The sequence below is a fragment of the Labeo rohita genome, unplaced genomic scaffold (genome assembly GCF_022985175.1).
Source record: "Labeo rohita strain BAU-BD-2019 unplaced genomic scaffold, IGBB_LRoh.1.0 scaffold_30, whole genome shotgun sequence".
In the NCBI taxonomy this organism is placed as follows: Eukaryota; Metazoa; Chordata; class Actinopteri; order Cypriniformes; family Cyprinidae; genus Labeo; species Labeo rohita.
The window spans coordinates 3,542,418-3,614,506 of NW_026129217.1; the positions used below are offsets into that span (position 1 = coordinate 3,542,418).

The following is a 72,089-nucleotide window of genomic DNA, read 5'->3' on the forward strand; positions in this document are numbered from 1 at the left end:
CCGCACATCATCTCCCACTCTTGCCTGAGGGTTGGGGGGTTCAGGGGGGCCGTCATCATGGTCTTCCTCATCCTCTGCCTCAACAATGTAGCCATTGAGAAGAGCGAGATTGTGAAGCACAGCACAGCACGCGACTACTTCAGGCACAAAGGCAGGGCTCACCTCTAAGGCCTTGAAGAAGATCGAGCGCCAGCGTGTCTTCAACATTCCAAAAGCTCTCTCAACGATGTTCCGGGCACGGGAGTGCTTGTTGTTGAAACGAGCCTGCACAGGGTTCTGTACAGGCTCTCTGTATGGTGTGATGAGGCAGATGGGTGCACTCAGACAAGGATAGCCACCATCCCCGAGGATGCACTTTCCTGGAGGTGGATAAAGGCTGCCAGTGTAGACGGGGCTGTTCCTCAGCACTCTGGCATCATGCACAGACCCAGGATATCCCACAAAGACATCAAGGAATTTCCCCCGGTGATCAGTGATGGCCTGGAGTTGGATCGAATGAAACAGTTTCCTGTTGTAGTAACAGTGGGAGTTAATTGTTGGTGGTTTTATGCGGATATGACAGCCATCTATTGCACCAACCGCCCTGCTGAAAGCTGGTGACCCAGCCAGCTGTGCAAATCCGGCTCCCACTGCCTCCAGGTCATCACCGGTTGGAAAGCAAATCACCCTCCTCAAAATTCCCATGATTGCCTGGCTCACTCTATGCACAATGTCATGCACAGAGGACTTGGGGATATCGAAGGTCTGTGACACCACCCGGTAGGATGCAGCATGAGCCAGCCAATAGAGGAAAACAAGCACCTCGATGTCTGTCTCCCATCCATGGTCAGATTCCAGTCTGAGTGCACCAATGAGGGACATGATGGACGGCAAAGACAGGCGAAGGTGGGTACGGTGGTCAGCTGCTTCGTTAAAGTAGAGCCGCAGAATTGGCACAGCTCTATTCAGGTGGCAGTAGGACATGGGGTTGACCACCTGTAAATATGAAATATAAAAATTTAAATAAACATTTGTGTTGTTGACTTATTTATTTATTTGTCATGTTTTATTCATTTGTTTACTCATTTTTGTTCATCTTACTGTTGGAAGTAAAATATAATTATTTTATTAAGTCATACATTAATTCATTGCTTGAAAATTAATGTATTCACATTGGCTGCATTTGTGTACCATTCATGCATAAAATGTTATGACTATATAATTAAATTGCATTTTTCTTATTTTACACAAATATATCATTTTCAGGAAGAAAATATGTAATATAATATAATTAAGCATTGGTCAGCATTTATCAATATTATAGTGCAATCATTCTGGGTTAATATTCATTTTTAAGAATTCCTACTTACACTTTTAGAGTATAAAATCACTGTTCTCCAAAGGCGAGATCTTCGAGCGGCTGCCCGGCGTCTCCTTTGTGCAGACTGTTCAGATATTGCAAACATTTTTGCTGAAGTTGCTGAGGGATCAAACAGCATGAAGGGAAGTTGCAACCGTACAAGGTATAGTTGTCAAGCTACTAATGAAATCGGGTGTTAGCGCACCTGTCGGTCATATCTTTTAAATTGTTGCGCTTGTGATAATGTCGTAGGTCACATGATAACGTCAACATGGTGGATCGCATTCATACTCAATGAGATTTGGCTGTTGAGTACCTACTCTTTTAGCGCTGGTTAAGTAGGTACTTATTGAAATTAAGTACCTACTGTGGCCTGGCGAGGAACGACACGACAGAGCAAGACTTTAGTGAGCCCCGGAGGGTGAGTTTTATTGACAGAATTAAAGGAATAAAGGAATACGGGTGAGCGTGAAGTCGGCGTCCTCAGTGTTCGGTGCTCGGTGAAACCTCTTTCTTCTTCGTGCTTCCCAGTGACGGTGGCCGGTGAGGGGTGGGTGCAAGGATGTGCGATCACCCCGGTGAAATGGATCCAGGCAGTAGGGACCAATCGATCACGGCGTGTCTGCGGGAAAAGCGGTAAGAAAAGCAGGGTAAGTTCATACACCATTGGAGAGCGTTCTCAACCTTCTGTGCTGAGGCGTCAGCTTATATGTGCGTTTATGCCGTGAACGATTGGTCCGTGGTGAGTGGCTCCAGGTGTTGGTGATGTGTTGCCAGGGCGACGCTGATTGTTCCTCGGGACTCCCGTCACACTACTCATTGAGTATGCCATTTCGGACGCAGCCCCTGTCTTTTTTTTTTGTTTTTTCTTTAGGGAGCGAGGCCTGAAACTTGACTGAGTTGAGGCAAATTCCGAGAAATTTGAGGGTGGTGGCGGGGCCCTCTGTTTTCTCGGAAGCTATAGGAATACCTAGTTCGGAGAAAACATTTTGGGACAGTGTTAAGATGGGCGGCCGGGAGAGAAGGGCTTGGTGATATGATAAGAAAATCATCGAGCAAATGGTTAAGATGAGGGATATTGTAATTATTGGCTAGGATCCAGTAAAGGGCTTCGGAAAGTGTGTCAAAGATTTTTGGACTGCTTTTGCAACCGAAAGTAAAGCAGATGACGAAATAATATTTACGGCAGCCCAGGAAGACTGTATTCTAAAGGTCAAAATCCAGAGCGCCTCAGTAGGGGCACTGATTCCACTGTGCGACTCGCGTAGCACATTTGGCAGAAAATAGCTTGTGGTAGGTGTAGAAGTGGCTACCGCCGAAAGACAGAGAAACATTGGCTATAATGGATAAATAATCGTTCAGTTCTTTACGTCTGTTTGGGAAGGCTGAGGCAGGCACAGTTTGCAGAGGCAGCCTCACGCTGGGTTCTGTGCTCGTGGAAGGGAAAAGGGGGGCAGATGAGGGGAAAGCACCGGAGCGGGACCCATTTGCGAAGGCAAATATGCTTATGAAAGTACTTAGCAAGATGGTCATTTTCAATGTCATTTTAACGTCATTTCAGCCCACGGGCCAGGCATCGGGATTGTTTCAGGCTTCCTCCTTATTTTTATATTTTAGATATCCATCAATTATTATGGTCATGAAGACTACTTTGACTATCAAGACCAGCTCTGATGGTGTTTCATATCCCGACAGCAGCAGCGAATGCTGGAAGAGCTTGCAATAAAGCTTGCCGCAAAACCCCAGCAAGTAATTACAATGATGAATGTGTTGGGGTTACATTTAATTTGCAGAAGTATGCTGTTGCTGCACAGGAAAAAGATGTTTTGCTTAAGATACTAAAGGCGTTATGAAAGGTGTCTAAAATGAAAATGTCTCTGTCTGATTGCACTTGAAGATAATGTGCATGTACAGTTTGAACTTGTGATACTCAGGTTGAACTTTTGACTCTTGCAACATCTGAGTGAGTGTAAAACCACACTTATATTTAGGAGTTGTCATGGCAATAGGCCGGGGGCCCCCACACATGAAAAAGAGTGATATGATGTGTATGTGTATGTACCAAAATGTGTGACTTATATGGACATGCAAGGAGGAGACTTTGTGATGCTTGTGGCAGACTATAAAATGCCAGTGCTTGATTATAAGCCTCAGGGATAAAACGAGAGCAATTCAACAAGAAAAAGAGGAAAACAAAGGAGATTTAAGCAAGTTTTGTCTGTGGATGAACTTTGCACATACACTGACCAAAATTATAAATGCAACACTTTTGTTTTTGCGGGGGTTCAGAAAACCACCATTTGCCTCACGCAGTGCACACATCTCCTTCGCACAGAGTTGATCAGGTTGTGAGGCTAGTTGGATATACTGCCAAATTCTCTGAAACGCCTTTGGAGACAGTTTATGGTAGAGAAATGAACATTCAAATCAAGGGCAACAGCTCTGGTGGACATTTCTGCAGTCAGCATGCCAACTGCACGCTCTCCCTCAAAACTTGCGACATCTGTGGCATTGTGCTGTTTAAGAAAACTGCACATTTGTGGCCTTTTATTGTAGCCAGCCTAAGGCACACCTGTGCAATAATCATGCTGTCTAATCAGCATCTTGATATAAGATTTAGGCAGATTTGTAAATAATAATTGAGAGAAATCAGCCTTTTGTGTACACAGAAAAAGTCTTAGATCTTTGAGTTCAGCTCATGAAAAATGGGGGCAAAAACAAAAGTGTAGAATTAAGAAATGACTAACATATTTGACTAACGGGATTTGGGTTTGGGTTTTTCTAATAAAAAAAATATCTTTAAGGATTAATCTGTTGGTCATATTAGTACTGTTAAAAATATAAAAACTTACATCAACCCAAAATTTATTGGTTATATTACAATTACAATAAAAGGGCAGCTGTTTCTTCAGCAAGACCACAAAATGAGCAAATTTCATGAATATTAAAACATTTAATTACATCTGCCACTCATATCTTGTGCTTGTTTTAACGTCATAGATCAAACTAGCTAAGCAAGCTCTTAAACACTCATAAAGGAATTCATTAATACTGAATGCCAAAAAGTATGGAACGGTGATAAGGGCAGATATCTATATAATATACAACAGCGAGTAGGGAAGCTCAAAGCGTTATTTACAACTTAAGGGTCAAATCAAATACAAATGGCGTCTTAAAGTTAAAAGGTTACACACTTTTTTTTATGTGTGCATTGTACAGTATGTTATAAAGAATGTTTTTGCTTAGGTGGCCGAAATGTAGAGATAAAGAAGTTTTCCTCAGCAGAAAAAAAAAATAAAAAATTAAAGAAAACATTGGCTGCAGAAGCATGTTATTGTACATAGACCGTATCAAAGCATAAGAACATGTCAAACAAATGATACAAATAGAAAATGTAAATGCTGAGGTGGATTTTTCTTGTAAGGCTGCTATAGAAATACAATACATGTACACTCTTCAACACATTTAAATGAACACACAAAGAACTACAGCAGCAATGACCAGCACATAGAAGAGATTGCACGGACAAACACACAAATGAAGAAAAACATTAATTTACTTTATGGGTTACTATGAGTTGAATATGAGTTACTATGTCTATGAATCTTGACTTTAGGATGTTTGGTGTTCAGTGTCTTTCTTGAATAGAAGAAATGTAATTTGTCACTGACATTGACATGTGCAGTCAACTTCAACATCATCAGTGAGACTCACCTCCCATCCTACTGTCTTACATTTTCAAAATGAAATGACAATATTAGACACTGCAGATTTGAGAGAATTTGTCTAAATGTTTATTAACACTGGTTGCAACAAAACAGCTATTTATCAGTAGTATCATTCCAGAATGATTGGAGAAGCAACAAGCAGACATATTTCTGTTAGAGAAACAATGGAAGTTTCTGCTATGACTCTTTAGAATGTTGTTAGACAATGGCATTAGATGATCACCATGAAATCAATATCAAATATTGTAGTATTTGTTGAATGTATCCTTTAAAAAACCCTACTTCTATTTCACTAAACTGTTTTTCCTTGTTAGGAGATTCTATGATGCCTCCTTGTTAAACAAACCAGATGTTTGAAATATGTTTATTATCGCTACTAAGCACATCTTTTCAGCAAGTTGCATCATGCTTTTATGCAAATCTACAATGCTTTCACTATTTCTTATACACCTCCATGTTCTAACATGTATTCAGTGTTTGAAACTTTGTATTGGCACTTATTGTGTTTTTGCCTTGTTGCTTTCCTCATTTGTAAGTTGCTTGCTAAATGTGTTTGCTAAATGAATAAATGTAAATGCTATTTTTTCAAGCCAGGTCGTAAGACAGTCATCTTGTGGTTGTTGCAGCACTTTTATGAAAGCACACACACATACCGAATGAGGAAGTGTTGCACACTCTATTAGATTTGGTTGGGACGGACTTCACAGAGCAGTTTTTTAACTGACCATTATTCAGCCAGACGCTCTTCACAGACTCCAGGTTTGCACAAATATTTATACTTCACTTTTTTATATAGCAAATTTATGTCTTTAAACTATAATTCAGGGCATAGTATACCTTTTGCACACGTACTGTACATGTATAAAACAAGGTTGTTTATGTGCAAATATTACTAGACATAACTACATTTTGTTGTGAGCAAATAACAATTTGCAATTCTGCAATTGAGATTTTCAGTGAAGTTCAATCCAGCAGACATTCCAGGCAGTGTTCCCTTGTTTGTTTGTTTTCCCCCCTTCTGTGCTGAGCAATACTTTATTGGGCAGACATTTCAGCCATCTAAGCAAAAACATTCTTTATATCAGCTCTGTACCAGAACTTTTTAACTTTTAATGTGCTATTTATATTTGAGCTTTGATATAACTAAATGATGCACATTTTGGGTTATCTCAGACAACATTTTTTACAGTGCTGTGATACTTAACAAGAAAATCTATCCACCTTATTTATTTAATTTATTTTCATTTAGCAAACAAAGCAATCTAAAAGGGAAAAACAGATATACTGTATACCAGGAAAACACATTTCATTATGCAAGCTTACGAAAAAAAGTAGAGGAAGTAAGGCATAATTCATAAAGTAACAAGTAAACAAGCAGACAAATAGGAACAGGGGAAACATACATGCATACATACATATATACATACATACGCACACACACACACACACACACACACACACACACACACACACACACACACACACACATATATATATATATATATATATATATATATAAAAGTTTGGGGTCAGTAAGACTTGTAATAGTCTTTAAAGAAGTCTCTTATGCTCATCAAGGCTGCATTTATGTGATTAAAAAAAAAAAATAAATATTGCAAAATGTTTTTATAATATAAAATAATGTTTTTTATTTTAACATACTTTAAAATAGAATTTATTCCTGTGATGAAAAGCTGAATTTTATCAGCTGTTACTCCAGTCTTAAGTGTCACATGATCCTTCAGAAATGATTCTAATATGCGGATTTATTATTAGAATGATCAGTGTTGGATAATATCAACAGAACCTGTGATTTTTTTTTTTTTTTTTTCTTAGGATTCTTTCATGAATAACAAGTTTAAAAAGTACAGTGTTTATTCAAAATATAAATATTCTATAACAATGTAAATTATTTATTATTAACTTTTAAGAAACTTTTAATTATTAACTTAATACATCCTTGGTGAATAAAAGTAATAATTTCTTAAAAAAAAAAAAAAAAAAAAAACAATAAAAATGTACTGACCCCAAACTTTTGAACGGTAGTGTGCATATATACATATACATTAACATACACACACACACACACACACACACACACACACACACACACACACACACACATATATATATATATATATATATATATATATATATGTGTATATGTATATATGTGTGTATATATATATATATATATATATATATATATATATGTATATATGTATATATGTATATATATATATATATATATATATATATATATATATATATATATATATATATATATATATAAACTACTTTTTTTTTTTTTAATCTGTACATCTGGAATGTCTGAAAGTGAAAAATGAATAGGAAAAAACAACAACAACAGACATACAAAGATAATAAAAATAAGGAAAATTTATAGAGAGATGTAACAAAGCAATAGAGAAAAAAGAAACAAGTTCTTGTGCTAAGCACTCTCTCTTGGTGAACTACAAGGAAGTCAACAAGGACAGGAGGCAGATGAGACAGCAAGCAAAGAAAGAAAGAAAAGAAAGAAAGAAAGAAAGAAAGAAAGAAAGAAAAAGAAAGAAAAGGGGTTGGGGGGATATATAAATTAGTAACCTACCAAATTCAGCAACTGGAGGACAAGACCAAAGGCATGAAAGTAGTCACCTTGTGTGTTGAGACTGCAATGTATGCATTTATTTAAATCTGATATATTGTATATTGGTGTTTTTAATTAAACTATATGTATTAAACAGACTTGTTGCCAAAAATTCTGTAGATATGTTAAAGGGGTCATTGGATGCTCATTTTCCACAAGCTGATATGATTCCTTAGGGTCTTAATGGGAAGTCTATAACATACTTTAGTTACAATTTCTCAGTGGTAGTGTAAAAAAACACCCTTTTTATCCTGTCAAAATCAGCTCTGCTCACCCCACCCCTCTCTTCTGTGGGGTGACGAGCAGGTCTGTTTACACTAGCTGCATTTAGCCACTAAACTTGCTAACTAACACGTTATTAAGAAAGGCGATTTGCAAAAATGCATAAAAACCCTAATACTCACTTCCGCTGCAGGTGGAGCTGCATCACAAATGATTTGTGTGAACATAGACACATTTATGTAGATCGCCGGGTGCATTTCCTTCTAAAACAAAAGTAAGGTTAATCCTCAATGTTTTTCCCTCGATAAAAGCAGAGTGTTACGCAGATGTTTGCAGATCTTAATTCTAATAGCATGAGTAATTTGCAGGTGAAAAATCTATTAAGTGGTTATCCATGAAGAGTAAATGTGGCATTCTGCCTGTTCTAAATGTAACCATGGGTTTGAAAATGATTACAATTCAGCTATTTACAGAGATATTGTAACTGTGTAGCTTAATGATCATAGTGAGTATTAGGTGCCCCCCAATCCACCCCTGTCCTTGTGTTTTTTAGGTGTTTAGTTGATTTTTGGTAATGTGGTCATTTTTATTGTACAGATTTGTAAATTTAATGTGTCTGGCTTATGGCATCATTCACCTCCAGCTATTTTTAGCTACACAAAACAGTTTGTTTTGTTGCTTGATACTACAAGCTGGTGTGTCTTAGCATAATATTTAATGTATTATCTTAATTATGAACACACTGGTTTGTGGTGCAAATAGTTTTACTGTTTACTGCACAATGTTCTTTTCATCATCTCCCTACAGCGACTAATAAACCGGAAGTCTCAAACATTCACAGAAAATGGCTTATTTCCGCATTAAAAAATAAAGTGGATTTTAAAAAAAAACATTAAAAAAAAAAAATAATAATGCACAACAGTTCAATTCTATATATTATATTATATTATGTTATATTATATTATGTTATAATATAAAAACATCTCATGTTTCAGAGTTTTGTTACCATTCTGTGCCAATCATCTGCTATTTCAATCACTTAATGAGGCCATTTTTCTCTAAAGCATGATGTTTTAATTCCCATGCCACTGCTTTTGCGTTGGCTCGTGTTAAGCTGTTTCGGCTGCAATCATTAAAGTATTCGATTTCTACAGCTACTGATTCTTCTATGAAACTGGTTATGTAATGACACCAATTCTTAAAGCTAGTGAGAAATTATGTAGCTTTTTTTTTGCTAAACTAAACAAATAATATCATCAGGGCAGTGCTAACCACAGTGGGTGTGTAGGTGTGTATCCGTTAGTACTGTATGTGTGTGCGTCTGTATGAGAGTAAAAGCATAGTGTTGCCAAGTCTGTGTTTTTTCCCTGTGTAATTGGGCTACTTTAACACTGTTCCCATGGGTTGCTTTGATGTCCACAGGTTGAAGTGACCCTAATAACATCATATTTAGCCCCTGAAATACAATTTTACCAGGGGGACCCTAGTCTCGCATAGCAGCTTTCTTTGGCCAAGGCCCGCCCATAAGGCCGTTTGACCGACATGTCAAACAACCAATCACAGTTCGTTTCGTTCAGCGTCACGTTTCGGGGCGTAAAAAAATGTCCCCACAACAACAGACCGGCGTGCAACAAGTCAGTCAGCATAGAAAATCAAAGAAGGAGAAGAAAACAAGCAGTAAGTCATTGATCTGTTCGTGCACGTATAACAACAATGGCATCTGCATTATATCTCTTTTTGTCTCCACTAAGTGCCTCAAACAAAACTCCTGGACATCTCTTAAAGAGTCTATGCCGTGAACCTCGCATACTTTTGAGAATCCTACGTTTAGCTGATCTTGATAAATGCTCATTGTCACTCATGTAAACACGACAATTTTTCTTCTGCAATCACACGTCTGCGCTTTGTTTCCTGGCGGACCGAAAATAAACACGACACTCGCGTCCCCCCGGAAATCCGATAAAATTCAACCAATCAGATGACGACTTCGACATTCCTGAAGTGTTTCCAGTTAAGTGTACCATATGCATCAGACGTTTAGCCAACGTTCCGTGGGCGTGACGTCTGAGGCTGAGACTAGGGGGACCCTGACAAAAAAAAAAAAGGTGTATTTTATCCCCCAGAACTGATTTTTAATGGGGGACCCCCTTGAAACGCAATTGGGCTAGTTTTGTTGTGAAAACCTGGCAACACTGCGAGAGTGGGAGAAAGAGAGTATGTTTTTGAGAGTATGAGAGTATGAGAGTAGAAAAGGCAAATCTGACATTATTTTGTAAGTTCTCACCCTCGCTCGCTCACTCACGAAGACAAATATAAGAAGTGCGCTGCGGTGTCTGTGAATAAAAAAAATGTGCATTTGCAAGCAGTTTTTCTGTTAGCTTTCAAATAGTTTTGAAGTTAGGACAGCTGTACAGTTTTCCTAAGTTAAGACAGTTTTTAGGATTTTTTTTTTCCTATCTGTAGTTAACATAAGATAACACACTTAGGAAATACTGTTCTGTATTAGCTCAATTAATTTGTATTTGTAACAGAATACCTTTTTAAAGTAACCCAAGCCTGGATATAAACATGCAATTATGAGACAAAAATCAGTCTTTTTTCCTCAGAGTTGGACTTGGGCACAATTGTCTACAAGTCTAAATCTCACAATTCTGAGAAAAGCAGTCAGAATTGTGTGACATAAACCCACAATTGCAAGAAAAAAAGTCAGAATTGTGAGATATGGATGAAGTTTGGGTGTTTTTGTACCCAGTGGCAGAAACAAGCTTCCATAGATTTCACATACAGAGCAAGGTGTTTTTCTTTTTGTTTGTTTTTTGCTTTTTAATAGAAGGGCAGATGAGAATATTTCTTCAAAATAAACTTAGTAGCTACTGGCAATAGTGACTTCCTGCAACAAGTTATTAGCCCTATTTTTTAACCCTTTGGCCTGCCATATAATCAGGGGTGCACATAAGTGGTCCGCATGCGCAACCAAAATAAGAAATGCGCTGTTTAAATAAATTCAGAGCACGCATTTGCGTACCGATATGGTTGACAGCTATTAATGCACAATAACCATTTTAGATTAACAATCTGTAATACTGTATAAGATTTCTATTAGAACTGAAAGCAAAATTCAAGGCTATTTGCTGCCATTTTCAAAGCACAGTGTAAAATTGTGTAATTTCATTCACTGACGTTTTTTACTGTCAGTGCGTATACATACTTGCCGGCAACCTACTAAAAAGCCTACTTATTTAAGGTTTTAAAATGATGAAAATTCATATAAAAAAGTAAATATTATCATTTTATTTTTAGGTTTACTATAAAATAAATACATTTTTATCGAATATTCCTTTTTTATTATAAAATATAGTAGTATTACCTCCCTTTTTTATTTTGTTTATTATTTTATTTTTATACACTACATAAAGTCAAGTGATGATATTATCACTATTATTCATTTGTTTTTTTATAAATTAATTTTATTTTTAATGGGTCACACTGTGATTGGACTAGGACTGTTTTCAGGCAGGATGTCTTACTAATCATGGTAACCCATCATGAGATCTTTGCATTTCTTACACTCTGCCACACATCAGACTGGAGCCATTTTTGTTTTAGATATGCCAAATTTTCAAGGATATTTCACCCCATTTTGGTCAACAGAGCTTGTTTTTTCTCTTGACAGAGCCTCTGTGCCAACCAGGATCCAGCAAGAGACCTGGTGAAGAATAAACAACTGCCTAACAGGACACTTTCTCTTCAGAGAAAGTGAAAGTAAAAACATGCAATCACACATATAGGTGTACAACACATCAGTAGGCTAGGATTATATTTTCTCAGTCTCACTTTCAAAAACTGAATGACAGGTGTTTTTTTATCTACAGATTTTACTGGGAATCTTCAGCTCTCTGTGGAATCATGAGGATTGTGGAAACTAATCATTAATGAAGAGAAGAAATACCATCAGAAACTGAAACAGAAACAAAGTCGATTCAAAACAAAGGTGTTTCACAAAGTGAGCGGGAACATGAGTCTTCTTGATTACATTGTTTATTTATGGATGTTTGCTGAGGGAGAATCATTTAACAAAACTACTATTCCATTTATTATTTACATGCAGAGATTCAGCTGGACAGACAAAAGCAGAGTTTCCATATGTCTTTGGTTATCTTAAATACACAAATATATTCCCTTCTTTAACATTTTGCTCTGCAGAAAATTTCAGCAATGGGCAACAGTCTGTCAGCTCTAAAGGAACATGGTTACTCTCTAGTGAGTCAACAGGAGAATAAGATCCTGGTGAAAAATGAAGGTGGTGATCAGTTTGTCATTAAAAAGTTGAGCGCTAACCAGGTAAGTTAGACAGTTTGATTATAATGAGATTGTAAAGAGATGATTGTAAGAGCTGGTCTTACAGTCTGTCTTACGGTCTTATTTGCGTCAAGCTAGTTTTAGCTGTACAAAACAGCTTGTTTTGCTGCATGATTTGCAAATTGGTGTGGTACCCATATTTAAAACTTATATATTTTAAAAGCAGGTTATTTTAGTTTAAGTTTTAAATATGGGTAATTTTCTTACAAAACCTCATTACTGGGCCTTTAATTACCCCCTGGAGCCATCTGAAGCACGTCCTGAGTCAGGACATTTTTGGAATATAACTCTGATTGTGTTTGTGTCTAAAAAGAAATAGTCATACACACTTAGGATGGCTTGAGAGTGAGTAAATCATGTGATAATTTTTATTTGGGGAGTGAACTAACCCTTAAAAGGTATCATGAACTGACTTTGTTTTTTATTTTATACCGTCCAATATAGTCGGCACAGAATAGTCTTTTCGCAAACACTGTTTTCCCACACCTTGTTACTGAACAGCTTCCTCTTATCCTCAGAGCATCTTTATAATTTGTTTTCGGTTCTCTGAGGCTAAACAGGCAGTAAAGAAGAAGCAGGCATTGATCACATTCTCAGAAAGCTTAGGAGTTTAACCACACTATTACATAATAGTGTAGAATATATACAAGCTGTTGTTTTGTCAGACTGCCTTCAATATAATCTGATTTTAGACTAATGACAAAGTTTTGAGTTCTGAAACTTCCAGGATGTTTTTATAGTACAGTGACCTCTTACATGTCAAAAGATCAAGGCAATTCTGGTCTCTCAGTTCATGACCCCTTTCAACAACATTAACCAGTAACTTATCTTCCTCTTTATTGCTGTAAAGCTGCTTTGAAACAATATGTATTGTATGCAGTGCTATAAATAAATGTGACTGAATGAGCTCCTGTCTGTTTTTAGGAGGAATCCCAGTTTCTTCTCCATCTCAATCACCCACACATCGTCCAGCACAAAGAATTTATTGAAGGTTGAGATAAAAATCTAAATTAATTCTGTTAATTTACATTCATTAGCTGCATTAAATGATTTTTAATTGTAATGAATCTGTTTTCAGATTCTGACTGTTTGTATCTTGTCCTGGAGCACTGTGAAGGTGGAAATCTCGCTCAGAAAATCAAAAACAAAAAAGAGGGAAACGCTATGTTTTCTGAGAATGAGGTATGTAGGTTTGTAGATTGTTGGAAAAGCTTAACTTATTACCACAGGCATTGGAATCTTCAGGATTACTTAAAAGTACAAGCAACTCTGCTTGATTGGCTCTCGATTAGCGGAGATCCATCCATACGTAACTGGAGCGGCATTGTCAACCCTATTAAAACATCTGAACAAGCTAATCAAGGTCATTATTAGAAATTTCCAGACAGGTGTGTTGGAGGAGGTTGGAACAAATCTCTGTAGGGTGTTGACACGCCAAGAGCAGGACTGTGCAACCATGATCTATAGAATCATTAAAAACAGTGGTTCTCAACTCCAGTCCTTGGGCCACTGCTCTGCACATTTTGTATGTGTCCCTCATTTAACTCACCTGATTCAGATCATCAGCTCATTAGGAGAAAGATCCTTGAACTGAACTGAGTGTGTCAGATTCAGAAACATACAAAATGTGCAGAGCAGTGGGCCCTGAGGAGTGGAGTTGAGAACCATTGATTTAAAACAACCCAACCTTATATAAAGACATGCATATAATGTAGGTTCATCTTGAGATGTACGTCAGAGAACACCTGAGCAACCAGCTACCCACATAGCAGTAATATACAGTATAGTCATAATATACAGTGCCTTGTTAAAGTATTCATACCCCATGCGTTGGTCCCATTTTGTTTTGCTCTGGTTGTGCACTTTCAAAAGTTAGACCTAATGTAGACAGGTGTGTGCCATTCCCGATCAGTTTTAACCTCTTGCGGTCTAGATTAAATATTGCATTTTTAACAAAATTGAATTTGTACATTTCACATCTTACTGATTTACAGATTCTGGACTGTATTGTGAAGATCTGCATGGCTTTAAAGTATCTGCATGATCAACAGATCCTGCATAAGAACCTGCAACCCGAGGTACAGATTAAACCAAGGGTGTAAATTTCATCTAACAGTCTCAGGAGAAAGTTTTGAAGGAGACATAAATAATACAGCCAAAATTGTACTTCTAAGGATAGATATGTGTACACAGCTTGTGTACATAGCATGGAGACCGTGTTTGAATATAAGTTTGGTTCATAGGTTCACCATGCGGTCATTTTGTAATTACTGAAATATTGGGTTTCTCTGGGACTGACCACATGTCTTATTTAGATATTCAACCAGTGGCGAATTCTTTAAGACTGCAAGGGAAGCTCAGCTTCCCCTATAATGTCACAAAATTAATGGTCAAATTATGTACTATTGTATTAACATTTTATTGACTAAAAATGCGTTAGAAAACGTTCATCTCAAAGACGAGTTCGTTCAGAATCAGTTAGATATAGCAGGTCGGCTGACTTGATTTTCTTCTCATACATTCCCGTAGCGTCACAGTGCGTTTCCCCGTTGAAGCCCAGCGTCCATTGACTTCAATGCGGCTGCTTTGAACGTTTTTTTTCAGTGCTTTGAAACTAGACGGTCATTGGATAAACGCCCACGGACGCTCAGCGTCTCTGGGGGTGAATGAGGAGCAAATGAGGAGTGGGCTGGCCTGGACTCCGAGCTTCTGCGTGATGATTGGAGGGTCTGTCGAAAGATTGCATCTCCTTTTGACTGACAGCGATTTTGTACTATAAGGAATCGCTGAAGCTATTCGCGCTCAGTCCCATCGCGGATTTCTCAAGTTCAGTCGAAATAAAAACTGCTGCAACCTATTTCTTTATATTTGCTTGGCGAAATTGCTTGATTTTCATCATACATTTCACACAATTATACACCACATTCCTTGTTTCACTTTTACAGAGTTTAATATTTTTTTTAGATCATTCATTCATTGATTACTTGGTGTTCCTTAAAGACATGGAGTTGGACAGTGCAATGCCTCAGCTTTACAAACTGTTCTCATTAGTGGCAACAATTGGAGCTACATCTGCAGGTGTAGAAAGGAGCTTCTCCTGTTTAAAGCGGCTCAAGTCCTACACCCGAAACACAATGGGCCAAGGCCGTTTAAGCAGCCTAGCTCTGCTGGCCATTGAGAGGACACTGGTCAAGTCACTGGAAAAGACACCTAGTTGGTAAGACAGGGTCACAGACCATTTTCTTGAAAAGGAATGTAGGGCAGAATTTACTTTTACATAAATAGACAATTTTATGATGTAGGCCGAAAATGAGCTTCCCCTATTTGACAGACCAGTAGCCGCCACTGTATTCAACCTTAACAAGCCCACTGATCTGCCACTTAACATCATATTGAGCAAAACCCAACACATCAGGTCTACAATATTAGCCTAATATCAGATCACACACAGGCGTATTAAACAAGCTAAGCTTGCTCATAGAAGAATATACTGGATATCATAATTTTTTTTGTCATGACTAATTTTTTAATGATCCAGTGTCATCTGTATTAAAGAGAAAGAATCACTTCACCTGATGTTTAAAGTAAATAAAATAGCTTTGACAGCCTAAGTTACTTGCACATAACTACTGAAGAACTTACAAAGTTGCTCTCTCCCACCATACTCATATGTTCATCAATAAAGGGGGAAAGCCGGCACTGGACCAAACCACTGTGAGGCAAGGGAGGGGGGACTCAAAACATTTCTGAAATGCATTTTTTGCGTTTAGATTGTTTTACTATTTACACAGTTATTTTAAGTATATGTCCATTATATTATTTACAATACATAGTCGGTTGTAATGATATTTTTAGGGGGGACAGCCCTCAGATGGGGGAAATTTTTTATGTGTTTTGGCCGTGCATTTACACGACAACAGCGTTTTGGAGGCTTGAAAAAACAAGCTTTTGAAAACGGGTTTCACGATGCTTTTACTGTCTCCATATAAATAACAAAAATGTGAACTGGTGAAAGCAGTGACACCATGCGCATGCCTATAACATTTTCGTGGGATGATTCTTGACAAAGTGATGTCACCAACTACTGGCCTAGAAGCAGAATACAGCGTTTTTGGACATTTTCGCAGATCTGTTTGAACGGGGATCATTTTGACAATGTTGTAGTCTCTTTTTAGTACATTGCTGTCATGTAAACATAACCTTATTAACAGTAAGACAACAAAACAATCTGCAAAAGTTTATCAGTGTACTGTAAATGCAAAAAAACAAAAACAAAAAAAAAAAAACTTAAGAATAAAACAGATAATCAAAGCATTGCTTGAAATGCCAGCATTTCTAAACTTGTAAAACATATCTGTTTTCTTATGACAGAGTATTTTCTTTACTATATTTGGAACCATCCGTCTTGGAGAGTTTGGAGTGGTAAATCAACGGTATTGTTTGCTCTTATAATTTAAAATATAACTTGTCAGGACCTCTTCAATGCATAGTACAACAAATACAGCATAGATCAGTGGTTCTTAACTCCAGTCCTCAGGACCCACTGCTCATTTTATATTTCTGAATCTGACACACTCAGTTCAGTTCATGGATTTTTCTCCTAACGAGTTGATGAATTGAATCAGACGAGTTAAATGAGGGAGATGCGACTGGAGTTGAGAACCACTGGCATAGACCATACACGTTTTATGATCTGGGTTCTGCATCATATTGTCCCTGTTTCAGGTCCACTGAACAGCAAACTGAAGAAAATAAACCTTCATATGTTGCACCTGAGATTTTGAATGGCATACCTTATGAGGAAAAAAGGCAATAAAACATCTTTAAACTGCAGTTATGACTGGTTATAAAGTATATTTTTCAAACATTATACTTATTCTATGCTGTTAATAACTTTCACAGTGAAATATGGGCGTTGGGATGTGTCATCTATGAGCTGTGTATGCTGAAACGTGCGGTAAGATTTTCCTTCCATCAGATTAAAACGGTTACAACAGGTTAAAACAATGATGTTCTAATATATTGCAGGGAATTTAATACAATGCATTGAGAAATATCCATGCAGTATCAAGTAAAATTTGCATCAGTTCATTAGTTAACCATTTAAAGGGTTAGTTCATCCATAATGAACATTCTGTCAATATCTTCAGATCGTTCTACACCCATAACACTTTCATTCATCTTCAGAACACAAATGAACTTATTTTTCATGAAATCTGAGTGGTTTCTGTCCCTCCATAGAGATCCAGTGCAATTTACACATCGAGAAGGTTGAGAAAGATCAGAATCAAAATGTTTTGATCGCCCCCAGGTGGCTGGGTGCAGTATAGGTCATAAACTCTGCCCTCTCCATCTAATGGGAAGTGAGACAAACAAATTATGCTTTAAATTTTTCCAAAGATGGTTTCCATAATTTTAGGTAGTTCTTATCATGCTGATGTACATTCAAGTGTTTGTTTTTAAATAAGTTGGGTTTTAGTAAGTTACATGATGCTTTAAAAACGGGAGTGTGACGTCATGATTGACAGCTTCTCTGAGCGAAATGAGGCGCCAAAGAACTTTTTTGGGATCTTCAGGAGGAGATTTCAGTTGTATTTACCTTTTTATGGTAATCGGCTGACAAAAATTGGAGCAGTCAGGCTTATTAAAAAAAGGTCAGGGGTGTGTGCTTGCGGTCGATTCTGCGCGAGTGTGGGTGGGATGCAGGAGCCTACTGCGCAGGCTCGGGTCTCGAGTTCACTACCGTGCTGACTCTGGTCCCGAATCAGCACAAGATGTCAGCACAAGATGTCAGCGTCCTATTGGGACATTGGCAGCTTCACTTTTCTATAATGGAAGAGAATGAAGGTGTGTCGTCTTTCAAAAGCAGCCATCAATGGCTTCTTGTGTGTAAAAAGTACCTGTACATGGGAGATCACAAGAAAAGCTTGTAACTAATATTACTTATGATTATGATTTACGAACTGTCATCGAGTAAGCAATAAAAAGCTTCCCCCATTGCAAGCCAGTGCACTTCCCTGATCCATCCAGCTCTTGTGGATGACTTTAACCTTCTTTGACCTGATAACATTACCTTATTAATTTACATTTAAAACAACGATTTTCCAAATTTTATCTACTGATTTAAAGCGTGCGTCATATGTGAATCGATTTTTTTCCCCCCAACCCCTATTAAATGTGTAGGTTGTGGTGCTCTTTAATTCACACAGAGACAAAACAATTAACCATCAACCAAGATATTTACGAAGCAGAGCAATATGGAAATTACACTGTTCAACAACTCATGGTTGTTTCTTCACTGTTGGACCATTGCAATTGACATGGTTTCAAATCCCAGTGGGTTAAAAAAGAAAACATGGTATGGGCAAAAAATAGCATGTTTTTAGGACCACCTAGTGGATATTTAACCCAAAACTGCCATGTTGGCAAAACTTGGAAACATGGATAGGATGTTAAATCAATTACTTGTTTAAAAGTGCAAAAAAAAAAAGATATATATTTTTGTAACATCCTGGCTGCTGCTTTTGTTTTTGGGGCTAATTTCCTAATGTGTTTGATCAATTGTTTTGTTTCAGTGGAAATACAGTTTGTATGTTTTTGTTTGAGCCTCCTGATAAATAAAAGATTTTGACAACTAATTACCTGATTTTTGTCCCATTTAGTTTCCTGCAGTATTGACAGTTGAGACTGTTCAAAAGATAATAATTTCCTCCTATGAAGCTCTTCCTGAGACCTTCTCAGAGGACCTTCGTCAGTTGGTAGCAGACACACTTCAGCCCAATCCAGCAACTCGCCCGTCTGGCAGTGAGATCTTGACCAGACCTTTTATCATTAATTATCTTCATGAAAAGGTAAGTTACCTTATTAAAATATTTAATTACTTATACAAATTGCTATATAAAAAGGTACACATTGGAACTGGTTTTCAACAGGATTTAAATTAAACAGGTTTTAAATTAGATCTGATGAAATTTGCCTTTTTTCCAGATCATGCAAACTATTAAGACACTTTATAGGATATTAGAGGAACTGAGAGCCCTGGCTGATGATTTGGAAAGAGTCCATTTCAACACAACTGTAGGCAGTCTCGCAGGAGGTGTCATAGGACTGGCTGGAGGAATCACATCACTAGTTGGACTTGTTCTCTCTCCATTCACTCTCGGAGCATCTCTGATAGTAACAGGGGTGGGAATCGGTACAGCGGTAGCTGGAGGAGTAACAGCTGGTGCCAGCAATATAACAGACATAGTTAACCAGAATACAAACCGGAACAAGATAAAAATGCTCATAAAGGAGTTCCAAGAAAAAATCACCTCCACAGTTTGCTGCATCCAAAACATCCAAATAGCCATCGAAACTTTAGAAAGACAGTTTTCCATAAGCAATGACTCATTTTCCAATGCACAACCTGGGGCAAATGCTGGAGCTCGACTTGGACGAGGTCTGGGAGGAATTCCAGAGATTCTCCGTGTAATTGAGGTCGTAAATGTCGGAAAGTTTGCAGCTCAGGCTGCGAGAGCCATTCGTGTGGCTGAAGCAGCTACTGGAGTTTTGTCTGCACTTTTTGTAGCTGTTGATGTCTTCTTTGTTTTTCTCGACTCCAGAGAAATCCACAACATCCGCCAAGATTACGCTCAACGAGAATCACAAGCCACCAGCAGCCAAACCGCTGAGTCAACTGACCAGACATCAAACAACAGCGACACAACAAACCTGCTGCCTTCATACACTCAACAGGCAGAAGAACTGAAATCTGAGACCATGAAATTTGTGGCAAAAATAAAGGAGACGACAGAGGAGCTTCATAAGATTGTGGATACACTTCGAGATGCAGTGCACCCAAACTCTGAAAATTAATAAAATTGTTAGTAAATCTCAGTATGTTCTTCAGTCATATATTGATTATAGTTGTGGCAAAGGTTAGATGATGGCACCTGATTCTGGGGTCTTATGATTAAATATCTAAATATTTCTATATTACAATAGTGTTTCAATAGTGCTCAGAAATTTTTTGAGAAGTAATAAATGAAGCTTGCTGCATTCACATTTAATTATATTAATAATGTATATCAGGACTTCTTGCCATTATTTCCTTGATGTTTTGGAAATCAGAAAATATAAGCATTAAATCTTATCATTTGTCCTCTTTCTGTATGCGAGTGGCTGCTTATTGTAATTTTCTTTCACTTGTACTAAAGTAAATATATCAGAAATGCAAACATTTGTATTTTCATTTGACTTAATTTACAATATTTTAATAGACCTATGGTACAGTCAGTAAGTTACAACATTTTTATCATGACACGAATGCATGTCTCAAGTTCAGCTCTGGGGCGATAAAGAAATCTGTTTATGTAGCACTCTATCCAGTGGCTGTGAACATTTTCAAAATTTGACAAAATGTATCCAATCATGATCCTTAAATCTTGTCCAAAATGCAGTGTTGCCAAGTCTGCGGTTTTCCTGCGGAATTGGGCTACTTTAACACTGTTGCCGGTGGTTGTTTTTGATGTCCGCAGGTTGAAGCGACGCCATATTCAGCCCCTGAAATACGAATTTACCAAGGGGACCCAGACAAAAATGTGTATTTTATCCCCATGAATGTGAGTTTTAACCAGGGACCCCCCCCTCGAAACACTATTGGTCTAGTTTTGGGCTAGTTTTGTGTAGCAATTGGGTGGATTTTGTTGTGTAAACCTGGCAACCCTGCCAAAATGGGTGATTTCTCTATCACCCCAAATAAGCTTGTTGGTTGATGGACTGGAGTTGAGCTTAGTGTACTTAAAAAAAAAACTTAGTGTATTTACTAGTTGCCATATTATTACTATATAGAGCAAATTTGCTGTCAAATTGTGGTCATCTTTGGAAGATAATGCTGAACGTTTGTTTAACCATAGCAAAAGTAAATTTTGGCTACTGGAAATATGAGAGAGATCTCATTTGTGAAGGAACTGAATGAACTGATGGTGTCTTCAACTAAGCAAGCCAGAGGCGACAGTGGCAAGGAACCAAAACTCCAGTTGTTAAACTATATTACTTATAAAATCGTCAGAGCAGCGCTAACAACAGTAGCCGTGTGTGCAAACTTTTTAGATACGGGGACCTTGTGTGATTTAGACAATCCCCCCCTACATCTGAATTTTGTGTGGTGCATTTGCACGGGATAAACAAAGCCTGTGATTTTAGTCAAATTTACAGACTTTTCTCCCGGATATGATGTGAAGGGTTTGCATTATATGTCATAAACATTATATGTCATAAACAGAAGAATGTTCCCTCCCACGTGCTGCCATAGCCTATCCCTGGTGAAAAAAACAGCATATGCTGGTAGGTATGTTTTGATGCTGGGATGCTGGTTAGGTATGTTTTGGTGCTGGTTTAAGCTGGTACTTTGCTGGTTTATGCTGGTCCTTAGCTGGTTTATGCTGGTCCTTTGCTGGTTGATGCTGGTCCTTGACCAGCAACATGACCAGCATAAACCAGCAAAGGGCCAGCTTAAACCAGCAAAGAACCAGCTTAAACCAGCTAAGGACAAGCTTAAACCAGCATCAAAACCAGCATCAAAACATACCTAACCAGCATCCAAAAATAAATAAATCAAACAGCTATAGCTAAATGAGATTAGGAAAACATAAATATATATTATGTACGGTATTTCATGTTATGTATATCATATTGTAATAATATTTTTTGTACTGGAGGTGCTGGCCTAGCAGAGAAGCTGCAGAGAGGTTGGCCCTTGGAAAAAAACATCCTTAATCACCTCTTACTGGTGTGGAGCCTCGTCATCAGTAGGGAAGGAAATTGCAGCAAAATGGAGACCCATTTTTAACCAAGTACAAGATATTCATGAGCATGATGGGGAATTCCCAAGATGCCTACACCCTCTCTTGTTGGTGACCAGGCAAGGGAGTGCCAAATATTCTGTGAATGGAGCATGATTCACTGCTCCTTGGCTGCGCTGACACATCAATTGCCTCAAGTTGCTGGCAGCACTTCTCGCCCTGCGCCGGTTTCTACCGCTGCTGAAGCATGTGCTAGTCTGTACGGACCATACAGCGACAGTCACGTACATCAACCACCAGGGTGGTCTGCGCTCCCCTCGCATACCACTACTCGCCCACCATGTCCTCCTCTTGAGTCAAACGTGGTTAAAATCACTGCGTGGTGTTCACAGTCCAGGGGAGCTGAATCGTGCAGCCGATGGGCTCATGACAGCTTACTCTCCCTGCAGAATGGCGACTCCATTCCCAAGTGGTCCAGCTTATTTGAAGTCAATTCAGGGAAGCTCAGGTAGACCTGTTCACATTCCCCAGAATCCTCCCACTGCCCCCCCTCGGCAGGGATGAGCTGGCACACAGCTGGCCCTGGGGCCTTCTCAAGTACGCCTTTCCCCCAGTGAGCCTCTTTGTACAGTCCCTGTGCAAGATCAGGGAGGACGAGGAGCAGGTTTTGCTCGTTGCGCCCTATTGGCCCACCCGAACCTGGTTTGCCGTTTTTCAGCTCATTGTTCGAACACACTCAAGGTAACAACTTGACAGCTCATATCTGATGGCAGCCGTGGCCTAATGGTTAGGGAGTCGGCCTTGTAACTGAAAGGTTGTGGGTTCGAGTCCCAGGTCTGGCAGGGATTGAAGGTGGTGGGAGTGAATAACCAGTGCTCTGTCCATCCTCAATACCATGACTGAGGTGAGTCCCTTGAGCAAGGCACCAATCCCCCAACTGCTCCCCGGGTGCTGCAGTGATAGTAGTATGGCTGCCCACTGCTCCGGATGTGTGTGTGCGTTTGATCACTTCTCACTACTATGGGTCACCATACTTGGCCACATGTCACGTCCTAAATCGAGCACCCACGGAAAAAACACAAGATTTTAAGCAATAAGAAATTCACTGCAGCTTTTACGACTTTATTCTCGTTTTCATAGTTCATTTGAAGCCATTTTTGGCGTTATTTTAATAGAAAATGTCAAGAATGCATTACTGTATGAGAGGGTGCCAGCACAAATCTATCTGCTTGCAGCGGGCTTCCTCTCCCATATAGTGATCATGGCTCTGTATTCCCTCAGATATTACGTGTATTTAATAATTTAATTTAATTTATTCATTTTATTTAATGGAGCGCAACTCTCATAGAAAGAATGCGTGTATTATTTGGTAACTAATGTATTTGCAGTCCGTGTGTTTCATTGAGCAATTGAGGGTTGGGCACTCACGGCAGAAACATAAATTGGGAATTATAATGAATGTATGAATTAATTAATTATATGAATGTACCTCTGAAGGTTTGGACTGTCTTCAGAATATATTCGATGGCATTTTGTTTTCATCTTCACTCCATGTAATATCTAAAGTAGTGTTCTCAATCACAATGCTGCTTTATCCACGGAGTTCACGGAAACAGCTGTAATTCAGCTTTTCCATAAGCGCCATCTAGTGTCATACAGTGGATTTACAGAGACTTACATTTACACTGTGTGCAGTTTTTGTCTGGCCAAAAAACGGACCGAATTTGCATGCCCTGCTATAGCCTAAATTTTGACCGGTTGGTGAAAAATAAGATTCTACGCATTTGAACAATTCAGATAAGTTACCTAGGGTATTTATGGAGCAGATAAAATACATATAATAATTTATTAAATCAATTATCATTTTGACTTAACCCTTCTCTTTATTTAAAGACTAAAATGTGAGGTTTATCTTTATATGAAACTTTTTCAAAGTTTTATTTGAACATTTACATTAGATATTTGAACATGCTGTTAGTTAAACTGTTATTAGTCATGTTGTCATTTAAAATCCGGACATCATTGGTAGGCTACTGTTGTTGTTTTAGTGATTATGCAAACAAAAAGTTATTTTATTTGCTGTTCGTTGATTTTAAATACAAAACTTGAAGTGATTTATGTGTCAGTACTTTTTGAACATTTCCAGTAGATTTTAACAATACCATGATAATACTGATAACTGGGATAATTTTGGTCACTGTAATCGTGATAAGAAATTTTCATACCGTTACATCCCTAGAAAAGAGATTCAATATTTCTGATGTCTGGTGGTAGTGAGTTCCAGAGCCGGGAATCAGAGCAACAAAATGCCCTGCTGCCCATGGTGGAGAGACAAGCACAAGGTAAGTAAGATGAAGAGAGGAAGCAGATTATAGACAATATATGTATGTATAGATAAGATTATAAGATATTTATAGTGGGATTTGTGGGATTGAGTTAAAATAATTGATGCGGGAGATGACAAGACTGTGAACAAGAATAGCAGTGGTATGAGGGGTAAAGGAAGGGCGAAGGCGGTTAATATTGTGTAGATGAAAATAAGTGGACGGAGTGATATTGTTAATATGTCATTGAAATGACTGTACTGTCCAGGATGACTCTTAACCTGAGTAGAAGGAGCAACAGTGGAATAATCAATTGAAAGAGAAAAAGTCTTAGTTTTAGATAAAGTTGATTTAGTGCCAATTAGAAGAAATTCTGTTTTGTCACTGTTTAATTTGAGGAAATTGGAGGAAAACCAATATTTAAGTTCAATGAAACAGTCAGCGAGGGCAGAAGGAGAGAGGGTGCGGCAATATCTGCGGCAGTGGGAAGCTGAAAAGCAGAAAAAGAGTAAGCTATTGGGCAGAAATCAGAGGAAGTGCTGGAGGAAGAGTTTGAACCTAGATGCTGGTGGATCTTATGTGTTTTCTCATTAAAAAAAGACATCAAAGAGATACAAAAGGCAGATGAATGCAGAATATGATAGTGCAGAATGTGATTTTTGTAGATATCTTTGTGGACAGTAAGACCAGATTTCCTATAAAGGCGCTCAAGCTGGTGACCTCTAGCTTTCATTAGCTGAAGCTCAGAAGTAAACCATGGTGCAGAGTGGGAAAATGAGACAGTCCTAGTTTTCAGAGGAGCAAAGGAACTGAAAATACTATTGAGACCATTGTTATAAGAAACCAGATCATCAGAAATGGGCAAATTATTAATGTTCAGAAGGCTATCAATACCAGAGGGCATCAAGATTGATGATCTTAATATTATGAAATGAGATGACACGTGGTTGTTTGATTACAGAAAGGATAAGTCTGACATTAAATGAAAGGAGCAAATGATCAGTTATAGGTAGTTCATCAGCACTACAGATAGATGGAATAATACCAGAACAACAGATTAAGTGCAAAATATGTCCCTTTGAATGGGTAGGAAAGTCAATATGCTGCTGAAAACCAAAACTCTTTAAACAGGAGACAAAGTCTCTGGTAAGAGGGTGATTAATATTGTCCATGTGTATGTTAAAGTCCCCCAGCAACATAATATTTGATGAAAGAGTGGTTAAATTGGTGAGCAAAATCAGTTATGAAGGTATTATTTAGTTTGGGAGGGCAGTAGATTGTAGCAACAATGGTAGGAATGGGCCCAGATAGTTGATTCAAATGAGTCGAAGGCAGGAGCCGACACCGGCGATACTTTCCGCTTCTCACGATAGATAATTGCGGGACATTCTCCACGGCCGGAGCCGCGAGGTTGACAGATGTAAACAAAGTTGATTTATTGAGTAGGGAAAAGTCATTGGTTTGTTGCCATGTTTCTGTTAAACAAAGAAAGAGTGACCAGACAATGGCAGACCAGATGTAGATCCAGCCGACCCACATTGTAGACGAGGACTCAGGTAGGCAACAAGGTAAACAGACCAGTTGAGAGCTCGTAACCGAGGCAGAGCAGGCAGGATAATGTTACTTTAGTCCCACAAACATGCAGCAATGTCAGCTAAGTCATAGCTTTTAGGATCACCGTGAGACAATACAGACAAAAACAGAAAGGAGAATTACAAGTTGCTGGAGAGCAGCAGTAGCCATCCGCGCCAGCGTTCACTCAACCGGAAGTCTGAGGTTTTAGAAATAACAAATCCAGATTCAGATCGAACTATGAAAGAGACATGCGCCCACTTGCCTTTAGGGAGAGTGTGGACAACTTCAGAAAGAGAAAACAAAATGAAACATTCTTTCTAAACAACAACAGAGTATTTTTAAAGACCAGATAATTAAAACACACACTACAGGAAACCAAAACAAAATAAAGGGGTCTTAGTAGAAGCATTAGAGCACTACTAAGACCAGAACCCCAGACACGACTAATTCACAATGATTTAGACTGACTAAAACGAACAAACAAAAGAGAACTTAAATTAGAGAGATGATGGCGGAAAGAGGTACTAACCCTTATGAAGATGAGTTTGAATATGAGAGATTCATCCAGAAAGATGATCAGTTTTTTGATCTCATATGCCAATCGTGCAGGCAGAGACATTAGAATTCAGAATTCATCAGTTAGTCCCAGACTCAGAACTACCATGAAACTAACGTACAGCCTAATAAGATTTGTGCATCATGTCAATAAGGTCACTACAAAAGAAGTCAATAGTACACCGATGACTTTCAAGAGATTGACCAGACTTTTGACTAACAGTCAAACCAGCGATACCCAATGATAAAGTCATGCAAATGTTGGAGAGCATTTGTTGATTGAGTCTGTTGTCTTTGAAAGGGTGGAACCATTGTTTGCAGCTGAAGCCTATGATAAGTACTGTATGATAGGAGAGATAACGAGAAAGCAGCTGCAGCAAGCACATCCCAATCAAGGACACATCCCAATCAAAGTGCCAAATACTAATGTGTCACAAGTTGTTATAGCCAAGACAGGCACAAATGTACATGTACTAATTCAGACTTCACAAAGGGGTTGGGGAAGACCAAACAAACAATGAAGTACTCCTCCAAACAGAGATGACTGGTCATTTGACCAAGAATTCCCATCCTTGGAGACCCCACCCGCAATATAACCTACACCAGCACGTTGTCACGTCGTGGTGTGCGGGGAATGAGGAGTGATGACGAGGAGGTCCAGAACATGCACATTTATTAGACAATCCACACATAGAGCAGGAACAGACAGGAACAGCAGGGAATCCAACGTAAATTGACATGACAAGACTTGGAATAAACGGAGTGACATAAACAATAACCGACAACCAAACTGCGAACACAGCCAAACATAAATACACAGACCAATCAGGGGGAGACAGGTGAAATCGATTAAGCAGTGACATAATAATTAGAGACGGAACAGGAAAGACCAAATAAGGGCATACATGGGAAAAAAAAAAAAAAAAAAAAAAACAGTCCACAGGGTGTGACATTACCCCACCCCCGCCCCCCCATAAGGCGCGACTCGTGCCGTAACAAATACACCGGGGAGGGGGGGTGGGCGCCCTGGAGGCCAAGGAGGATCAGGGGGTTCGGGAAGCCATGGCTGAGTACACAGTTCAGGCGGCCATGGAGGATCAGGGGGGTAGCCCCTAAGATCAGGGGAACTTAGGGCATTGTCAGCCCAGGAGAGTACAGGAAGGCTGGGCTTAGGAGGCGCAGGCACAGGAGGACGCTCGGGAGGCTCCGGCTGTAGAGGGCGCTCGGGCGGCGCCGACTCTGGAGGGCGCTCTGGAGGAAGCTCAGGCTCTGGGAGGGCGCTCTGGAGGAAGCTTGGGCTCTGGAGGGCGCTCTGGAGGAATGGACGGAATTAGTGGAGGCTTGGGAGAGCTGGATGGGACCAGCGGAGATGGGGGAGAGCTGGACGGAACCAGTGGAGACATAGGAGATAATAATCCACATACGTCCTTATTATCCTTAATATTAATTTGGCTTGCCATACAAGCAGCCGATAATCCAGAGCACGGGGGCGTGGCTGGAGTCCGTGAGCTGGCCGATGCCGGAGTCCGTGAGCTGGCCGCGACCACGGCTGGAGTCCGTGAGCTGGCCACAACCGCGGCTGGAGTCTGAGAGCTGGCCGCGGGTTCTGGGCTGAGGATGAGGGAGGAGCTATGGAGAACTGGGGTGAGTGAGGGAGGACTGGAGGGAGTGAGCACGTTGAAGCAGGACGTGGAGGACGCTGACTGGTGGTGAGCTGAAGAAGACAATGCTAAGTTCACTTTTTCATGTTTGAACATTAATGTGTGTTTGCAGTGTATGTACAATTCTATCCTATAATGATAAAAATCCATGCAGTGGTTTTTAATTAATCTGTAAAAATAATATCCCCTTTTTCAAATCGAGCTGTTCTCAGATGCCTGTCATTGTGGCGTCACACCGACAGAGGCCGCTCCCACGATAGTTGATTGACATGAGCGTCTTACCTCAGATCAGCTGTAACAGTCCAGTAACTTTCCTTGTTTCGATGCTGAAGCAGGGATGTAAGTTATACAAGAATATCTCTGATTGAGCGATTGAGGTGTTGTGTTGCTGGATGTAATAATGAACATAGTGGTCGTCATTTACTCCTGACATCTGAGCCGCGGAAGATGCAGTAGATTACTTTTGTTTGTGAATGGAATGCACCTCCCGATCTACATATATCCATCTATGTTCACGCGAGTCATTCATGATCCAGCTTCACTTACAGCAGAAGTGTGTATGAGCGTTTTTATTAGGGCTGTGAATCTTTGGGTAGACAGCGAATCGATTCGATTCACGATTCAGAGGTTTTTGATTTGATTCAAAAACGATTTTTGCAAATCAGAACGATTCAATTCGATTCGATTAACAATGAAATTTGATTCGATTCGATTATTAACGATTCTATTCTGTAAATTTTAGTATACATCTGTATCTGAGCAAATAAAATCATTTTTTGGGAAATTCATGACCATTCAATAGATTTAATAACTTGATTCAGGACTTCAGTTCAATAGCTTAACTTCTTAGGACTCAAAATACATTAAGGCAAGTAAGCCCAGAAAAATAATACTACTTCTACATATTCAATGCACCATGAGTGCTTTTATTGTAAACATTGCACACATTTCCTGAACATTTAGGAAATACAGCAAAGTGTGTACATACAGCAAAAAAAGTGTGTACATACAGCAAAGAAAGTGTGTACATACAGCAAAGAAAGTGTGTAAATACAGCAAAGAAAGTCTATAAATACAGCAAAGAAAGTGTGTAAATACAGCAAAGAAACTGTGTAAATACAGCAAAGTGCAGAAATGCAACAGGCCAAGTCCAACGGGCAGTAACACCACACAGAGTGCGATTAAAACATGGTGGTGAGTGTAGTAAGACAGATATGAACAAACACATGGCTATGATATGACTTGCTTTTTTCTAACCCCATCTACTTGAGATTTTTTTTTCAAAAATATGAATTGATCAACACAATCTGGCTGTAAACTGCTTCTCTGAGAAGACACTATGTCTCCTGCAGTGCTGAAAACTCTCTCTGAGGCCACACTGGTAGCAGGAATGCAAAGACAACTTCTTGCCAGATTTGCAAGGATTGGTAGCTCTGTCTCATGGGACTTCCACCAGTCCAGTGCATTTTCAGTCAGTGGCAGAGGAACCATGGATCTGTATTTGAGTACCTCGTCTCTGCTGACCACGCTAGCGGACCTTGATAGTGGACAGGTCTCTGGCACCTGCTGAAAGATGTTGCCGAAGAGCAAATCCATAGCTTTCAATTTTTTTGCAGGACGCATCTCATCTGAAAAAGAAAATTAATTAGATTGATGGAAAAACACATGATGAAAAAGTTGTTTGTTTGCATCTCATTTCTTGTCCTTAAATACATTATGAATTACAAATGCATCCCAAACTTTTATACTACAGTATGCCTACCCTTTAAATTTAAATAGATTACTTATTATTAACAAGTTATTAAAATAAATACCTTCTTCAGCTGTGTCTGGTGGTTTCTCTTCAACTGCATCCTCCTGCTGTTCCACTTGAATCTGTAACAAAATAAAATATAAATACGAACACCAGTCAAGTCAATAATTTCACTAAAACAAGCCAAGTACTATTTCGGACCATCATATTACAATCTTATAATCCTTAATACAGTCTAGTTAATTAGCCAGCATTTGGTTCATGAAAATAAGGGAAGTTGCAAACATACACTGTTTGTGGCATCAACAGTAAGTTTAGTGAAGACAAATTCTCTTTCTTCGTTTTCTAGAAAGGGTAGCCCTTTGAAGCGGGGGTCCAATGCAGATGCTAGCAACAAAAAAATAATAATAATAAAATACTATTAGTTGTTACCAAGTCAAAATGAAAACTTTGAACAATGTTGTGCTATTAAAAGTTTTAATATAAGCAACAATTTGGTCTTAATAATAAATAATTCAAAGATTGTTGTGCATTTGCAATACTTTTGCTTTTGACAATAAGAGAGACATCTTACCTTTAAGCAGAATGTCGCGGGAGTTGGTATACCGGGATGAAAAGTCCGTTGTCATCGTTGATTTAATTTCTCGAGTCATGTCTGTATCGTCCTCGCAGGGCTCGAGATGTTTGAGTAGTTTAGCCTGGAGAGGCGCAATCACAGACACGGTTGGTTGTTCTTCTTCACACATCATAGTAGTAGCGATCTTAATGGGTGCCATCACTTTCACAATATCCTCAGCATTACTGATGTCCGTTTCTGTGAGAGTGTGTACTTCTGTTCCCCTCCGCAAATCCTTTGACATAAGCGTTGCCAAGATTGCAGTTTGTTGTTCTAAGAAACGCTCAAGCATTTCCACAGAACTATTCCACCTAGTGCAAACGTCCTGTTTAAGTTTGTGTACCGGCAAGCCGAGAATTTGCTGTTTCTCTTTTAACGTGCATGTAGCAGTTGAACTTCGGTGGAATAAAGAGACAATACGTCTTACTTTGCCCAACAATTGCTCTGCACTGCTAACTTTCATGGCCTTTTGAGACACCAGGTTCAGAGTGTGTGCAAAGCAAGTGATGTGGGGGGTAAATCCAGCAACTTTACCTGCAACAATCATATTGCGGGCGTTATCAGTAACAAGAGCAGGACTCTTGTCTGCAATTGTCCACTCGGAACAGGCATCGCGCAGCAATTCTCCAATGTTTTTGCCTGTGTGGGCTTCGTTTAGAGTCCTTGTCTGAAGAACGAAACTCTGCATTTGCCAGTTCATGGAAATCAGATGTGCGGTAATAGTCACATAAGACTCTGTCGAACACGACGTCCAAGAATCAGTCGTGAGGGCAACACGGACAGATTGAGAAAGCTTGAGCTGTAGCTCCTCTTTCGTAGACCGATACAATTCTGGGATACATTTTTCACTGAAAAACTGACGGCTGGGTATTTTGTATCTTGGTTCTAAAGTGTTTATCATTTCTCGGAAACCAGTGTTTTCCACCACGCTATATGGGCACATATCCTTGCAAATAAATCTTGCAATAGATGCAGTTATTGCTTTAGCACGATGGGTGTTTTCGGGAAGACTCTGAAGTTGACCAAATAGGTTAGGAGTAGCACTTCTCACGTCTGACCCTGAAATACTAGCTGCTTTAGGTGCAGGTATGTCTATATTAATGGCATGACGTCTGCGGAGATGGTTGCTAAGGTTCATTGTATTTCCAAAGTATTTTAACTCAGATTTACAATGTCTGCAAACTGCAACGGACTTGTCAATCTTTCCATTTACTTTGTGAAAACCGAAGTAATCCCAAACCTTTGATCTCATGTTGGCTGGTGCCTTGCAAATTTCTCCTTCTTCGTTGCCCTCCATTGTGCACTGCTGCGTTTATTCAGATGACAACAAACAGGCGCGAATTGAAGATTAGCGACGTAATCCACTGCGCCACTGCAGTGAGGGTGCACTTTACGTCGCAGACGCAACTAATTTAAGATTTATATTTATTTTTTTAAATTATCCATCGTATATTCGTTATATAATCGCGATTCATTCGATTTTAAAATATTAAATCGATTATTGACTGAAACAAACGATACACGATTCAAAAATCCATGTTTCAAGATCGATGCATATGCATCGGCAGGATTTGTAATCGATGCATCGAGAAAATGAATGAATCGTTACACCCCTAGTTTTTATGAATCTTTGCGATCGCCTTTCCTTATAACGTGGTAGTTAGTAAGTTTAGCAGCTAAACGCGGCTAAAGTAAACAAGATCGTCTATCCACAGAGAGAAGAGAGGGGCTGGGTGAGCAGAGCTCATTTGCATTTAAAGGAACAACCCCTTAGAATGAGATGATTTTTGCAGAGCTTATTTTGGCAAGGTAAAAAGGGTGTTGTTTTACAAAACCATTGAGAATTTTTAATCAAAGTATATTAGAGACTTTTCATTAAGACCCTAAAGAATCATATCAACTTCAGGAAAATGGGCATCCGATGACCCCTTTAACTGTTGGTAATGACTATTAATGCTATTGTTTGCTTTCATGTTTTAGTAATAAGTAAAAGCTGCAACTGCGCCAGACGTTACTTCACTCAGAACATATCACATCACTAAATATTATCATTTATTTAACTGTGTTAAACACCTGAATTTCGTTTTGGAAACAGGTTTCTCATGACCGTACGAACCCTGCATATAAGATGGCGTTTCTATGTCTGCCTATAGATGAGTGAGATGCTTCTGTGTAGGCATCTCTTGAACTCAAAATGTGAGGTCTGTCTGGGTTCTGAGTCAAAAAATTGATCATCTTTCTGGATGAATCTCTCTAATTCAAGTTCTCTTTCGTTTGTTCATTTTTTTATTTTTTATTGTGGATAGTCAGTCTAAATCGTAAATTAGTTGTGTTTGGGATTCTGGTCTGGGTAGTGCTCTAATGTTTCTGTTATTAGAGACCGCTTTGTTTTGTTTTGTTTTGGTTTGGTTTCCTGTAGTAAGTGTTTATAAATTCTCTGGTCTTTGAAAATACTCTGTTGTTGTTTAGGAAGAATGTTTCATTTTGTTTTCTCTGTCTAAAGTTGTCCACATTCTCCCTAAAGGCAAATGGGCTTGTGTCACTGTCATAGTTCGATCTGAATCTGGATTTTTTAATTCCTAGAAGGATATCTAAAGTTTAATCCACTTTTCAAATCTCGAAGCCCAGAAATGGGCTGTTGGGCAGTGTTCAGTGTTATCGAACTGATGTGGATCTGTGAAATCATCCCTCAGACAAGGATCTTCTCTCTCTCCATCGTTTGTGACAGTGATCGTTAGCATGCATTTGTGACTCTCTGGGTGCTGATCTTGGTCTGTATCTACCCACTAAATTCTCCATCTCAGCTGATTTTATAACAATCTAAAGAAATTTATATTTGAACATCTGTAGCACAACGCAATGTTTAGAAATGTTATATTTCTTCAGGCAAAATGCACAAATGTCGCTTACTTAAAAATGTATCAGTATTCGAGAAATGAGCTGGAAAACGCTCCTGTTAAAAAAAATCCCTGTTATTTTGTAGCGAGAGGGGGCATACGTGTATGACATCATTGTGGCACGACTCGTATATTTGACCTACTTTTCCAAAAAACTCAAACTTACGAAATTCTAAAATGAAATAAAATAACACTATGTGTACTTTCTGGGTTCTTTTCCCTGCCTTATATTCTTTTAAGTTTCTAGTGCTATGTTAAGGGTGAGTTTTTGGACAAAAGTAGTTTGTTTAATGTGCAAGCTCCTTAACCAATCAATTTCTGATCTTCATAAAAGTATCCCACGCAATTACTAGTATTTTTTAGAAGTGGTTATTAGAGTGAGGCATCATGTTAACTGTAACGGAGCGTGCGAGACGGGAAGCGGTCAGATCCAAAAGCGTAGCTTTATTAAACAAAGACACGGTCAAATACAGACAGGATTGAACATGGGCAAACAGGTGTGTGAGGGCAAGAAACAAGAGTGATCCGTAAGGCAGGCGAGGGTCGTTCAGCGGCGAACATAATCCAAGGGGCGAAGAAAACCAAACAGACAGGCTAGAGTTCTTTTGAGGGGTGAACAGAGTCTGAAACAACAAGGCAAAGAGTTAAATCCACGACAGGCGAGAAGTCCAGGGCAGGCGGAAGGCAGACAAGAAGAAGCTAACTAGAAACACGACTGAACTAGACTAAGGCTGAACAAGGCGGCTCCGTACGGCAGCTAACACAAATAGAGTGCTAAACACAATGAAATACTCAGCAACTAGGAAAAGGACGTACAAGGCTTATATAGTATGATTGATTGGTTACAGCTGTGTGTGTCATCAGCGCAATGAATGATGGGAAATGTAGTCCAGGTTGTGTTGCAACAGTCTGTGTAACATGAAATGGCAAGGCGACCTCTGGTGGAGAGCAGACTGGCGTTCAGGACCAGATTCATGACATTAACACCTCAAAATATTAGTAAAATGTGTGTTGTTAGCTTCCAATTATGTTCACTTCAAAGCTCCTAGGTAAATCAACTTCCAGTTATTGTTAAATTGACAAACATGATTACTAACATTTTTAAAAGTGCTTATTGGTGAGGCATCAAGTTAGACCTTTAAAATATTGGTAAAAAGTGTTAGTATCTCCAACTTCTCTGCCTCTCAAAGGATGTTAGCTTTCATATCCCGCTATTTGAGAGATAACGGAATTTGGGTTTGGGTTTTCCTAATAAAAATAATATCTCTAAGGATTAATCTGCTTATCATATTAGTATTGTTAAAAATATAAAAACTTAAATCAGCCCAAAATTTATTGGTTATACTACAATTACAATAAAAGGGCAGCTGTTTCTTCAGCAAGACCACAAAATGATCGAATTTCATCAATATCAAAACATTTACGGATAGATAAATTACATATGTTACTCATCTTTTGAGTTGTTGTGCTTGTTTTAACGTCATGGGTCAAACTAGCTAAGCAAGCTCATAAACACTCTGAAATATAAGTACAAGTGACTCTTGGCAAGCAAGATGTTAAAGGGAAGATAAAGGAATTCATTAATACTGAATGCCAAAAAGCATGGAACGGTGATAAGGGCAGACATCTATATAGTATACAACAGCGAGTAGGGAAGCTCAGAACGTTATTTACAACTTAAGGGTCAAATCAAATATAAATGGCATATTAAAGTGAATAAGTTACACACTTTTTTGTTTGTTTGTTGTACATTTATGGTATAAGGAATGTTTTTGTTTAGGTGGCCGAAATGTCTGCCCAATAGAGACGTTTTGCTCAGCAGGAAAAAAATTTGAGGGAACACTATTTCTATTTCACTAAACTGTTTTACTGTGTTAGAGCAGATTTTATGATGCCTCCTTGTTAAACAAAACAGATGTTTTGAAATATGTTTATTATCGCTACTAAACACATCTCTTCCGCAAGTTGCATCATGCTTTTATGCAAATCTACAATGCTTTCACTATTTCTTATACACCTCCATGTTCTAACATGCACTATTCAGTGTTTGAAACTTTGTATTAGCACGTCTTGTGTTTTTGCCTTGTTGCTTTCCTCATTTGAAAGTTGCTTTGAATAAAACTGTCTGCTAAATGAATGAATGTGAATGCTATTTTTTAAGACAGGTCCTAAGACAGTCATCTTGTGGCTGTTATAGCACTTTTATGAAAGCACACACATACCAAATGAGGAAGTGTTGCATACTCTGTTAGATTTGGTTGGGACGGACTTCACAGAGCAGTATTTCAAATGACCATTATTCAGCCAGACGCTCTTCACAGACTCCAGGTTTGCACAAATATTTAAACTTCTCTTTTTTTTATAAAGCAAATTTATGTCTTGAAACTATAATACAGGGCATAGTATACCTTTTGCACACGTACTGTACATGTATAAAACAAGGTTGTTTATGTGCAAGTATTACTAGACATAACAACATTTTGTTGTAAGCAAATAACAATTCTGCAATTCTGAAACTGAGATTTTCGGTGAGATTCAATCCAGCAGCCATTCCAGGCAATGTTCCCTTGTTTGTTTGTTTGTTTGTTTGTTTGTTTGTTTGTTTGTTTTTTCCCCCTCCGTGCTGAGTAATACTTTATTGGGCAGACATTTCAGCCATCTAAGCAAAGATATTTTTTATATCAGCTCTGTACCAGAACCTTTAACTTTAATGTGCTATTTATATTTTATTTGACCCTTGATGTAACTAAATTATGCACATTTTAGGTTACCTCAGAAAACATTTTTTTACAGTGCTGTGATACTTAACAATAAAATCTATCCACCTTATTTATTTATTTTCATTTAGCAAACAAAGCAATCTAAAAGAAAAAAAAACAGATATACTGTATACCAGAAAAATGAATTTCATTATGCAAGGTCACAAAAAAAGAAGAGGAAGTAAGGCATAATACAAGAAGAAATAAGTAAACAAGCACACAAATAGGAAGAGGGGAAAGAAACACATACAAATATACACATACAATATAAATGTACATGTACATATACACACATACACACACACACACACACACACATATATATATATATATATATATATATATATAACACCTCTACATTGTTTTTTAATCTGTACATCTGGAATGTCTGAAAGTGTGAAGCATTGAAGGAATTATATATTTATAATATTTTATAAAATAATAATAATCTTATTTTTCTTTAAAAAAATAAATAAACAAATATACGAATAAACAGATAAAAAATGAATAGGAAATCCAGCAGCCATTCCAGGCAATGTTCCCTTGTTTGTTTGTTTGTTTGTTTGTTTGTTTTTTCCCCCTCCGTGCTGAGCAATACTTTATTAGGCAGACATTTCAGCCATCTAAGCAAAGATATTTTTTATATCAGCTCTGTACCAGAACCTTTAACTTTAATGTGCTATTTATATTTTATTTGACCCTTGATGTAACTAAATTATGCACATTTTAGGTTACCTCAGAAAACATTTTTTTACAGTGCTGTGATACTTAACAATAAAATCTATCCACCTGATTTATTTATTTTCATTTAGCAAACAAAGCAATCTAAAAGAAAAAAAAAAACAGATATACTGTATACCAGAAAAATGAATTTCATTATGCAAGGTCACAAAAAAAGAAGAGGAAGTAAGGCATAATACAAGAAGAAATAAGTAAACAAGCACACAAAGAGGAAGAGGGGAAAGAAACACATACAAATATACACATACAATATAAATGTACATGTACATATACACACATACACACACACACACACACACATACATATATATATATATATATATAACACCTCTACATTGTTTTTTAATCTGTACATCTGGAATGTCTGAAAGTGTGAAGCATTGAAGGAATTATATATTTATAATATTTTATAAAATAATAATAATCTTATTTTTCTTTAAAAAATAAATAAACAAATATACGAATAAACAGATAAAAAATGAATAGGAAAAAACAACAACAGAAGTACAAAGATAATGAAAATAAGGAAAATTTATAGAGACAGATGGAACAAAGCAATAGAGAAAAAAAAAAAGTTCTTGTGCTAACCTTGGTGAACTACAAGGAAGTCGACAAGGACAGGAGGCAGATGAGACAGCAAGCAAGCAAGAAAGAAAGAAAGAAAAAAGGGGGATATATAAATTAGTAACCTACCAAAATTTAGTAACTGGAGGACAAGACCAAAGGCATGAAAGTAGTCATCTTGTGTGTTGAGACTGCAATGTATACATTTATTTGAATCTGATATTTCCATTTTGAACTTGTGTTGTATATTGGTGTTTTTACTTAAAGTCCCCCTTCATATAGAGCATATAGAGCACTAAATAGAACACAATCGCTAGGCGCTAACCGCTAATTTTAAAATAACCCACGGCAACAGTGTAAAAGTAGCCCAGAGTCAGACGCACCTCTCCTGCATTGCAGTCTGCACCTCACTCGCTGATTGGGTGCAGATGATAAGCGCAATGAATGATGGGAGACGTAGTCCGGTGTGTGGTGACATGGACTGGGACCTAGGGAGTACAGGGACAGAAAAGGCTGACAGAACAGCAAGGAGAGAGGCAGGGAAAACTGTGGGTATTAATGGCCTTCATGGCCGTGACAGGATGGACAGAGAGTTTATACATGGCCTCCATGGCCGGAACGGGACAAGGCGATGATTCACAGGCTGAGTGTGAGTCATAGGACGCTACCACCATGCAGGGAGCTAGACCAGACGTCCCCGTTTTGTGAGGTTCTGCAACCTCAGCTGCCACCTCCGGGGAAACTGCGGCGACCATCACAGCCGCTGAGGATGCCGCAGCAGACGTTGCCACCTCCAGAGGCTCTGCAGCGTAAGCCGCCACCTCTCGAGACTCAATGGTGGTATAAATGGCCCCTTTAGTAGGTTCTGCAGCCAGAGCAGCCACCTCCGGGGGCACTGGCACAGACTCATGGACAGACAAGGCCTCAGGAGCAGACTCGTGGTCAGACAAGACCTCAGGAGTAGATTCGTGGATGGACGAGGCCTCTGGGGCACAGTGTGCAGCCCACACACACCAAATGGCTACCGCTATTAAGGGAAGAGCAGCAGCGGATGGCAGGATCTCTTTAATGGTCAGGCTTAAAGGCACTGATGCCACTGGGATGCCTGCAGCCCGCACAGACACTAGTTGTGGGTCCAACACACTGGCCATCATGATAGGTTGTGACCTTGGGGAGTGAGACGTGACATGGCAAGGCTATGAGAGGACAGATGAGACATCACGAGGCTCTGGGAGGTCAGACGAGATGTGATGAGGCTCTGGACTGACAGACGAGATGTGAGGAGGCTCTGGGCGAACAGCTGAGATGGGGCTTGACTCTGGACGACCAGCTGAGACGTGACGTGACCCAGAAACAACAGCAGTAACTTGACTTGGCTCATGTAGGTCAGCTGTGACTTGGCTCATGAAGAACAGCGGTGACTTGACTTGGCTCATGAAGTTCAGCTTTGACTTTGCTTGACTCAGGAACAACAGCTGTAACTTGACTTGACACAGGAACAACAGCTTTGATTTTGCTTGACACAGGAACAACAGCTGTAACTTGACTTGACACAGGAACAACAGCCTTGACTTCACTTGACTCAGGAACAACAGCTGTAACTGGACTTGATCGTGTGCCTTGCTCGAGGGCTAATAACAGTCTTGCAATGTCCATACCTGGGTGATGTCCGTGTGAAAAGCTGCTGGGTCCTTGTGCGGCCGAGTATTGTGTTACGGAGAGAAGGATGCGTGAAGCGGGGCGGATCCAAGCTTTTATTGAGGGACATCGACAGAGACATGGTCATATAACAGGCAGGGTCAGACAATGGCTAACAAGTATGTGAAGCCAAGACAAAAGAGTAATCCAGAACAGGCTTGGGTCGGTCAACGGTGAACATAATCCAAAAGGCTAGGCAAAAAGGGGTAATCTGATAAAACAGGCTAGAGTTCCAAAAGGCTGGCAGCAAAACAGACAAGACGATATAACAAGGCGTAGATTCAAGACTCGAATGACTAAACACAAAAACAAGGCTAAACTAGAAAACGCGAATGAACTAGACTCTGGATAAACAAAAGTGGCTCCGTACAGTTGCTAACACACAAAGAGTGCTAAATGCAAGACAATACTTGGCGAATCGTGGGAGGAAGTCCAAGGGTCTCTGATTGGGTGCAGATGATAAGCACAATGAATGATGGGAGAAGTAGTCCGGGGTGTGGTGCAACAGTCTGTGTACTGTGAATGTCAAAGCGACCTCTGGTGGCGAGCAGACTGGCGTACAGGACAAGATTTGTGACATATAGTAATTGAGGCAAGGAGGGTAGAGTTACATTCAAGCTGTTTTAAGGCATGCGGAAATTATTTTCCCAAGAAAAAACATTTAAATATTTTATTTTGATCATCAAATATCAGTTTTAAGGAATAAAAAAATTGACTACAGGTGGACTTTAAACTATATGTATTTAAACAGACTTTTTTCCAAAAATTGTCATCTGCAGATATGTTAAAGGGGTCATCGGATGCCCATTTTCCACAAGCCGATATGATTCCTTAGGGTCTTAATGAGAAGTCTATAACATACTTTGGTTAAAATTTCTCAGTGGTTGTGTAAAAAACACCCTTTTTACATAAATCTAACCATGGGTTATGAAAATGATTACCGTTTATCTATTTACAGAGATATTGTAACTGTAGCTTAATGATTGTAGTGAGTATTAGTGAGTGCCCCCCAATCCACACCTGTCCTTGTGTTTTTTAGGTTTTTAGTTGATTTTAGGTAATACGGTTATTTTTATTGTAGAGATTTGTAAATTTAATGTGTCTGGCTTATGGTGTTATTCACCTCCAGCTATTTTTAGCTACACAAAACAGCTTGTTTTGCTGCTTGATATTACAAACTGGTGTCTTACCATATTGTTTTAATGTTTTAATGTATTATCTTAATTATGAACACACTGGTTTGTAATGCAAATAGTTTTACTGTTTACTGCACAGTGTTCATTTTGTCATTTCCCCACAGCGGTTAATGAACCAGAAGTCTGAAACATTAACAGAAAATGGCTTATTTCCGAAAAAAATAAAAATAATTTAAAAACTCATGCAGAACAGTTTAACAATTTTCTCTATAATGTAATGTAATGTAATGTAATTAATATAATATAATATAATATAATTTAATATAATATAATAAAAGTAAATAATTTCAGTAAAAAAAAATAAAAAATCTTTCAATTCTTTTTGTTATCTAAACATCCCCATGTAGTGGAGTTTACACACTACTACACCTGGGTGTAACTGTAAATGCGATTTGTTACCATTCTGTGCCCATCATCCACTTTTCCACCACTTAATTAGGCCACTCTTCTTCAAAGCATGATGTTTCATTTCCCTGCGTTCGCATTGGCTTGTGTTGAGCTATTTTGTCCACATTTTTACAGCGACTGATTCTGCACACATCATTCTCTCTCTATCAAAAAAATAAACTGCATTCACCGGTTATATAATGACACAGACTCTATAGTGGTTTGCCTGAGCAATGCTACTATTTTGGAATAAAATGGCTTTCCCAACTCATGCAGTGACCCATTTTAGGGGCAGTCAAATTTATATTTAACTTCATGATATTAATTCTGTGGAAGCTTGTTTCCACCACCGATTAAAAAAAAACCTTCTACTTCTAAAGTTAGAATTGTGAGATATAAGTTTGCAGTTATTAAAAAAGTCAGTCGTTATTCCTCAGAATTGTACTTATAATTGTGAGTTGATATCTCACAATTTTGAGAAAAGCACTCAGAATTGCGTGACAAACACAATTGCAAGAAAAAAGTCATAATTGTGAGAGGAAGTCGCAGATACATTTTAAAAAAAATTTACTCAGTGGCGGAAACATGCTTTGATAGATTTTATATACAGAGCAAAGCGAGCACGTTTTTTGCAGATGAGAATATTTCTTCAGAATAAACTCAGTAGCTACTGGCAATAGTGACTTCCTTCAAGTTTTTAGTGCAATTTTAGTCCTAACCTTCTGGCCTGCCATATATCGGATAAGGACTGTTTTTGGGCAGGATGTCTTACTAATCATGTTGATCCATCATGAGATCTTTGCATTTCCTACATTCTGCCACACATCAGCATTTTTGTTTTAGATATGCCAGATTTTAAAGGATATTTCACCCAATTTTGGTAACCAGAGCTTGTTATCTCTCTTGAAAGAGCCTCTATGCCAACCAGGATCCAGCAAGAGACCTGATGAAGAATAAACAACTGCCTAACAGGATGCTTTCTTTTCAGAGAAAGTTAAAGTAAAAACATGCAATCACATGGATAGTATACAACACATCAGGAGGCTAGGAACATATTGTCTTACCGTCTCAATTTCAGGAACTGAACGACAGATGTTTTTTATCTACAGATTTTACTGGGAATCTTCAGCTCTCTGTGGAATCATGAATTAATGAAGAGGAAAAACACTGTCAGAAACTAAAACAGAAAGTCAATTCAAAACAAAGGTGTTTCACAAGCTGGAACGTGAGTCTTCTTGCTTTTATTGTTTATGTATGTATGTTTGCTGAGGGAGAATCATTCAAAATGAAACTACTGCTCTGTTTTGTATTTACATGCAAATATTCAGCTGGACAGATATATATCTGTCAAAGTGAAACTTGACTACTGCATTTATTAACATGTTCTGTTCAGGAAAAAAAATTAAAGTTCTCTTCAGCAGACGAAGCCATAATCAAGAATTAAACATTATTGAAGATAATAATAACCATTTCTAAAGACAGAAACACACAGGTTTTTCCTCCCAGTTGTGTACATTTTTCAGGTAAGGAAAATCAATCCAAAAAGAGCTTTTCAGGTGGCATAAGTAATTGCAAAAATACTTAAAATGATTGAACTGCATTTTTGATTCAAAAACATCTTATTTCAGAAAGATTGTTGTTAAATATATCAAAATGATTGTTGATTTAACTTAAAAAGTAAGTAACTTGGTTGCCTTAGTTTTTAGTTCATTAAAATTCAGTTAACTCAACAAAAGCGTTTAGTTTAAGCAACAGAACTATAAAATATTTTAATATTATGTTAACAACAACAACAACAACAGCAAAAAACAGTAATTATCTTAGTTGATTGTCAAAAGAAAAATAGTTGCAATAACAAATCATGAAAATAACTGTATGGTCTCAAAATGTAAGTTCTTAGGAAATGAACAGGAAACACCTGAACTGCTCTCATCAGTGCTCTTTAAATCAATTGTCTTGTTTCCATTTCTCATATTGAAAGTATCTGCTTAAATATTTAGCCTTGTAACCTTGCATATTTAATATAAAAGTTACATATATGTGTTTACTTTAAATACACAAATATATTCCCTTCTTAAATATTTTGCTTTGCAGAAATTTTCAGCAATGGGCAACAGTCTGTCAGTTTTAAAGGAACATGGCTACTCTCTAGTGAGTCAACAGGAGAATAAGATCCTGGTGAAAAATGAAGGTGGCGATCAGTTTCTCATTAAAAAGTTGAGCACTGACCGGGTAAGTTAGACAGTTTGATCGTAAAGAGATCTGAGAGTTAAATGGGGAGAAAGACAAATTCTTATAGCCCACACATGAATAAAAATACCTGGAGTGATATTTTACCCAGAAATTTAAAATTACCCTATGATTTACTCACCTTTAAGCCATTCAAGATATATACAACTTTGGTCCCACTTTAGATTAGGTGGACCTGCATTTAAATTAATAATTTAATACTATGCACTTATTGTGTGCATACACTGCTGTTTCAAAGTTTGGGATCAGTAAGATTTGTAATTTTTTCAGAAATCTTTCTAATATGCTGATTTATTATCAATGTTGGAAACCATTATGGTGCCTCATATTTTTTGGAACTTGTGATCATTTTTCAGAATTTATTTATTAACGTATTACATTTTTTTAAGAAATGGATAATTTAAAAAAAGAATTGCATTTATTTACAATATAAGTATTTTGTAACAGTTCAAAAAAATTCAAAAGATTTTTTTTAAATACTATTATTTAGCAATGATGTGTTAAATTGATACAATGTGCTAGTGAAGACTTATATTGCTAGATTTCTATTTTAAATAAATGCCGTTCTTTGTAGCTTTTTTTATTTATATATATATTTAAAAAAAAACCTGGAAAAACAATAATAATAATCTCACAGGTGATCCCAAATTTTTGAATGGCTGTGTATATGTTTTTACATTTTACTTATCCACCTTTTTTCCCATGAATATGTGGTTATTCATAAATTTTATGGGTCTGGTTTCTGGTCTCATCCACGTCCAGCTATTTTCGGCTGTACAAAACAGCTCTGCTTGATTTGCAAATTAGGGTGTCTCTTACCATATTATTTTAATGTGTTATCTTAATTATGAGCACATTGGTTTGTAGTCCAAACCATTTTACTTGTTGCTGTACTTTGTTATTCTTCTCATTATTTCCCTGTGGCAGCTAATAAATCAGAAGTCTCACCCATAAGCTTACTGCCGCATTGAAGAAAAATTTTACATTTAAAAAAAAAAAATCTGCATGTATTTACATTTAATTACATTTATGATTACACAGTTGGCCCATCCCTTACACTTTAACCCACCCTTAAACCTACATGTACTACCAATCCTGTCCCTAACATTACCCATATCTGACCTCTTTTTTATTTTTTAGGTGCATAGTAGTTAAGACCACCTAATATAAAGTGGGACCATCACTTTTTTTATATTAAAAAATATCCTTGCTTTTCCAAGCTTTGAAGCCCAAAAAATAGTGCATCCATCCATCATAAGAATAATCCACATTGCTCCAGGTTAATAAAAGCCTTCTCAAGTGAATCAGTGGATTTTTACCCAATACTCATATTTAAAACTTATTTTATATATTTTAAAGCAAGTTATTTTAGTTTAAGTTTTAAATATGGATCATTTTCTTACAAAACCCCATCACTGGGCCTTTATTACCCCCTGGAGCCATCTGAAGCACTTTTTTATGATGGAGGGATGCACTTTTTTTGGGCTTCAAAATACAGTTCCCCATTCACTGCCATTATAAAACTTAAAAGAGTCAGGACATTTTTGTAATATGACTCTGATTGTGTATGTCTGAAAGTAATAGAAATACACATAGGATGACTGAGAGTAAATTATGGGATCATTTTTACTTTACTTTAAACTAACCCTTTAAAGGTATCAAGAACTGCCTTTGTTTTTTATTTTGTACCGTCCAATATAGTCGGCACAGGATCGTCTTTTTGAAAATCCTGTGTTGAATTGTGCTTTGTTTTGTAAATAAACCCGCTGAAGAGAACAAAGAACAGAGTTCTTACTGACATAGTCTGGATCTTCATTAAAAATAGTTAATTCACTTTTCCTAATGTTGGGATCAGAAGGAAGGCAATGCAAACACTTTTTCCACAGCTTGTTACTGCACAGCACCTTATTGTCCTCAGAGCATGTTTATCATTTGCTTTCTGTTCTCTGTGGTTAAACAGGCAGTGATGTAGCAGGCGCTGATCGTGTTCTCAGGAAGCAGTGTTTAACCACACTATTACATAATAGTGTAGAATATTTACAAGCTGTTGTTTTGGCAGACTGCCTTCAATATAAGCTGATTTTAGACTAACAACAAAGTTTTGAGTTCTGAAACTTAAGCCAGGCTCACACTACAGGATTTTTAAAATCCTAACCGATTATGAAATCTGGTTGCAGCGCACACATTAGGGGAAAAGTTGCAGACTATCTTCTCTCAAATCTTAAACATGCTCACACTACAAGATTTGAAAATTGTGGCGAGATATTGTGTATGTATTACAAGATATTAAGATTATCATGACGGAGGGAGCGACTCACATGATCCTACGCAACAGATTGTCATTTCAGCAACTGTTTACATATGTAAAAAAAAAATAATAAAAAAATGTTTCAATAAAATTTTTTTTTTTACTTTCATGCGTGGGAGGCACCCAATGACAGACTAGCCACCAACAGTTTTTTTTTTTAGCTCATATGATCTGTATTTCATATATTTATGTAACCTATATTCTACATTAAAATACCTTTAGAATTAACAATGACTGCTGTACAAAGAGCAAAAATAGTGTGGTTAGGTGAAACAGACAAGACGATGGTGGAAGATTTAGTTTAGAAACGAGACACAAAAGCTCATGTTTGGCAATGCTTTTCATTTTGAAAAACCTGTTGACTTTTGCCATTTATCTGTGGTGATTTTAGAATTTTTTTTTGAACATTTGTTTCTTATTTATTTCGTTCTACAGTGTTTGCTGATTTATACTTTATTTAAACTTAGTGTAATTTCTTCCTTATTCGTTTTGCTAATAAATGTTATTTGGCTCCACAGCATTTAAACTTTATGTAGCCTACATTATTTGTTATTTTATATTGGCCTAGACATATAGCATGGTGTAAGCTATTTTTATTCATTTTGTTAATAAAAGTTCTAACTATTTATACGCTAATTTAGTGTAACATTGTATTAACCTTTTGCTTGAATTGTATTTAAACAACTGACGCTGAATTGCCGCTAATTTAAAAGTGAAAGTAAAATGCGCATGGTGCATTTATGAGCTAGACCTATTTAAAAGCAAAGGACAGTGAAGAGAAGAGGGAAAACTTAAACGAGCTAAAAACTAACAATTGCTTGATGCCAAATCGCCACTAAAATCCAAAGTAACATGCAACTGTCACCATCACATCCCTAGCAGAAAAGCCGCCTGTTTTTTGTTTTTTTTACCTAATTCTTTCACTATCTCTGATAAATTTAACAGTTAACTTGCTAATGAAAAACATAAGAAGCAGTTTTCTCCATCTCCACTATCCAACGTACAGCAGCTGTTTTGCGGTCACGCATTGGCTGTGGTGAAAGTAGGGGTAAAATCAGGCCAAATATCCAGTGTGAGCCCGGCTTTACAGGATGTTTTTTATAGTACAATGACCTCTTACGTGTCAAAAGATCATGGCAATTTTGGTTTCTCAGTTCATGACCCCTTTAAACAACATTAACCATTAACTGTTATTTTCCTCTTTATGGCTGTAAAGCTATTTTGAAACAGTATGTATTGTATGAAGCACCATAAATACATGTGACTCAATGAGCTCCTGTCTGTTTTTAGGACGAATCCAATTTTCTCCTCCATCTCAATCACCCACACATCGTCCAGCACAAGGAATATATTGAAGGTTGAGAAAACATTCTAAATTAATTCAGTTCATTTACATTTATTAGCTGCATTAAATGATTTTAAACTCTGATGAATCTTTTTCAGATTCTGACTGTTTGTATCTTGTCCTGGAGCACTGTGAAGGTGGAGATCTCGCTCAGAAAATCAAAAACAAAAAGGAGGGAAATGCTATGTTTTCTGAGAATGAGGTATGATTGGCTCTCCATTAGCAGAGATCCATCCATATGTTAGCATGATTTGTTAAACTGGAGAGGCATTGTCAACCCTATTAAAACATCTGAACAAGCTAATCGAGGTCATTACTAGAAATTTCCAGACAGGTGTGTTGGAGGAGGTTGGAACAAATCTCTGTAGGGCGTTGACACTCCAAGAGCAGGACTGTGCAAACGTGATCTACAGGATTATTTAAAACAACCCGACCCTATAAAAACATGCATATAAGTTGACAAGCAAGTTCGTCTTAAGATGTACGTCAGAGAGCATCTAAGCAACCAGCTTCTTACATAAGTAAAAGTATCTCATAATATACAGTGCCTTATGAAAGTATTCATACCCCATATGGTAGTCACATTTCGTTTTGCTCTGGAGCCAGTTGCATAAACATAGCCTAGCTTTATGTTAAGACTGGCTTAAGGACTAGTTTGACCAGTTAGCAATTAACTAAGGAGTACTCAACCTTATATTTTGTATTCAACTTAGTCGAATCTAAGTTTTTATGTAAACAAATAATAAAAAAAATTGACCAGTCTTAAAAAAAAAAAAATAATTAGATGACTAACTATTAAGACTAGTCTAAACCTTTTATGCAACCGCCCCCTGGTGTGCACTTTCAAAAGTTAGACCTAATGTAGACAGGTGTGTACCATTCCAAATCAGTTTTAACCGCTTGCAGTCAAGATTATATATTGCATTTTTAACTAAACAAATGTTGTATATTTCACATTTTACTGATTTACAGATTCTGGACTGGATTGTGAAGATCTGCATGGCGTTAAAATACCTGCATGATCAACAGATCCTGCATAAAAACCTGCAACCGGAGGTACAGATTAAACTCAGTTATTCTATACATATCTACATGGGAACAAGGAAGCGCTGGAGCCTATAATTCAGTTAACTTGCTCTAAAAATATAATAATGTAATTTGGTATTACGCTTGTTTATTCTTGTGTGTTAATTGTAAATAATGAATATAAGCAGCAGTATACCAAACTCCGACTGTGTATGTCTGAATAAAAATAGTAATATACACCTAGGATGGCTGGAGGGTGAGTAAATCATGGGATCATTTTTATTTTGGGGTGAACTAACCCTTTAAAGCAGGGGTGTAAACTCTGGTCCTGGAGGGCCGCAGCCCTGCAGAGTTTAAACGCAACCCTAATTAAACACACCTGATCCAACTAATAAAGTCCTTCAGGTTTAATTGAAAACTGCATAGTATATGTGTTGGAGCAAGGTTGGAACAAAACTCTGCAGGGCTGCAGCACTCCAGGAACTGAGTTTGACACCCCTGCTTTAAAGGTATCATGAACTGCCGTTTTCTATTTTGTACTGTCCAATATAGTCAGCACAGGATCGTCTTTTTGAAAATCCTGTGTTGAATTGTGCCTTGTTTATAAATTAAATTAATAATTCAATTAAAGTGCTCTAAAAAATATATCTAATTTGGTTTTATACTTGTTTATTCTTATGCGTGAATTGTAAATAATGAATACAAGCAGCAGTATACAATACAGTTGTTAAGAGTAGTTGACAAATCAAGAAGAAATCAGGATGTAAAATAATCCAGTGGAAACCATAAATGCAACAACTCCCAAACACACTAAGGGGCTGTTTACACAAAACCATTTTCAACTAAAAACAGGAAACTTTTTGTGTTTTGGCCATTCATTTACACAACAACAGCGTTTTGGTGGTTTGAAAATGGTGCCTTTACTGTCTCCATGTAAACAACAAAAATGTCAACTGGTGCAATCGGTGTCGTCATGCTCATTCTTATTACATTTTCACGGGGTGATTCTTGACAAAGTGACATTGCCAACTACTGGCCTGGAAGCAGAATACAGTGTCAAAATGATCCCCATTCACAGGAATCTGTTGAAACAAACAAAACAAACAATGTTGTCATTTGTTTTTGGTACATTGCTGTTGTGTAAACATATATTATCATTGATACAAAAAAAAAAAAAAAAATCTGCAGTTTCAAGTTGCAAAAGTTTATCAGTGTACTGTAAATGCAAAAAAAGCCTGAGAATAAAATAGATAATCAAAGCACTGCTAGAAATGGCAGCATCTCCAAACTTACAAAATATATCTGTTTTCTTATGACAGAGTATATTCTTCACTACATTTGGAACCATCCGTCTTGGAGAGTTCGGAGTGGTCCATCAACGGTATTTATTGTTTCCTCTTATAGTTCAAAACATAACATACCTTTTCTATGCATAGTACAATCAGTGGTTTCAACTCCAGTCCTCAGAGCCCACTGCTCTGCACATTTTGTATGTTTCTGATTCTTACACAATCAGTTCAGTTCATGAATCTATCTCTAAGTTAAATGAGGGAGACATACAAAATGTGCAGAGCAGTGAGCCCCAAAAACTGAAATTGAGAACCACTGGCATAGATCATACATGTGTGTTTTGTGATCTGGATTCTGCACTACATATTTTCCCTGTTTCTATCAGGTCCACTGAACAACAAGCTGAAGAAAATAAACCTTCTTCATATGTTGCACCTGAGATTTTTAATTGCATACCTTATGAGGAAAAAACGTAATAAAACATCTTTAAACTGCAGTTATGACTGGTTATACAGTATATTTTTCAAACATTATACTTATTCTATGCTGTTAATAACTTTCACAGTGAAATATGGGCGCTGGGATGTGTCATCTATGAGCTGTGTATGCTGAAACGTGCGGTAAGATTTTCCTTACAACAGGTTAAAACGATGATGTTCTAATATATTGCAGGGAATTTAATATAATACATTGATAAATATCCATGCAGTATCAAGTAAAAATTGGATCAGTTAATTAGTTTTAAAGGGTTAGTTAATCCAAAATGAAAATTCTGTTCATACCCTGTTGATAGTAAATATTGATAGCCCTGTTGAGCCTGTTGATAAATGAAAGATTTTGACGACTGATTACCTATTTTTTGTCCCCATTTAGTTTCCTGCAATATTGACAGTTGAGACTGTTCAAAAGATACTCACTTCCTCCTATGAAGCTCTTCCTGAGACCTTCTCAGAGGACCTTCGTCAGTTGGTAGCAGACACACTTCAGCCCAATCCAGTGAATCGCCCGTCTGTCAGTGAGATCTTGACCAGACCTTTTATCATTTATTACCTTCGTGAAAAGGTAAGTTAACTTATTAAAATATTTTGTTTATACAATTTGCTATATAAAAGAAGTACACATTGGCACTGGTTTTAAACAAAATGGGGGGAAAAAGCATTGAATAAACAAAAAATTAGGTTTGATGAAATTTGCCTTTTTTCCAGAACATGCAAACTATTAAGACACTTTATAGGACGCTAGAGGAACTGAGAGCCCTGGCTGATGATTTGGAAAGAGTCCATTTCAACACAACTGTAGGCAGTCTCACAGGAGGTGTCATAGGACTGGCTGGAGGAATCACATCTGTGGTTGGACTTGTTCTCTCTCCGTTCACTATGGGAGCATCTCTGATAGTAACAGGGGTGGGAATCGGTACAGCGGTAGCTGGAGGAGTAACAGCTGGTGCCAGCAATATAACAAACATGGTTAACCAGAATACAAACCGGAACAAGATCAAAATGCTCATAAAGGAGTTCCAAGAAAAAATCACCTCCACAGTTTGCTGCATCCAAAACATCCAAATAGCCGTGGAAACTTTAGAAAGACAGTTTTCCACAAGCGATGACTCATTTTCCAATACACGATCTGGGGCAAATGCTGGAGCTCGACTTGGACGAGGACTGGGAGGAATTCCAGAGATTCTCCGTGTAATTGAGGTCGTAAATGTCGGAAAGGTCGCAGCTCAGGCTGCGAGAGCCGTTCGTGTGGCTGAAGCAGCTACTGGAGTTTTGTCTGCACTTTTTGTAGCTGTTGATGTCTTCTTTGTTTTTCTCGACTCCAGAGAAATCCACAACATCCGCCAAGATTGCGCTTTAAGAGAGAGTCGACGAGAATCACACGCCACCAGCACCCAAACCTCTGAGTCAACTGACCAGACGTCAAACATCAGCGACACAACAAACCTGCTGCCTTCAAACGCTCAACAGACAGAAGAACTGAAATCTGAGACCATGAAATTTGTGACAAAAATAAAGGAGACAACAGAGGAGCTTCAGAAGATTGTGGATACACTGCGAGATGCAGTGCACCTAAACTCTGAAAATTACTAAAATTGTTAGTAAATCTCCATATGTTCTTCAGTCATATATTGATTATAGTTGTAGCAAAGGGTAGGTGATGGTAACTGTATATTCTGGGGTTTTATGATGAAATATCTAAATATTTCTATATTGCAATAGTGTTTCAATAGTGCTCAGAAACTTTTTGAGAAGTACTAAATGAAGCTTGCTGCATTCACATTTAAATAATATTAATAAATGTATATCAGGACTTGCCTTTATTTTCTTGATGTTTTGGAAATCAGAAAATATAATCATTAAATCTTATCATTTTTCCTCTTTCTGTATGCATGCAGCTGCTTATTGTAATGTCCTTTCACTTGTACTAAAATAAATATCAAAAATGCACACATTTATATTTTCATTTGACTTAATTTACAATATCTTAATAAACCTATTGTTGTCACAGCGTCGTGTGTGGGGAATGAGGAGTAGGGACGAGGAGATCAGGAACATGCAATTTTATTAAATAATCCACAAATGGAACAGGAACGAACAGGAACAGCAGGGAATCCACACACACGAAAAGACTATAAGACAATACAAGGAATGACAATACAAGAACCGACAAACCAATGGGGAACAGAACCAAACTTATATACACAGACTAATCAAAGGGAGACAGGTGTGAACGATTAAACAATGACGTAATAATTGAAGACGGAACAGGACAGACCAAATAAGGGCATACATTGGGAAAAACCACAGAAAGTCCACAGGGGTGTGACAATTGTACATTAAGTTACAACATTTTTACCATGACACGAATGCATGTCTCAAGTTCAGCTCTGGGGCGATAAAGAAATCTGTTTATGTAGCACTCTATCCAGTGGCTGTGAACATTTTCAAAATTTGACAAAATTTATCCAATCATGATCCTTAAATCTTGTCCAAAATGCAGTGTTGTCAAGTCTGTGGTTTTCCTGCGGAACTGGGCTACTTCAACACTGTTGCCGGTGGTTGTTTTTGATGTCCGCGGGTTGAAGCGACGCCAATAACTTCGTATTCAGCCCCTGAAATACGAATTTACCAAGGGGACCCCGACAAAAACGTGTATTTTATCCCCAGGAATGCGATTTTTAATGAGGGACCCCTCTCGAAACGCTATTGGGCTAGTTTTGGGCTAGTTTTGAGTAGCAATTGGGCGGATTGCTTTACCAATAAAGCATAAGAGTACAGCATCTATAAAAAATTGAATTTAAAATAATTTTATTTACATCAACCAAACAACTTATAGTTTCTAACATTTATTTATATTTCTATGAAATGTAATTATTCTACAGTATGCAAGCACATTAGGGGAGATTAACCTAAGGTGGGGCTAATTGCAACACAGCTTGAAAGCTTCCACATAGGCTAGCACAGCGTTTCGCAACTCCGGTCCTAGCACCGTATGGCATTCAAATGGCATTAAAGAGTGTGAGAGGTGAATTTAAATTGTATTTATTTACAGAGGTATGTGATGTCACATTTCACACTTCTCTAGTAAGTTTCGTCTGTGTGTGAAAGATGCTGCAGGCAGAGGCACAGCGCAAATCCATGAAGGAACGTTCCGAAGTTAAGTAAACTTAAATGGATTTTCCCTGCTCAGGGAGTAGGGAGCAATGAACACTATGTAGGGATCATGCCAATCGGAACACAGTTAATGCACGTTGCTCTCTTCTAATGAGCTGGTTATTTGAATCAGGTGTGTTACTAAGGGGCACGAAGACTGGAGTTGACCAGCGGAGACGAAGGAGAGCTGGACGGGACCAGTGGAGACACAGGAGAAAATAGCGGGTCTGGAGCGGCCGTGTGTTTACAGATGGGGGGAAGATTAGAATCTTCCACATCAACATAGAAATTGGAATGACAAAGAGCAAGGACATGGTTGATAAATTCCGCAACCGGTTTGTGGCAATCGTCAGGAGTTATAGAACAGAACAATTCGTCATCGTTTAGCCCCATCTGAAAACACGCGTTAATCGTGGCGTCGCTCCAACTCACCAGGTGTAACACGCTCAGGAATTCCTCCACGTATTGTTCCAACGGCCTCAGCCCAGAACATCATTGTTTAAGGTCGGTTCTTCTGTCACGTACGTCGTGTGCTGGGAATGAGGAGTAGGAACGAGGAGCTTGGAACATAGAGTTTATTTAAATAATCCACAGGAACAGCAGGGAATCCACACGTAAATAAAACGCACAAGACTTTAAGAACCGACCAAGACGCAGGGAACAGAACCAAACTTATATACACAGACTAATCAGAGGGAGACAGGTGTAATGGATTAAACAGTGATGTAATAATTAAAGACAGAACAAGAAAGACCAAATAAGGGCATACATGGGGAAAAAAACACAAAACAGTCCACTGGGTGTGACAGTAATGTTGTAACAATTAAAAATTATGAGGAAAACCTCATAACCTCATATATCTAAACCACTTATTTATTTATTTAATTATTTATTTAATGAGTATATACAGTACGTAATACAGTATATTCATTGACTTACAACATAATAACACATGACATTCTTTTTCAGCACCTGCTGGTGTATTTGTGTAATACGAATAAATGGTCACTGAATGAATCATTGAATGAATCTAAACAAATCATTTTGGTGACCAAACAGAAAATGAACAAAACTCTTGACAGAATAAAAATTTCCATGATTACAAGACATAGATCAGATTTCAAGGCATTCACCCTTGTCCTTTTGTTCTTAAAACGCTACTGTAAGTAGGATTCATTTCTTACGCATCTCATTCAACGCCTCCGTTGCTAATTCCAAAACATCATTTTAAACCTAGTAACGGAGGCTTAAGCTGTTGATAGCAGACTAGTGCAGTTAATAACTTGCAATAAGTTATTAGAAAGGGAGAGAGAGAGAAAGCTTGAGCATGTGAATCACCTCTGTGAGTCTGCGTCTCTCAGCAATGTTCTGTAGCAGCTACTCTGCTAATAGTAAAAGTTAAAGTTCATTTTCTTTCCAAGGGATTAATCTTCTCCAAATTCTCTTGTACTGTGCTCGCAAATGCATACTTGTATGTTGGATAACAGATCAAACACCATCAATTATTCAGTGGATAAACAGCTAAAAATCTAATTGAGAAAAGTCTTTAAGTTGTCAAGTCACATTTTTTTTATATAGCACTTTTAACAATACAGATTGTGTCAAAGCAGCTGTACAGTATTAAATAGGAAATTGTGTGTCAATAATGCAAAAGGACAAGAGTAAACACTCAGTTGTCAGTTAAAGGCAGTTCATCACTGAATTCAGTGATGTCATCATCCAGCTCAGTTCAGTTCAAATAGTATACAGTATCACTGGAAACTAAGCAAACCAGAGGCAACAGTGGCAAGGAACCAAAACTCCAGTTGTTAAACTATATTACTTACTTATCAATTAGTTTATGTTTAAAGAATAGGTATAGCTGCATACAGCTACGGGCGTCCCAAGTTTAAATCCAGGCTCGAGGACCCTTCCTGATCACGCTCCCTTCTCTCTCCCACTTTGCTTTCTGTCAGCTATGATCTGTACAATCATAATAAAGGCAAAAAGGCCAAAAATAAATAGAACAAACAGCTATAGCTAAATGAGATTAGGAAAACATGTCATAAGTATGTGTTATGTACTGTATTTCACATTGGAGGTGCTGGCCAAGCTGCAGAGAGGTTGGACCCTGGAAAAAAACATTGTTAATTACCTCTACTGTTGTGGAGCCTCGTCATCATCAGGGAAGGAAATTGTAGCAAAATGGAGACACATTTTTAACCAAGTACAAGATATTCATGAGCATGATGGGGAATTCCCAAGATGCTGCACCCTCTCTTGTTGGTGACCAGGCAAGGCAGTGGCAAATATTCTGTGAATGGAGCATGATTCACTGCTCCTTAAATCTGGCCAAAAATCTGGACTTCCTTGTATCCATAAGTTCAGTGCATGACTTTTAATATTCCTTTCTTTTTTGGAAAGGAATCTCCTTTTTCTTTTTTGGAAAGGACACTGGGAACATGTAGTGAAGCATCAAACACCTGTCAGCTACAGCCACAGTGTCTCAAAAAATGTTTTCCTGCAGTGAAGAATAAAACAGTGTTTAGTGGGATGGCATGCTGCTCAACGTTATTTACACTAGGATCCCAATTATTTGTCCATTTTGTATTACAAAAAATCAACTTTCATTTATCTAGCAGTTGTATATGTCCATCTCCATATAATTTATTTGAATGTATGGATTCAATACATGAAAAATATTCTGCCAAAACTTTCAATTCAAGTATCATTTACTATTAATGAACATTTGTAATGTTTATTAATGTGCTGTATGGTTTACGGTTGCTTCCGTATACCTGGAACCCCTGGTGGCTCAGTTTATTCCGATTCACAGGGTGTTGGGAAGGTTACGTATTGAGCTTCATTTGTCCTGACACGCTTGCCTGTCAACATTTGTACCTCAATTGCATAACACAGTTCAGGTTGTGGCGTTTTCCAGTGGGACCCCATAGATGTCAGTCGATGAAACGTTGAATGTAAACGACTGAAGGGGAACGTCTCGGTTACTCTCGTAACCATTGTTCCCAGAAGGAGGGAACGAAGCCATTACGTCCCGTTTGCCACAATCTTGAACTGCTCTGAAATGCCGGGTTGCGTCTTGGCTCCTCAGCACAAATCTGAATGAGTGGTTGCACGCAACCATCTTGTATACACGTATATACAGGTGAGTGGCTTTGCATGCAAATTCCACTCGCCAATGTTCATCGGCCTTTTCTTCTTAAGCTCAGAGATGATGGGGCTCCCAAGTGTGATCCCACAGACATCAGGTGACGTAACGTATCCGTTCCCTCCTTCGGGGAACGAGGGTTACGAGAGTAACCAAAATGTTATAAGAGCCTAAAAAGATAATTCAAAATACATTTATTCAAAATAAACAAACCAACAGGAATCTTCTAATATCTTTCTCGAGAGAATATTTAAAACTTTTATACACACTATACAAAACTGCAGAAGGTTCAGAAACACAAACAAACATACTGGTACTAGTCTTGATGCTTTTATTTCAAAGTAATACAACTACTTAAAAGTCAAATAAGGACATTTATAAGGTTTATCATACCAGTATCCAGTGTACAAATCTCACAGCACTCAGTTTCCAGGCAATTTATCAGTCTATTCAGTAGAATTAATATACACTAAAAATTTAGAATCGGCCAATATAAAAGTCACTCATTTAAAAATCATCCGATCCAATCGCAGACTCGTTCACTTCCTTTGAGGGTGCCTGACAAAGTAAGCTAGAAAGCCGCCACTAGATCGAAATCAATGGGAAGTTAATCACAGCGCGACCGGATAGCAACTGTGTTATCCTGTCTAATGTAGTCGTGTGCAGAAGAAATCACATCCATGTTCACTCTCGTCGTCACAGCACCCACGGTAAACTTTTACAGCCGCTCATCCAACTGGTTCACGTGCTGCTCGCTCGATGGTCTATTACCATGATTTTTGCTACAAATATTATGGTTGAAATAATGTTCCTGTAGCGTTATGGTAATGGTAAAAGGAAGCAAGCCAAAAGAGAGAGTGTTAACCATGGTAAATTTGTTGTTACTGCAGTTTTACTACAAATACTGTGGTCACTGTTGCAAACTGTGTTCTTTTTGTGTGTGTGTGTGTGTGTGTGTGTGTGTGTGTGTAAAAAGCTGCCAGGCTGTTGTACCCCTAAAGGCCTAAGTTTAGCAAAAATTGTTTCTTACAGACAGCAATTTCAGGATATAACAACCAATTTGAACTTTAACAACCCGTTTAAATAAATTTACTTACACAAACTAGCCTAATTAAAATAAATATTTCACGTACAGTATACGGTTCAAAAGTTTGAGGTCAGTACGATTTTGTAATGTGTCTTTCACCATGCTAACAAAAGCTGCACTTATTTGAACAAAAAAAACAAAACAAAAAAAAAAAAACGGAAAAACAGCAAGATTGGGAAAATGAACAATTAAAATAACTATTTTCTATTTTAATATATTTTGAAAAATGTAATTTGAAAAGCATCTGATCAAAGTTGATTTTTTAAACATCATTACTCCAGCTTGAGTGTCACATGATCCTTCAGAAATCATTCTAATATACTTTGCTACTCAAGAAACATTTTTTTTTTAAATAATGCTTTGTTATTTCAATGCCATGAGAACAAGAGGAAGAAACATCATTTCTGATAATTATCAATGTTGAATGAAGCGTCAGTCATCTGTGATTGATTGGTTCTGTCTTTCAGCATTTGCATGATGAGCAGGAGAAATAGTTCTATCCTACACAATAATTCGTTAATAGTCTTAGAGGCTTATTTTATGCACCAAACTTTTTGTAAAATAAATAAAATTAATGGTTAAAAATGCACTTTACAATCGATATTTTTATGTGAGGATCGATCCTTTCGATACAACGTCAGTATCGAAAGTATCGATATTTCAGGATCGATCCGCCCATCCCTACTACTTACAAACAAAAAAAAACAAAAAAAACACAGCAATCCACAGCAACACAAATCACAACAATCCAAAGTGAACACAAGCATAAATACACATATATAAAATTCACTGTGCAACACCATTAGTTCTCTCCTTATCACAAATACTAACACATTCTACTAATATTTTAAAGGTCTAACTTAATGCCTCACTCTAATATCCACTTTTAAAAATGTTAGTAATCACGTTTGACAATTTAATAAAGATTGATTTACCTAGGAGCATTGAAGTAAACATAGTTAGAAGCTAAAAACACATTTTACTAATATTTTGAGGTGTTAACATGATGCCTCACTCTAATAACCACTTCTAAAAAATAATAGTAATTGTGTGGGATACTTTCATGAAGATCAGAAATTGATTTATTGAGGAGCTTGCAAATTAAACAAACTACTTTTGTCCAAAAACTCACCCTTAATATAACACTAGAAACTTAAAAGAATATAAGGCAGGGAAAAGAACCTAGAAAGTACACATGGTGTTATTTTATTTCATCTTTAGAATGCTGTAAGTTTTTTTAGTTTTTTGGAAAAGTAGGTCAAATATATGAGTCGTGCCACGATGATGTCACAGACCAATGCCCCCTCGCTACAAAATAACAGATTTTTTTTAACAAGAGCTCATTGCTTGCGTTTTTCAGCTCATTGCTCAAGCACACTTGAGGTAACAACTTAACAGCTTGTATCTGATACGCTTCTAGGTAAACAACATTTGTGCATTTTGCCTGAATAAAAAAATATAACATTTCAAAACGTTGCATTGTGCTACAGATGTCATTTAAATAGAAATTCCTTTAGATTATTGTTATAAAATCAGCCAAGATGGAGAATTTAGTGGGTACATACAGAACAAGATCACCACCCAGAGCTCAGAACAGGTGTTTCTGTTGCTGTCTTCCTGGTAACAGGCCGGAGATTCAGAACGTTGTTGCTCTGTCTCACCCCCCAAAACGTTAGTAACTTTAGCTAATAACTTTAGATATCCTTCTAGAAATAACAAATCCAGATTCAGATGAAACTGTAACAGAGGCATGAGCCCACTTGCCTCTAGGGAGAGTGTGGACAACTTCAGACAGACAAAACAAAATGAAATATTTTTTCTGAACAACAGAGCATTTTTAAAGACCAGAGAATTTATAAACACTTACTACAGGAAACCAAAACAAAACAAAGGGTCTCTAATAACAGAAACATTAGAGCACTACCATGACCAGAACCCCGGACACAACTAATTTACAATAATTTAGACTGACTATCCACAATAACAATAAAAAAAAAAACGAATAAACGATATAGAACTCGAATTAGAGAGATGATGGCGGAAAGAGGTACTAACCCTTATGAAGATGAGTTTGAATATGAAAGAGATTCATCCAGAAAGATGTTTTTTGACTCAGAACCCAGATAGACCTCACATTTTGAGTTCAAGAGATGCCTATGCAGAAGCATCTCACTCATCTATAGGCAGACATAGAAACACAATCTCATATGCCAATCGTGCAGGCAGAGACATTAGAATTCATCAGTTAGTCCCAGACTCAGAACTGCCATGAAACTGATGTACAACCTAATAAGATTTGTGCATCATGTTAGGCATCACAGCACGTGTGATTCACACAAGAAAAGGGAACAACAGAAAGAAACGTCCAAGTCAATGGAATCGTTCTTTATATCCAAAGAAGATGGCCAGCTTGATAAAATCACAGCGGCTTGCGCAATCATACAGATCGTCCGACTGTGGTAGTAAGCTAGCCCCGGTCATTTTCCCAGACTCTGAGATCGCGAAGAAAATGTCATGTGGTCAAACAAAAGCAGCATCCATTATAACAGACATGCTTGCAACTTCCTCTGTGGAGAGCTGTTTGAGAGAATTAAGTACTCTGCTGGTTCAGCTCCCAGGTGAGAAAAAAAAAAAAAACACGCCTTTTTTCTGTGGCTTCCGACGCAACAAATAACGGCAGCACAACACTTTTCCCACTGTCACTGAGATACTGGACGCAAGAGCTAGGATTAAAAAGCAAGCTGCTCGATTTTTATGAAGACAGTGAAGAGTTCAGATGCAAAACCAGCTAAAAGCCATCTCGGTCAAAAATGAGATAATGATACTGAGTGAATGCTCCTGAGTCCTGACACATATTATAAATCCAGCAAATACTTTTACTTCAAACTCGCTAAATTCCAGCCTCAGCCCAATCAAAAGTACCAGTACTTAAATAGAAACCTATACAAAGTAGCCAGAAAGAAATACTAATTTCAGAGAAATACGTTAGATGGATATATATATATATATATATAAGAGTTCAGATGCAGAAGCCTCTAAATCCATCTAACGTATATCTCAGTATCAGAAATTATTTTTTTGATTGAGACCTTTGGGAAATAATGTGTCTAAAGTAAAAATCCAAGAAGTCTCCCTAGATTTACATCTCACAACGTCATTTTGTAGGTCAGGGAGGCGACATTGCTGTGAAACGTAAACCTAGGGAGACTTTTTGGATTTTTACTTTAGACACAGTATTTCCCAGAGGTCTCTATCAAGAAATTGATTATGGGGGATTTTTCTTTTTCTTTTTTTTTTTTTTTGGTAAACTGACCATGTTCTCCATTAACACAAGAAAAATGAGAATTAAAATATACTGGAGCCTTATTATTAATGATTCTGTATCATTTTATTGGTACTGTAATGTAATTTAAGTCTCAGGTGTCCCCTGAATGTGTCTGTGAAGGTTCAGCTCAAAATGCCCCACAGATCGTTTATTATATCATTTTGAAAATGCCTAATTTGAGTGGAAGCATGCATATCTCTGTAAAGGCAAATGAGCGTTTGCTCCCCTTTTCCAGAATAGAGCTGTGCCTTGTAAAATTTTCCTTAGAGACCAGGAGACGTTTTGGATATCTTGAAGCAGAAGTTTCTCTTTATTGAGATACTCGCTGTGCGTCGCTGCAGTAATCAAAAGTCGTCTGACAAAATCTCAGCACAGCAGAGTATATAGGTTTGAAGGAGGAGGAGTACATAGAGGTGGAATCAATCTAAACAAAGCATGCAAATGTGGTTCAGGAAAACAGCTCAGTTAAAGATTTTTCCCAGCCTTGATCTATTTAGCATACAAATGTGATTCAAATGCATAGGTGCTTAAACAAAAGGCACAGTTGTACCTTGAGATTAGAATTCACACTTAATTTTGGAAAACCTGCCAGATGTTCGGGAACTGCATAAAGACAAAAGGTTACTGTCTCAGGGCCTGGGCTGCCTGCTCTTAGACTGTCACAATATACATAACTTTTTCAGTTCATGCTGTTATATTGGAACCTATGTTTAACCTTTTATAAATTTGTAATACAACAGCCTTTACAGCTTGTACTTCAGACACTCTGCCAAAAATATCAGTTTGGTTTTGATTCTCATGTCTATAGTGTTGAAATCATGCGTTTTAAAGCCATATGATATCGTTTTTTTGTGCATACACATCTGAACCACACGCACAGAAAGCACCTGTCACACAGCATGTGAGTACAAATTTAAGTTCTCTTTCATGTCTTATTGCGTTTAAACTGTTAAATACACACAAGTGTATGTTGACTTTGCTAACTATTGACTTGCGGTATGGAGAAATCACACTAGTCAAACGAACCGGGCTTTGGGGGTCAAGCACACTCGAGAATGGTTCAGATCATCGAGTGTGAGTACGCTCTTTATTTATTAAAAACATCACGTATTCTTTTCCTAGAACATAGATGTGTATATTTAAATGTAAAAAATGTTCTTATTTAACAATATCACAAAAAAGGTGCAAGATTGCCATGAATATAACTGTCTCCATGATTTATTGTAATTGCTCTCTTTTCAATTTGTTTTCTGGGGATCCATCTCATGATGTCTGAAATCAATGGTATGTGTGGTACAGGATCATAATAAATTGTGCAAAGGATTTATCCATCCCTAATTTCAGTGATAATCTCACAGCCATTCTCATGCAGCAAGAATGTTTTGTCCCTGGCACTGTTTCTCACCTTACATGTTTTTCAAAAGGAGAGGACTGCCCTTCCTCTATTGTCTCAAGGGGTGTGTTCGTGGTATACAGGTATGATTCAAATTTTAATCCACTACATATAAACTCTTGATTATAGAACTTCTGTCTTCTACGGGCAACACATGGTAATGCTGAAAGCCAGAAAAAAAGGATGATACATGTCATCTTAAGCAGTCCTTTCAGCTTGCCTGTGTATAACATGAATTGCTGAAATGCACTGGCTCTGTTCACTCCCTACATAGACAGCTCCTTTCTGCAATGCCTACTACACAGGCAGATCACTGGGTTTTAGAGTAGAAGATCTGAGAAACAAAAATCTGAGATCCTGCTGAAGCCATGGTAAACGTCCTTGTTAACCTTACATAATATTTCATGATGTTTCAGAATAGTAATAAAAACACATCTTTAGCACACTTTCTTTTTATTACTTCAGCAGCTATGTTTACACAGAGTACAGAACCATTATCAGTAAATAAATAAAAAAGAGTGAAATATTGTCTTTCTATTGTCCAGATGAATTCAAAACTAAATTCCTTCACAGTGAAACTTTGTGAATGAGCCGAGTCAATGAGACTTTAAAGGATAATGCTCTTATTTGTTGGCTGGGATCGTGTATATATATATATATATATATATATAATTTCTTTGCAGCTTAAGTAAGAAAGACATTATCTTGGATGACATGGGGGTGAGTACATTATGAGGATTTTTTTTTATTTTATTTTTTTTTATAGATCAAATCATAAATAATTTTACTTATAATGTTAGGTTTCTAAAAAACATACATTAAAATTTAGTGAGACTTTCTGACAAGTTAAAGACACATCTCACCTGAGTTTCTTTTTTCACCACAAGAAATAGATCAAGATGATGTTTTTTTTTTTATGTTTGATCCAAAGTACAATAGTATGATCCTAATGTATAAAAATAAATGTTTTTGAGCACAAAATCAGCATATTAGAATGATCCCTAGGGATCATTTCACTGGAGTAATGATGCTAAAAAATCAGCTTTGATCACAGGAATAAATGACATTTTAACAGATATTCGAATAGAAAACACTTACACAGTAAAATCCCCAGAGTAAAATTAACTCTGTTCAGAGAACATTTGGTCCCTCTCTAAATAGAGTTAAATTAACACTGAAGCAGAGTTGAAGTTAATAAGATAATTAAGTGATCAATTAAATGATGATTGTGCATTAATGATGAACACCTGCTGTTATCAAGCAGAATCACTGAAGAAAAGAGAAACACAAGAACTACAACTGATTCAGCCTCAGATTAAATCAACTGAAATAAAATAAGCGATTAAATCTCTCAAGATCTCAGATGATGATTAAACAGCTCCATAAACAGCATCACCAGCTTCACTCATTATTAACCAGACTGACTATATTTCTGTCACACATCTACAGAAACAGTTATTGAGAATTACATAGAATCAGATGTTGATGTTTTAGTGGTTAAAATGATGCCACCATCATGGAGATCAGCGTTTGCTTTAGTTGGGCTCTAGGCCATTGACTTTTCTGTGTTAGATCTCTCTTTAATCACACATGTGGTGTTATAAAGCAGAGCAATCAATGTTTTATATTAAGCACATGTTAACTGATTTTATATGGTGAGATATTTATCATGAGCTTGGTTGAATAGATCTAAAGTAACTTTTCCCCAATTTAAGCATCTAGATTTTGTACAAACAACCCTGTGAAACTACAGCAGGTAAAAAAAAAACTGTGCTTTAATATAATGAAATATTCTGAGTTATTTTAGCTCCATGCAATACAAAAAAAAAAAAAAAAAAAACTTTTCCTATTATTTAGAGACACACATCAAGTAGCAGCATATGAATCTCAACAATGGTGAAAATCAACCAAACTCTTCATGCTGCAATGCATGCTGGGTAACAACATAGTAATAACTCCCATCATGCACTGCAGCATGAATAATTATTGTCACCACTGTTGAGGTTCGTATGCTAAGTGTTCATGTCTAAAAACCTGAGCTGATGCAACCTTTCATTTTTAACACTAAAGTGTTGTAGTCATGTTTGTTTGAACTTATTGGTCAGTAATCTGTCAATCTATAAAACAAAGAGAAAAATCATTTCATGATGTTCACACAAATAAGCTACAAGCAGAAAGTGTAAAATAAGCTGCTACTTCAAACATTTGATTCAGCAACACACAAATGTTTGTGAAACAACACAGCAAAATTATTTTAAGTTATTGAAAGGGTCAAGAGATAAACTAAAGCAAACCTTGACCACAATTATGGTGGCATCATGATTTATTTATTTCCCCCCATTGACCACTAAAACATTAACTTCTAAACCTCTGTTAATTCTCAATTAGTGCTTCTGTAGACATACAATAAAGTCAGTCTGGTTAGTAAAGAGTGAAGCTGGCGATGCTGTTTGTGGAGTTGTTTAATCAGATTTTGAGAGATTTAATATCTTTTATTTCAGTTGATTTAATCTGGGGCTGAATCAGTTGTAGTTCTTGTGTTTCTCTTTTCTTCAGTGATTCTGCTTGATAACAGCAGGTGTTCATTATTAATGCACAATCATCATTTAATTGATCACTTAATTATCTCATTAACTTCAACTCTGCTTCAGTGTTAATTTAACTCTATTTAGAGAGGGACCAAATGTTCTCTGAACAGAGTTAATTTTACTCTGGGGATTTTACTGTGTATTTTAAATATATATATATATATATATATATATATATATATAAATGTTGGAGATCTGCCAACACTTCATTGAAAACATCTAAAAAAACACAAAGATCATAGATGTGAGGCGATATGAGAGAAAAGATTGAGACTGGATTGATTGTGAATCAAGTCTGCAGTGTTTTATTTATTATTATTATTATCATCATCATCATCCTTTATTTGAGCAGGCTAGTCCCATGAGATCAATAAACATGGTAGCATAAAAAGATTTACAATAAAACAAGCTACAAAACCATAAACTAACAACATTATTTAACCCGGCACTCATGTGATAACTTAAAAATATTACTTAAAGCAAGTACATGTTTCCTTTAGACTATAGTAGTCCATAAGATATTTTAAAAAAGTTTAAAGGGGTCTTTGGATGCTAAGTTCACTTTTTCATGTTGTTTGAACATTAATGTGTGTTGGCAGTGTATGTACAAATCTACCCTATAATGATAAAAATCCATGCAGTGGTTTTTAATTAATCTGTAAAAATAATACCCCCTTTTTCAAATCGAGCCGTTCTCAGATGCCTGTCGGTGTGGCGTCACACTCACAGAGGCCGCTCCCACAATAGTTGATTGACATGAGCTCTTACCTTAGACTAGCTGTCACAGTCCAGTAACTTTCCATGTTTCGATGCCGGAGCAGGGATGTAAGTTAGACAAGAATATCTCCGATTGAGCGATTGAGGTGTTGTGTTGCTGGATGTAATAATGAACATAGTGGTTGTCATTTACTCCAGACATCTGAGCCGCTGAAGATGCAGTAGATTATGTTTGTTTGTGAATGGAATGCGCCTCCCGATCTACATATGTTCGTCTACGTTCGCGCGAATCATTTATGATCCAGCTTCACTTACAGCAGAAGTGTGTATAAGCGTTTGTTTATGAATCTTTGTGATCGCCTTTCCTTATAACGTGGTAGTTGGGAAGTGTAGTGGCTAAACGCGGCTAAAGTAAACAAGTAAAAGAAAAGTAAACAGAGGGGCGGGGTGAGCAGAGCTCATTTGCATTTAAAGGAACAACCCCTTAGAATGAGATGATTTTTGCAGAGCTGATTTTGGCAAGGTAAAAAGGGTGTTGTTTTACAAAACCATTGAGAATTTTTAATCAAAGTATATTAGACACTTTTCATTAAGACCGTAAAGAATCATATCAACTTGGAAAATGGGCATCCGATGATGCCTTTAAAGAGAGGAGACTTTCCAACATTATAACACTCTGCAGCTCGTTCCATAACGGGGAGCAAAATAAGAGAAGGCATTTTTGAATGCTGTGAATATACTCCCGGAACCTTTAAAATAAGTTTAACAGTAAATCTAATGCTATAACCCCAGGTGTGAAAGGATAAAAGACTGCAGATATAAACTGCCAATTTACCTAACAGTGCCTAAGTAATAAACAACACCCACATAGCAATTGACATCTGGCCCAACTCTGGGCCAAGCAAGCACTTACACTCGGACCAAATGCAGCAAAGAATTATGGCCCTTGAGTGGCCCAGATCTGGACTACATAATTAACAAAAGGCCCTGTATGAATGTCAACAGAGATGGCCTTCTCGGCCAGTTAAGAGCAGGGCCAAGGTTCAGAGGTGGCCTCTGTTGCCATGACAGGACAGGCAGAAAGTTCAGTGACGGTCTCCATAGCTGTGTCAGGACGGGCAGAGAATACATTGATAGCCTCTTTAGCTGTGACAGGATGGGCAGAGAGTTCAGTGATGGCCTCCATAGCCATGACAGGACAGGCTGAGAGTTTGTAAGTGGACGCCACCCCTTAGGAGGTTCTGCAGAAGGAGTTGTCACCACTGGGGGCACTGGCGTAGACTTGTGGACAGATGAGGCCTCTGGAGCACAGTCTATAATGGTTGGGCTGGAAGGCACTGATGTCACAGGGATGCTTGCAGCCCGCACTGACATCAGTGATGGGTCCATCACACTGGCCATCATGATAAGTTGAGACTTTGGAGTGTCAGACGAGTACAAAAATTGTGCAGTATCAGATAAGGTACAGTTTTTGTTAGATCACTTGGGTGGGAAGGCACAGACAGAATTAAATTACATCCTTGTAGTGATAGAGATGACCCTGAGAAAATGTTTAAGATCCTTACTGATATGTATTGGGGTTGTAAGTTTTATGTGAAGTTATAACAACTATTTTTTGCTAGAAAGCAGTGTGAGGGTGAGACACTTTGTGAATATTCCCATGCACTTATGTCACTAATAGAACTGATTGTAAACGCTAATCCAGACTGTGTCCGTTACCCAGATAGAGTTGTGAGAGATCAGTTTGTGGAACATATGGGTAGCAGGTTCTTGCATCATGAATTGAAAAAAAATTAGTATGACAGACTCCCACAATTTCTGTGGCAAGTTAGGGAGGAAGCTATGCAATGGTCAGAAGAAAGAGAGAGTGAACATGGTCATCATAATGCAGCTGCAGTTTCTAGTTATGTAAATTTTCAGGTGGGTGATTGTACTGCTGTAGTGGTTCAGAAAGGAAATGCTGCTATTTTGACCCTATTTTGATCCTGATTCTTTGTCATTTGTACTCCAGGCCACTACTGCAGTTAACTGAGCTGCTCAGTTGTAATATTTTAGATTCGGTAAGCCTAGGCCTCTTTTCACCTTTGATAAAACCAAGGTTTTATATTTAGTACGAATACGAAGAAGATAACGGTAAACATTCTTTTAACACATCCACATAAGGGTAATCCACATCAGATAGGCAGGATACATAGACTTAGGTAACATTAAGACCAGACAACATGTACTGAACAGACTGGTGCTTAAATAGCCGCAGGAAACAATGAAGGGTGGGACGGAGGGGACTTAGGAGGAGGACAAAGGAGTGGATGTGGGATGGTGACAGGGGATGGCAAAGGGCTGGTAGGAAGGCACGCTGACAATACTGGTGGAGGTTCAGGCGGAGGACGGACCCCCGGGAGGAGGAAGATGTAGGGAGGAGCCATGGAGGAAACCATGGAGGGGGAGCCAGGGTGGATTGGACAGAGAAAGAAGACGGGACAGAGACAGGCCACGGTGGAGCCTGAGCAAGAGAGGACCAAGGTGGAGCCGAAGGGAAGGAGGGCCCTGACAGAACCGGAGCGACGGAGGAGTGGAGTCCCGAGGTGGTGGATGGCTGACGACTGACCAAGGTGGAGCCAGAATGACGAGGGAGCCCGGTGGAGCTTGGGACTTGGGAGGCTGGAGGCAGAGACAAGAGATCCTCCGGCCACAACCCTGATTTCAAGAAAAGAAAAGAAGGAAAGAAAGAAATTACTGACCCCAAACTTTTAAACAGTAGCGTATATTGTTACAAAATACTTATATTTTAAAATTAATGCTCTTCTTTTTTCTCATTTATTTATTTATTTTACTGTATTTTTGATCAAATAAAAGCAGGCGTGATTGGCATAAGAGATTTCTTTCAAAAACACTGAAGATAGTCATGTGTCCAAACTTTTGACTGGTACTATATTATACAAAGAAAATATGCACCTCTGGTAAACTCTGGTAAACGGTAAACTTAATACGATCTCACCTCTCGTCATTCAGCCCCACTAATGGCTTGTTTCCAGTGAAGCCTGGAATGTTGATGTGATCTTTTTTTAACTTGAATGAGGTTAAAATTGAGTCAATGTTGAATAAGGGAATAATACGACCATCTGCTTCATCATGGGCAACTCCTGCAGTTTTAATTCCAAAAAAAGATGGGAGTGTTTGTTTCTGGGTAGATTATCGGTCCTTGAATGCTAAAACCACACTGGACGAATTTCTGATGCCCCAAATACAGGACATATTGGAGTCAATGTATGGAGCCTCAGTATTCAGCACATTAGATCTAAGGAGTGGATACTGGCAAGTTATGATGGATGACTGCAGCATCCAAAAGACTGCTTTCATTACTAAAAACACGTCAATATGAGTTAATTCCTCCTCCCTTCGGGTTGAAAAATGCGGGGGCTATCAAGACTGATGAACAGAATATTGAAAGATTTGGTTGGTAAATATTGCTTTGTGTATTGTGTATTGTATTTGTGTTTTTTATTTATTTGTGTATTGCATTGATGATATTGTGGTGTACTCTAAAGACATCCAACAACATCTCAAAAATCTTAAAGCAGTATTCTTTGAATTGGAAGTGGGTGGCTTGACACTAAGTCTTAAGAAGTGTAACATCTGTAAAAAGTCATTGTCCTTTTTAGGACATGTGATCTCTGAAGAAGGGATTAAAACAGAGGAGACCAAGGTGGAAGCTGTAAGTGGATAGGCGCTCAAAAATTGATGCTTAACTGCCAGCTTGCAAAAAAAAAAACAGTTCTTGGCATTATCATGGTGTTATTATGTCCGGATCCCATTCATCCGCGATTAGGCTGTATATACGTACTCTTTTAATTCTTGTTAAGTAAGTACTTTCTGAAAAACTAAGTACCTACTCAGAGAGTATGCAGTTTCGTTTAGAGCCCTTCTTTTTCTGCGTTTCTGGCTGGACCCAGCCCATTCTGATGATTGACAGCAGCACAACCTGTGAAATCGAAAGTAAAACTGAGACCGACAGAAAAAAGAAGAAGAAAAAAACCACACACACTTCAAACAACACATCCCAACATCACACAAGAGGGGGAGTAGAGGGGGATATATATATATATATATATATATATATATATATATATAAATTTAAGGTGAGTGTTTGAATTTTTTCTCTGTCGTGCTGTGCTGAAGCAATTTTTTGTTCTACTAATGTTCGTTATGCTATGTTCTGGTAATGTTTTCAGTGGCAAGTTTTATTTTAGTTTTTTTTTTTATTATTATTTTAGTTCCCAGAATCTTCTGCTAAAAGGTAGGTACATTCCTACACTTATTTATAATAAGTGAAGCTGGTAATGCTGTTTAATGAAGTTTAGTTATGCTGGAGCTTGACATCAAACAAAGGTTGGGTTTTCACTTTCAACCAAAATTTGACATCTGAGCAATGTAAGTCCACATCTAGTGTGATGGGAATCTTTATTATAATGTTAGAGGATAATTTTCTAACAATGTTATCAATAAGCATTTGTAGAATGTTTTTAGAGAATGTTATTCTACCTCTTAGAACTAAAATAAAACTTCCCACCGGAAACATTCCCAGAATGTGAAACATTCCTAGCTGGGTATTTGTGATGTGTCTAAACGCTAAACTATTATTTAAATTACAGACTTTGTACTTAAGTCACAATTCCAAGGGTGACAGAATGAGGCGGGCATGCTGATGTTTAGTTCACTGTATTTTATTTTGATAAAGTAACGTTACCAGCTGCGCTGCCAAGATAGCAGTGCTGGAAGCCTGGAACTGATATGTATGTTTGTGTGTGCATGTGGGGTGGGGTGGGGTGTGCGTGCGTGCGTCAGTGCGATTACTTCAACTGTTTCTAAGGAAATGTTCAGTGACATTAGGGCAGATGTTGGACATGGAGGGAATTTAAATTTTCATCAACAACAAATGAGGAAAGATCAAGCTAAATATTGCTTGATCAGTTAATATATTTATTCTACATCATTTCTAGTCATGCTGTACCTTCAAAGGTGTTTTTAAAAAGCTAAAAATCTAAAGTTAAATAAGAGTATTTTGCATACATGAAATGCTAAGTATTAATTCAAAGCTAATCAGTGAAGCTATTCTCCATTTTTTATGAAAAACTGCAGAAATGTCACCTCTGGTGGAAACGACATTTATGGTTACAAAGTACCATTGATATGGATTGCAAGAGTAGATTTGTGTAATACTTTTTATATTTAAATATATTACAATACTTTTTACATTTATATTTATATGATAAAATAATTATTTTTTAATTATATTACTTTTATAATAATTGATTCCGTTTTTTTCTGTTTTTAAGATGCCACCTAAGACAACAAAAGAAAGGTCACAGGCCTATAGGAACAAAATAAAAGCTGACCCTGATCTATCACAATTATATAGCGTAATAATTATCTCACATATGTTGAAATTTTGATGCATTATTTATTACTTATATTTTTGCCTTGCCATCAGTTGTGTCAGTTATTTACAGTATGCACTGTAACCGTTCATCTGTGAGATGAATCAGTCTTATACATCAAACTTGAACTTTTGAACTTTTTGCCGCTGAGCTCTGAAGGGCTGCACTGAACCCAGTGGCCAGCGCATTCGATGTGAAAGCCACTTAATGCATCATACAATGTTGAAGTTTACAACATTTAAGTGTGCCCGTTTGCTTACATAAGCAAATTGTGAGCACTTTCCACGGTAGACCGTGCTAACTTGTCGATCAGCCACTTTAGCCGTTTCATTGTCAGACTCCAGCTTGAATTGGTAAGGTAAAATCGATGCCATCTTTTCTATGTATTGACAAGTCTCCAGGGCTGTCATTCAGTTATGGCAATGGGTTTATTGTTTTCCCGACACGCGCTGTATGCGGTAAACCAATCATAAAGGACTGCGCCATCTGACCAATCACAGCAGTGAGGGATCACGGAAAGGAGGAGTTTAGAGAGACTTACAGTGGGTACGGAAAGTATTCAGACCCCCTTACATTTTTCACTCTTTGTAATATTGCAGCCATTTGCTAAAATCATTTAAGTTCTTTTTTTTTTCCTCATTAATGTACACACAGCACCCCATATTGACAGAAAAACACAGAATTGTTGACATTTTTGCAGATTTATTAAAAAAGAAAAACTGAAATATCACATGGTCCTAAGTATTCAGACCCTTTGCTGTGACACTCATATATTTAACTCAGGTGCTGTCCATTTCTTCTGATCATCCTTGAGATGGTTCTACACCTTCATTTGAGTCCAGCTGTGTTTGATTATACTGATTGGACTTGATTAGGAAAGCCACACACCTGTCTATATAAGACCTTACAGCTCACAGTGCATGTCAGAGCAAATGAGAATCATGAGGTCAAAGGAACTGCCTGAAGAGCTCAGAGAAAGAAATTGTGGCAAGGCACAGATCTGGCCAAGTTTACAAAAAAATTTCTGCTGCACTTAAGGTTCCTAAGAGCACAGTGGCCTCCATAATCCTTAAATGGAAGACGTTTGGGACGACCAGAACCCTTCCTAGAGCTGGCCGTCCGGCCAAACTGAGCTATCAGAGGAGAAGAGCCTTGGTGAGAGAGGTAAAGAAGAACCCAAAGATCACTGTGGCTGAGCTCCAGAGATGCAGTCGGGAAGATGGGAGAAAGTTGTAGAAAGTCAACCATCACTGCAGCCCTCCACCAGTCGGGGCTTTATGGCAGAGTGACCTGACAGAAGCCTCTCCTCAGTGCAAGACACATGAAAGCCTGCATGGAGTTTGCTAAAAAACACCTGAAGGACTCCAAGATGGTGAGAAATAAGATTCTCTGGTCTGATGAGACCAAGATAGAACTTTTTGGCCTTAATTCTAAGTGGTATGTGTGGAGTAAACCAGGCACTGCTCATCACCTGTCCAATGCAGTCCCAACAGTGAAGCATGGTGGTGGCAGCATCATGCTGTGGGGGTGTTTTTCAGCTGCAGGGACAGGACGACTGGTTGCAATCGAGGGAAAGATGAATGCGGCCAAGTACAGGGATATCCTGGACGAAAACCTTCTCCAGAGTGTTCAGGACCTCAGACTGGGCCGAAGGTTTACCTTCCAACAAGACAATGACCCTAAGCACACAGCTAAAATAACGAAGGAGTGGC

At 37.9% G+C, this 72,089-nt stretch overlaps 1 protein-coding gene across 7 annotated transcripts; it reads left to right on the forward strand.

Annotated features, from left to right (window-relative positions):
* Positions 1 to 5,733: 5,733 nt before the first annotated feature.
* On the forward strand, positions 5,734 to 51,447 carry LOC127160228 (uncharacterized). 7 transcript variants are annotated; one of them, XM_051102885.1, is made up of 13 exons: positions 35,738 to 35,792; positions 41,720 to 41,808; positions 41,919 to 42,034; positions 42,203 to 42,332; positions 42,904 to 43,041; positions 46,658 to 46,724; positions 46,811 to 46,914; positions 47,685 to 47,768; positions 49,058 to 49,119; positions 49,414 to 49,500; positions 49,594 to 49,648; positions 49,902 to 50,090; positions 50,234 to 51,447. In XM_051102885.1, exons 5-13 carry the CDS (start codon positions 42,916 to 42,918, stop codon positions 51,116 to 51,118), a joined length of 1,659 nt encoding a protein of 552 aa, XP_050958842.1. In that variant the 5' UTR covers positions 35,738 to 35,792; positions 41,720 to 41,808; positions 41,919 to 42,034; positions 42,203 to 42,332; positions 42,904 to 42,915; the 3' UTR covers positions 51,119 to 51,447. The 7 variants fall into 7 exon arrangements, with proteins under 7 accessions (XP_050958847.1, XP_050958848.1, XP_050958845.1 ...); XM_051102888.1 differs by lacking the exons at positions 35,738 to 35,792; positions 41,720 to 41,808 and adding an exon at positions 5,786 to 5,826; XM_051102887.1 differs by lacking the exon at positions 41,720 to 41,808 and having other exon boundaries at positions 35,708 to 35,792.
* The last annotated feature ends 20,642 nt before the right edge of the window (positions 51,448 to 72,089 follow it).

Coding starts and splice junctions, on each gene's coding strand:
- LOC127160228 (XM_051102884.1), top strand. CDS start 42,916: ATGGGCAACAGTCTGTCAGTTTTAAAGGAACATGGCTACTCTCTAGTG. Junction 43,042..46,657: donor AAAAGTTGAGCACTGACCGG/GTAAGTTAGACA, acceptor GTCTGTTTTTAG/GACGAATCCAATTTTCTCCT. Junction 46,915..47,684: donor CTATGTTTTCTGAGAATGAG/GTATGATTGGCT, acceptor ACTGATTTACAG/ATTCTGGACTGGATTGTGAA.